The following is a 72,089-nucleotide window of genomic DNA, read 5'->3' as shown; positions in this document are numbered from 1 at the left end:
TAACTGAGGGACATAAAAGTGAGCCCCCTTCTTCCTTTCCCCCTCCTTCCCCTCCTCTTCCCCCCCGCCTTACCTCCTTCCCCTCCCCACAGCATCTGTATATATGTATATATGTTTGTACGTATTTATTGCTCTATTTTTTATTTATTTTACTTGTCCATATTTATTTTATTTATTTTATTTATTTTATTTTGTTAATATGTTTTGTTTTGTTGTATGTCTCCCCCTTCTAGACTGTGATCCCGCTGCTGGGTAGGGACCATCTCTATATGTTGCCAACTTATACTTCCCAAGCGCTTAGCACAGTGCTCTGCACACAGTAAGCGCTCAATAAATACGACTGAATGAATGAATGAATGAATGAAGTGACCTGACCAAAGTCACACTGCAGACCAGAGGCAGAGACAGGATTAAAACCCAGGTCCTTCTGATTCCTAGGTCCATACTTTATCCTACACAAACACACATACGCACACACACACACACACAAACACACACACACACACACTCCACAGCCCCTTATGCAATTGAACGAGTTGATTATGACTTGACAATAATACTGTCTGTAATGCCCTTACTGTGTGTTGACCACTCTTCTCAGATATGTATAATCACTTCAGATACAGTTCCTGCCCCATGTGGGATTCACACTCTAAGAAAGGCAGTTTTCATTTAGTAAGAACTTTCTACTGCTCAAAATTTTGTAACTACAATTTCAAGAGAATTATTTCTCATTTGAAAATCCTTTCTGAATTGCTAATTATTTGAAAGTTGTTATTTTCTATACTCAGCATTTTAAAGGCAGTTTTAGTAATAGCATCTCTTTCAAAATTCTCTCCCATCTCTTTCATGTAGGGGATATAAGCAAATTCAGGGGGCTCAATTTTATAATGAATTGTCATTAAGATCCAGTCTTGTTCTCTTGCTTTGATTCTGAAAAGTAATTCAGTTGAATTTCATTCGAATTTCATCTTATAGAAATTGAATTTCATTTCCAACATTTAATTTGGTGTCTTTCAAAGCGTATTATTGCTTGGGTTTAGTGAATGTTAAGTAGTTATATCAAATATCACAAACTCTTCTTGTTTCAGTGTTCCTGGTTGACAAGCAGCTGACTTTTATTAAAATTCATAAGCGAAAATTTTGAACCTAAAACTTCCTAGGAAAATTCTAATGCTTTGACTAGTTCCTATATTGTATTCATATACTCCATTATGATTTGGTTTAAAATTTTTCAATGTTAACATTTTTGTCTGTTTCTGTTTCTTTCCCACCACTGGAAAAATTTCAGGTCAATTCACCTGTGCTGAATTTGACCAGAATTTTTTTTAGCAGTCCTGAATTTCTGGTCCTGTCATCATCATCATCATCATCATCATCATCATCATCATCATCATCATCATCATCACGGTGCTTGCTAAGCATTTACTATATGCTAAACACTGTAATAAGTGATGGAGTAGATACAAGATAATCAGGTCCCACAGAGGGCTCATAGTCTAAGCAGTAAGGAGTAGAATTTATTCCCATTTTACAGATGAGGTACCTGAAGCCCAGAGAAGTGAAATGACTTGCTCAAGGTCACACAACAGACATGTGCCAGAACCAGGATTAGAACTCAGGGCCTTCTGATTCCATGTCTGTCCTCTTTCGACTAGGCCGTGCTGCTTCTCATGCTGGTCTTCCCTCCCACCCTGCATGGACATACAAACTGATTAATTTAAGGCCGGATAACATAGTGCAATTGTCCCAGAAGTTGGAACCAATGCAATAAGGATGTTGGCTTCCAGAGGTGTTCCAGACTGCCCTGCCTGTAGAGTAAGAGATATCGGTCAATTCATAAGTCACAGGAGCAAGATGACTTTTCTCAAGGAAACTGCAGTGGGGTTACTGATAGTTGTGGAATTTATTAAGAACTTATTATGAGTCAAGCCCTGGGGTAGATACAGAAAAGTAAGATTGGACACAGTCCCTTCCCACCTGGGGCTCACAGTCTAAGGGGAAAGGAAAACAAGTATTTAATCCCTATTTCATCCCTATTTTACAGATGATGGAACTGAGGCATAAAGAAGTAAAGTGACATGCCCAAGGATAAATAGCAGTTAAGAAGTGGAGCTGGGACTAAAGCCTAGGTCTCCTAACTCCCATTCCTGTGCTATTTTCACCAAGCTATGCTTATCCCTACCTTTTCCAAACAGTGGTAGAAAATTGGGCAGGCTTCTGTCACTCCATTTTACCTCAAACTGAGAGAAATATGTCTGGGCAGAAGGCAGAGATTGAGAGCAGATTTAAATATTCTGCTCCTTTCTTGATTAGTGGCTCAGGATGAGATAACGATGTTCTATTTTCACGTCAAATACCTAATTGACTGGAACATTTGAAAATGAGTGAAAACTCCTTTTGATGTGGTGCAAATTTCTAAGCATGGACTTTTCTAATTCCCTAGCTTCATTATCTGATCTTTATATTAAAAGGAAACAGTTCAGAGATGTTTTTAACAGGATTTTGGTATTATTAATTTTTTTATTGAACAGATTTCAGGATTTAAGGAGTTTGAAATGGAGCGAACAAGCAGTGAAAGTTCTTTCCAGGGCCTCCTTCACCTCGCAGTTCCTCAGACAATAGATCAGGGGATTCAGCATAGAAATCACCTGGGTGTAAAACACGGAAGCCATTTTATCTGTTTCCAATGAATGACTAGCTGGTGGCCACATGTACATAAAAATCAGAGTCCCGTAGAACACAGTCACCCTCACTAGGTGGGAACCACAGGTAGAGAAGACTGCATCTGCCTTGGGCAGAACGGATCTTAAGGGTGGTAGAGATGATGAAGATGTAGGAGACCAGGACAACGAGAAGGGAGAAAATCCAATTGAAAGTAGAATCCCCCAAAATGAAATATTCTACGACATGGGTGTCAGAACAGGACAATGCCAGGATGTGTAGACTATCACAGTAGAAATGATTGATGATGTTATCGCCGCAGAAGGGCAATCGAAACGTGAAGACTACCATGAATAGGGCGACAGCCAAGCTGTAGATGTAGGGAATGGCAACCAAAATAGTGCAAACTTCCTCTGATATGATGAGCTTGTACAGCAGAAGATTGCAGATGGCCACATAGCAGCCGTAGGCCATCGCAGAAAGGAGGGAATGTTTGGTAATGATAAAAGTAATGAAACAGCAGAGTTGCATGGCACAGAGGTAGAAGGAAATGGATTTTCTCTCCTCCAGCAAATTGACCAGCACTTGGGGGCCCACAGTCGTGGAATAGCCAACATCAACCAAAGCCAAGTGGCCAAGGAAAAAGTACATAGGAGTTTGAAGTCGAGAATCAGTCCTAGTCAGGAAGATGAGGCCCAGGATCCCCACAACTGTGGTACAATAGATAAGCAGAAACAAGACGAAGAGAGGGATTTGCAGCTCTGGAAGGTTTGTGAGCCCGGTGAGAATGAACTCACTCAGTTGGGAATGATTTCCCTCAGTCATAATTCCCAGGCTGGGTATCTGTAGCTAGAGAAAAGAGAGCAGTCTAAGTATTATCCTTCACCTTTTAGCTCACATTCATTCAGGAAGGAGAGGTAAAAGGCATTTCTTTAGAGCACCTTCAATTTAGATATTTTTTTTTCACGTTAAAGAAAGGTTATTCTAGTCTCCAGACTGTGAACTCATTGTGGACAGGGAATGTGTCTGTTTGTTGTTGTATTGAATTCTCCCAGGTCCTTAGTACAGTGCTTTGCATGCAGTAAGTACTCAATAAATACGATTGAATGAACGAATAGTCCTTCTTGGATCTTAAACAGTTTGAGGTTCTGCACCTTTTTATTTCACCTAGTTCTCTAGCAGGTTATGGTTAACAGAAAACGAGTATAGAAAAAATTAATGAAGAGCTATCCCCGCTCTGGTATATGATGCAGAAAAAATTAGGGGCCTGTGGTCAACAAGTATCAGCGGTAGCATTCACTGAGCACCCATTTGCTGTGGTTCACTGTATTAAGTTTGGGAAGTACAGACTATCAAAGTGACATGTTTCCTACCCACAAAAAAGCTTACGTCCTACTGGGGGAAGCAAACATAAAAATGTAAAAATAAGCATGGAATATTTTTTATAATTTTGCATGTCATTTAAATTTATTAATCAGAGGGCATTTCCTTTCTACTTTAAGGCAGTTACTTTATATGCCTAGTAGGTGGTCCTCAGAATAAACAGAAATTTCTTTGTGAAAAACGTCAACTGATCAGATAATCAAGACTCTAAGTATTGACCTTGGTATCGAATAAATGCAGAGTTCATAACAGAATGAGCATGCTTTTGTGAGTTTTTAGATGAGAATTCACCAATAAGCATAGATTCATCTCCCTTCTCATGTCCAACAATGACTCTCCCCCGCTTCAAAGCCTTATTGAAGGCACATCTCCTCCACGAGGCCTTCCCTGACTAAACCCTCTTTTCCTCTTCTCCCACTCCCTTCTGCATCATCCTTATTCCCTTTATTCATCCCCCTTCCTAGCCCCACAGCACTTATGTACATATCTGTAATTCTGTAATTGAGAAGCAGCGTGGTTCAGTGGAAAGAGCACAGGCTTGGGAGTCAGAGGTTGTGGGTTCTAATCTCGGGTTTGCCACTTATCAGCTGTGTGACTTCGGGCAAGTCACTTGACTTCTCTGTGCCTTAGTTACCTCATCTGTAAAATAGGGATTAAGACTGTAAGGCCCACGTGGGATAATCTGATTACCTTGTACCTACCCCAGTGCTTAGAACAGTGCTTGGCACATTCATTCAACCTTATTTACTGAGCTGTTACTGTGTGCAGAGCACTGCACTATGCACTTAACAAATGCCATCTTTATTATTATTAATTCCCTTGTATTAATGTCTATCTCCCCCCTAGACTCTAAGCTCACTGAGGGTAGGGGGATGTGATGGTTTATCATTAGGTTGTACTATCCTAAGTGCTTATTGCAATGCTCTGCACACTGTAAGTATCTATAAATATGGTTCAAGAGAAATTAGATCCTTAGATGAGTGAATATAAAGTACATGCAAAGGGCAGTCCATTTAGCTAACATTAGTGTTAATATGTGGGGTGAGCAAAGATGTTTGGTGTAGGCATCATGCTGGTCAGCCTCTTTGGCAATCAATTTCCTCATTGGGGTACAGACAAGAGTTTCCCTTTAGAGATCCTTTGAGGTATGGAGGGGAGTGAAGTTAGTGACCACATGCCTCATTAAAGAAATAGGTAGCATCAAGAAAGGGGGCAACAGTGGCTCCCCAAAAAAGCTTGCTAGGAATAGTTGAGCCCCAAGAACAGGGTTCCTTTTCATTGTCATGCCCTAGTGGAAAGAGAATGGGCCTGGAAGTCAGATGATGTGGGTTCTATACCTGGCTCCACCACTTGTCTGCGTATGGCCTTGGGCAAGTCACTTAACTTCTCTATACCTCAGTTACCTCATCTGTAAAATGAGGATTTAGACGGTGAGCCCCATGTATGACAGGGACTGTGTCCAACCTGATTATCTTATATCTACCCCAGTGATTAGAAAAATTATTGAACATTGTAAGCACTTAACACATATGACAAATATTATTATTATTATTATTATTATTATCATTATTATTATTATTATCTACCAACCATAGCCCTCATGCTGACCTCTGTCCACCTTTTCTCAACCCATACATATTTTAGGCTTGTGGACAAGGAACATGCCTATCAACTCTGTTATACTGAACTCTCCCAAGTACTTAGTACAGTGCTCTGCACACAGCAGTCACTCAAGAAAAATATCTATTATTTTTCTTAAGCAATTATGCTCTAGCACTGTGTTAAGCATTGGGGTTGGTATAGTACAGTCAGATCATACACAATCTCTTTTCCATATGGGACTCAAAGTTTATGAAAGGAGGAGGGAAAATAGGCATTTTATTACCATTTTATAGATGAGGAAACTGAGACACAGAGAAGGTAAGTGAAGTTAAATCCATTGTCACACATCCGGTGAGTGGTGGAGCTGGGATTAGAACCCAGGTTTCCTCATTCCCAGCCCTGTGCTCTTGCCATTAAGCCATGCTACTTCCCTGCCCTAGAGCTGACACTGATCTTAGATATCTTGATTTGCCTTTGCATCATTTCAGTCCCAAATAAAATCAAGGATTTCCAAATGACTTTAGGAGCATCTCATAAAAATCCCCAGTGAGATTCATAGATAAAATAAAATCCACAAGCAGAAAAGCAATTCCATAGGCCACAAGGATTGGGTCTTCTAACTTTGTTGTGCTCTTTCAAGTGATTAGAACAGTGCTCTGCTCAAAAGGAAGAAAAGATTACCCTATCAGGACTGAAGTAAGGGGTGAAAATATGAGGGTCTAATGACAATATTAGAGGAAAAGACTGGGAAAGACAACACATATTAAGGTCAATTAGAACAAGAAGACAATATGAAGTATTAATAATAATGGTATTTGTTAAGCGCTTACCATGTGCTGAGCACTGTTCTAAGAATTGGGGTAGATACAAGGTAATCCATTACCCCCAACCTCCCAAACCCCTGGTTTCAACACAAGGATTGAGAAGCAATGTTTTCTAATGGAAATAGCACAGGCCTGGGAATCAGAGGACATGTGTTCTAATCTTGGCTCTGCTACATGTCTGCTGTATGCCTTGGGCAATTCACTTAACTTCTTTGCACCTCAATAGACTCATATGTAAAATGGAGATTAAGACTGCGACCATTAACCCCTGCAACAGCACACAGTCACACCCACCCAGAAGCACTTACACATATGTTTTTCCCTTGAAGAAGCTAGCCAAGGCAGCAGCAACAGTTTTAGCAGGTAAGGGTCTCAGTGTCTCATCTATCTGCCCTTCCTCTCTCAAGGCCTCTTCAAGGACATTGGTCACTTTGCTCTGGTGCTGTTGTCACAAACTTGTTACCACTGCAGAAAGGATTATAAATTATTTTATTGAGGAATTTAGAATGTATGGAGGCCCAACTATCTGACAACCTACCAATCAGTGGTATTTTTTGAGGACTTACTGTGTGCAGAGCACTGGACTAAGCATCTCAAAGAGTACTATACAAAATAAAAGAAAAGGTATAAAACTCCCTCTAGTCTTTAAGCTCGTTGTGGGCATGGAATGTGTCTGTTTATTGTTATATTGAGTCTCCCAAGAGCAGTAAGTGCTCAATAAATATGATTGAATGAATGAATTAATGATGCCTGCCCACAAGGAGTTTACAGGTTAGAGAAGGAGCTGACAGACAATTCCGATTCCAGCTCATGGCCTATTACAAAGACTACACGCTGGGGTTAAGGACGGAAATTGCCCCCACAGTTTGTGCGGAGGTAACAAATTTCCAGAGTGGGTCACATGTGGGCCGCTCCTCAATGAGCCTCTGTGGGGATGTCTGGTCGGATTTCGTGCAGCATCTTCAGGAGGCCAGCCTCACCCCTGCCTTATGATTTTGGGGACCCCAGAGTGAGGCTCAGTTAGCACAGGGCCAGCAGAGGGCCCTTGCCTGTTCCTTCCTCCCACTGGCCTGACCCAGGGCCCGTTAGAGTCTTCATGGCTGCACTTCTCAGGAACCAGAGCCAGGCTGAGAGCAGCACAGAATTGAGGTTCATTCTGCTCATGGCCAGTGAAACTAGTGAGACTCATCAATTCTGGAGGCATAGATGGGAGTCACCCATCTGTGGCATATCTCCAAATAGACAGCCTTGGAGTCATCACTGCCTGGGAGAGCCCACATGACTGAGTGTGTGTGTGTGTGTGTGTGTGTGTGTGTGTGTGTGTGTGTCTGTCTGTGTGTGTGTGTGTGTGTGTGTGTCTGTCTGTCTGTCTGTCTGTCTGTCTGTCTGTGTGTCTGTGAGAGAGAGAAAGAGAGAGAGATTGAGGGTGATGAAAACTCAAAGTGAGCCCTTTACGGGCTAAGGACCATATATCTCTTCTCCTTTGTAATCTCATAGTATGACGTGTAGCACCATAAGTTTTTGATGAAGAGATACTGAGCACCATCATCATTCTGTCTTTACATTAACTTAGTGCATTACCATATGCTTTTCTTGCGACAAATATCTCCCTCCTATTTAGACTGTGAACTCTAAGGGGGACAGGGTCTGTATTCAACCTCATTATCTTTTATCTTCCCCACTACTTCGTACACTGCTTTTTTTCAAGGAATTTGTTAAGCACTTACTATGTGCTAGGGACTGTATCAAGTGCTGGGGTAGATACAAATCAATCAGTCTGGGCATAGTCCATACCCCGGGTGGGACTTTAGTCTTATGGTCCCTATTTTACAGATGCAGTAACTGAGGCACAGAGAAGTTAAATGACTTGTCCAAGGTCACACAGCATTCATTCAGTCATTCAATTGTGTTTATTGAACACTTACTGTTCTGTGTGCAGAGCACTGTATTAATCACTTGGGAAGCACAATTAAGCAATAAAGAGAGACAATCCCTGCCCACAATGGGCTCACAGTCTAGAAAGAGGGAGACAGACATCAAAAGAAGTAAACAAGCATCAATAGCATCAATATGTTTACACTTCAAAACAAGTAAAAAGGCATTAATATAAATGAATAGAATTATACATAAATAAATATATACACAAATGCTGTAGGGTGGGGAGTGGCGTCAGAACAAAGAGAATGGGTCAGGGAGATGAGGAGCGGAGGGGGATTAGAGGAAAAGGGGGCCTTAGTCTGGGAAGACCTCTTGGAGGAGGTGAGCCTTCAGTAGGACTTTGAAGGGGGGAAGTGTGATTGTTTGGCAGATTTGAGGAGGGAGGGTTTTCCCCTTCTCCTCAACACGCTATCCGACCTTGGCTTCACAGACTCTGTCCTCTCCTGGTTCTCCTCTTATCTCTCTGGTCGTTCATTCTCAGTCTCTTTTGCAGGCTCCTCCTCTCCCTCCCATCACCTTACTTTGGGGGTTCCCCAAGGTTCAGTGCTTGGTCCCCTTCTGTTCTAGATCTACACTCACTCCCTTGGTGACCTCATTCGCTCCCACGGCTTCAACTATCATCTCTATCAACTATCATCTCTACGCTGATGACACCCAGATCTACATCTCTGCCCCTGCTCTCTCCCCCTCTCTCCAGGCTCGCATTTCCTCCTGCCTTCAGGACATCTCCGTCTGGATTTCTGCCTGCCACCTAAAACTCAACATGTCCAAGACTGAACTCCTTGTCTTCCCTCCCAAACCCTGCCCTCCCCATGACTTTCCCATCTCTGTTGACGGCACTACCATCCTTCCCGTCTCACAAGCCCGCAACCTTGGTGTCATCCTCGACTCCGCTCTTTCGTTCACCGCTCACATCCAAGCCGTCACCAAAACCTGCCAGTCTCAGCTCCGCAACATTGCCAAGGTCCGCCCTTTCCTCTCCATCCAAACCGCTACCCTGCTCGTTCAAGCTCTCATCCTATCCCGTCTGGACTACTGCATCAGCCTTCTGTCTGATCTCCCATCCTCGTGTCTCTCCCCACTTCAATCCATACTTCACACTGCTGCCCGGATTGTCTTTGTCCAGAAACGCTCTGGGCATGTTACTCCCCTCTTCAAAAATCTACAGTGACTACCAATCCATCTGCGCATCAGGCAGAAACTCCTCACCCTGGGCTTCAAGGCTCTCCATCACCTCGCCCCCTCCTACCTCATCTCCCTTCTCTCCTTCTACAGCCCACCCCGCACCCTCCGCCCCTCTGCCGCTAATCTCCTCACCATTCTCGCCTGTCCTGCCATCGACTCCCGGCCCACGTCATACCCTGGGCCTGGAATGCCCTCCCTCTGCCAATATGTCAAGCTAGCTCTCTTCCTCCCTTCAAGGCCCTACTGAGAGCTCACCACCTCCAGGAGGCCTTCCCAGACTGAGCCCCTTCCTTCCTCTCCCCCTCGTCCCCCTCTCCATCCCCCATCTTACTTCCTTCCCTTCCCCACAGCACCTGTATATATGTATATATGTTTGTACATATTTATTACTCTTTTTATTTATTTATTTATTTATTTTACTTGCACATATCTATTCTATTTATTTTATTTTATTAGTATGTTTGGTTTTGTTTCATGTCTCCCCCTTTTAGACTGTGAGCCCACTGTTGGGGAGGGACTGTCTCTATATGTTGCCAACTTGTACTTCCCAAGCGCTTAGTACAGTGCTCTGCACACAGTAATCCCTCAATAAATACGACTGATTGATTGATTGATTGATTGATTGATTTCCAGGCCAGGGGTAGGACGTGGGCCAGGGATCGATGGTGGGACAGGCAAGAACAAGGCACAGTTAGGAGGTTAGCACAAGAGGAGTAGAGTGTACATGCTGGGATATAGAAAGAGAGAAGGGAGGTGAGGTAAGAGGTGGCAAGGTGACAGAGAGCTTTGAAGCCAATAGTGAGGAATTTTTGCAGCAGACAAGTAGCAGAGCCAGGATTAGAACACAGGTCCATCTGACTCCCAGGCCCATGCTCTACCCACTAGGCTACATTGCTTCTCAGAGCTTGGGACCTGGAAGACACTTCACAATTACCACAGTTATTATTATTGTTACATATATACTCCTCACTCTCGGCTTCAAGGCTCTCCATCACCTCGCCTCCTCCTACCTCACCTCCCTTCTCTCCTACAGCCCAGCCTGCTTCTCTGCCGCCAACCTCCTCACTGTGCCTCGTTCTTGCCTGTCCCACCATCGACCCCCGGCCCACGTCCTCCCCCTGGCCTGGAATACCCTCCCTCCAGACATCTGCCAAGCTAGCTCTTTTCCTCCCTTCAAAGTCCTACTGAGAGCTCACCTCCTCCATGAGGTCTTCCCAGACTGACTCCCCTTTTTTCTCTCCCCCTCCCCATCCCCCTGCCCTACCTCCTTCCCCTCCCCACAGCACCTGTATATATGTTTCCACAGATTTATTACTCTATTTTACTTGCACATATTCACTACTCTATTTCGTTAATGATGTACATCTAGCTTTGCTTCGATTAATTCTGATGACTTGACACCTGTCCACATGTTTTGTTTTGTTGTCTGTCTCCCCCTTTTAGACTGTGAGCCCGTTGTTGGGTAGGGATCGTCTCTATATGTTACTATGTTACCAACTTGTACTTCCCAAGCGCTTATTACAATGCTCTGCACACAGTAAGCACTCAATAAATACAATTGAATGAATGAACATATAAACTGTACCACCCCCCCAAAAAAAATGGAAAGAGCCTATCCATGCACAGTAGTGAAGTTGAAATGACTGAGGCTCAACCAACGATCGATCCCACATTGGAAGCACATGAGGAAAGTTCCTCACCAGGCCACTGTGTGCCACTCTCACTGTCTTTGGCAACTATAGAGCCTTCTTAAAATCTCTGCTCAGAGACTTATGCAGGGTCTTAACAACTCCTATTCAGGTTATTAGCTGATACTCCAAAGAAATTAAATTCTTTTAAGTATACTTATACTGAGAGAGATAAATAACTGACCACGATTTTGTGATTGAAGTATTCATGGACCAGAGAAGGCACTCAGAATTAGAAACTGACACCCTACACACATATCCTATAACTGCCTGGAATTATTCATCCTGCTCTTGCTTGCCATCTTTTGGCTAGAGTGAAGAATTGTTGCCTGAGCTGACAAAAAAGGGTATAGTAACAATAATAACAATGGTATTTAAGTACTTATTATATGCTAGGCACTGTTCTAATTGCTGTGGTGAATACAAGCAAACTGGGTTGTACACTGTTCCTGTCCCACATGGGGCTCACAGTCTTAATCCCTATTTTACAGAGGAGGGAACTGAGGCACAGAGAAGTTAAGTCACTTCCCCAAGGTCGCAGAACAGATAAGTGGAGGAGAGAAGCTGGTGCAGTTGGATGAGGTCAGACCGTAACTGATGCCCCTATTCTCAAAATGGAAATTCAACAACTCGAGCCATGGGAGTCTTATTAATACTTTAGGAATGTTCGAGTGTTAACAATAATAACTGTGGAATTTGTTAAGCCAAGCACTGTACGAAGTGCTGGGGTAGATAATTGTGTCTCACATAGAGCTCACAGTCTAAGTAGGAGGGAAATCAGGTATTGAATCCCCACATTGTAGGTGAGGGAACTGAAGCACAGTGAAGTGAAGTGCCCAAAGTCACAGAGCAGGCAAGGGCAGAGATGAGATTACACTACCCCTCTAGACTGTAAACACTGTAGTCTGTAACTTCTCTTTAAAATTGGGGTTAAAACTGTGAATCCCATATAACATCCTGATTTGCTTGTATCTACCCCAATGTTTGGTACAATGCCTGGGACATAGTAAGCATTTCACAAATACCATAAAAAATAAAAGCCACAGTTGACGCTTCAGGAGAGTTCCAAGAGACTTTTTTGTCTACCTGGAAATAATAGACATCCTTTCTTTTCTGTGCATTAATCAGGATATATAGTATTACATAGTTCTGTCATAAGAGAAGCAGCATAGTCTACAGGATAGAGCATGGGACTGAGAGTCAGAAGGACCTGGCTTCTAATTCCACCACTTATCTGCTGTGACCTTTGGCAAGTCAATTCACTTCTCTGTGCCTCAGTTACCTCATATGTAAAATGGGGTTTAAGACTGGAAGCCCCATATGGGACTTGGACTGTTTTCAACATGATTAGCTGGCGTCTATCTCAGTGCTTAGAACAGGGCCTGGCACATAGTAAGTGCTTAACAAATACCAGAAAAAAGGAACATTTAATGGAAAACTTCAGAACCTTAGAATGTTCCTCCCTCATTTCAGAGTCATTGTGTTTCCTTCTCAGATCCCTGTAATCATTGATACCACTTTGGAGTAGGAGAGAGCCTGGGAGTGTAATCAATCAATCCATCAGTAGTGTTTATTCAGAGTTTACTCTGTGCAGAGCAATCGAGTTAGTAGTCAATAATCCTTGCCTTCAAGGAGCTTATAGTCTAAGTTAAAAAAATAGATATAAATTAGATAAAAAAGGTCTCTGGTGTTGTATCTGTTATGGGCAGGGGTGAGAATAGGTAAAAAATGGAACCATGTGATATTAAACTGGATGAGTGGCCAGCTTTCCTAAGGTGGTAGCCTTGTAACCCATAGAATTGATGATTGTGTCCCCTCTTGACAGATGCCTCTGAGAGAATGGCACAAAACCATGAAACTACAACCATGAATCAGTAAGTGGTATTCAATGAGAACTTATTATGTGCAGAGCACCGTAATAAGCACTTGGGAAAGTACAATAAAACAGAGTCTGTATACATAATCCCTGCCCACAACATGGTTAGAGTGTATCCATTAGTAATAATAATAATTACAGTATTTGTTAAGCGCTTAACTATGTGCCAGGCATTACTTATTGCACGGTGTCTGGCCACTCTCCCCGAGACTGGATGGTGCAGACGGTGCTGAGATGTGCTTTTAAGGAGACTTTTCCAGGATTCTAACCTCTCAGGACTCAGAATAGGATGAGGAGGGTGTGCTGCTTGTGAGGATTTCAGAGAAGAGGAACAGTTGAATGACCTCAGTGAAGAGAATTGCCACTTTGAACCTTTCTAAGTGTGATAATACTGCCACTATCAGGTGATTCATTGCCTCACTTTGAGCCTGGATGAGCAGAGAAAGCATGAAAACACTTGCCAATCAATCAATCAATGACATTTATTGAGCACTTATTATGTGAGGACCCTCTGCCCCGGCCCTGGGACTGGTGGTGGAGATGAAACCTGAGGCCTAGTGTTGCTTTGTTTTCTTTTTACTTAAAAATAACTGTAAAAATAATAACAATAATAGTGGCATTTGTTAAGGGTTTACTGTGTGCCAGGCACTGTACTAAGACACTGGGGAAGGTGGAGGAGACAAAACCAGAAACCTCATGTTGTTGTTTTTTCCTTTCTATGTAAAAATAACTGTGAAAAAATAAATAATAATAATGGTATTGTTAAGTGCTTACTGTGTGCCAGACACTGTACTAACCCTGTCCCCCATGGGGCTCAAAGTCTCATTCCCCATTTTACACATGAGCATGGACCTGGGAGTCGGAGGACTTGAGGCACAGAGAAGTGAAGTGATTTGTGCAAGGTCACAGAGCAGACAAGTGGTGGAGCTGGGATTAGAACTCATGACCTACTGACTCTCAGGCCCAGTGCTCTATCCACTATGCCATGCTGCTTCTCTGGGCCAGTGGCAGTCCAGGGCAGGGGTGACCCCCTCGGACTGTTCCTCTCCCCCCAACCTCCATCAAGATTGAGGAACTCTGCAGCCACTGCCCAGTCCAGAGGGGCTGTCCTTGTCCCTCCATAGAGGCTGCATGAATTTGCATGGGAGGAGAGCAACAGGCTGGCATCAGATTGCATCATATAACTATCAGGGGGAGGTGGCACCATTTTGGGCTGTAGTTCAACCTCTTCTACTAAGGCTTGGTAGAATTACTAGGACATCCAGAGAGATTTATAATCCATCTAAATGCCGCATACAAATAGCACCTCCATTACAGACCCCAGGTTTGAATAACTTTGACCTAGTCGAAAGAGCATGGACCAGGGAGTCTGAGGACCTGGATTCTAATCCTTCCTTTGGGGCGTGCCTGTACTATGACCTTGGGCAAGTCACTAAACTACTCCAGATTATAAACTCATTGTGGGTAGAGAACGTTTCTGTTTATTGTTGTAATGTACTCTCCCAAGCGCTTAGTATAGTGCTCTGCACACAGTAAGTGCTCAGTAAATACGATTGAATGAGTGAATGCAAACTCTGTACATCAGTTTCCTCATCTGTAAAATCGAGATTAAATACCTGTTCTCTTTTCCCCTCAGTTTGTCAACACCTTTTGGGACAGTGACTGTGTTTGATGTAAAATAATAATAATAATAATGATGGTATTTGCTAAGCACTTACTATGTGCCAAGCACTATTCTAAGCACTAGATAATGACATTTGTTAAGTGCTTACTATGTGCCAAGCACTATTCTATGCGCTGTGGCGGGGGGGGGATACAAGGCAATCTGGTTATCCGACATGGGGCTCACAGTTTTAATCCCCATTTTACAGATGAGATAACTGAGGCACAGAGAAGTTAAGTGACTTGTCCAAAGTCACACAGCTGACAAGTGGCGGAGCCAGGATTAGAACCCATGGCCTCTGACTCCCAAGCCTGTGCTCTTTCCACTGAGCCACGATATGATTATCCTGTAACTTACCCCATTGTTCAGTACAGTGGTTGGCACATAGTAAGTGCTTAACAAATACCATAATAATCAATCAATCAATGGTATTTATTGAGGCCTTACTGGGTGCAGAGTACTGTACTAAGGGATTGGGAAAGCACGATATTATAGAGTTGGTAAAATGATAATTATATTATTATACTTTATAATTAATAATGAGATCAGAAATTATGATATTATTAGTATTATGTTGCATTTTGTTAATCAGTTAAGCCTGGTTCTCTTACTCGTGGCTTGGAGGTCATTGATGTCCTGACAAATGTTTCTACTGTCCCATGCCGTCTCTTCCCCACCCTTAGGAGTTCCTTTACTCTGAAGTTTTTTTTTCTTTCTCTCTGCTCAACATTTCTGGTTGAGAATCTATCTTATGAAAACAAAGAATTGCAAGAGTGGGAAAAAATGATGATAGAGCATTCTCAATCAATTATTCAATCAACCAGTCGTATTTATTCTTTCATTCAATCTTATTTATTGAGTGCTTACTGTGTGCAGAGCACTGTACTAAGCACTTGGAAAGTACAATTCAGCAACAAATAGAGACAATCCCTACCCAACAATGGGCTCACAGTCTAGAACTCTTTATTGAGCACTTACTACATGCAGGGCACTGTACTAAGCACTTAGGAAAGTAAAGTACAATAGAGTTGGTAGACAAAATCCCTGTCCTCAGTGAGATAGTGCGTCTCAGTGTCGATCTCAGCAGTTCTGTATTTGCAGCTCCTTATTGATGGAATTTATATCTTTATCGGTTCACTTACCTATCTCTCCTTACTCTTATGACCAGTTCTATCTTTGTTTTTCTTCCTTCTCCTACTACTTGTAAAAAAACTTGTGTTTGCACAGCTTTCCTGTTTGTGGGAATCACATACTTCAGCTTTGTCGTACTCTCTCCAGTCACAAGTACAATGCCGGCTGACAGTAGGCTACACATTAAATTATGACAGACATCATCCCTCTTTTCACACCCCTTGTCCACCTTACCATGCCCACACTAATTTTCTCATTGCATAAATGTCTCACCGTGACCTTTAGACTTTACTATTTGCACTGGAGACAGTGAGCTCCCATCCATTCTTGCGAGTGTGGATGAAAAGCCTGCTGCATGACTAACTTTATTCACTGTCTGCTCATAAAGACACGTGATGTATCAATCATCAATCGTATTTATTGAGTGCTTACTGTGTGCAGAGCACTGTACTAAGCGCTTGGGAAGTACAAGTTGGCAACATATGAAGACAGTCCCTACCCAACAGTGGGCTCGCAGTCTAGAAGCGGGAGACAGAGAACAAAACAGAACATATTAACAAAATAAAATAAATAGAATAGATATGTATAAGTAAAATAGATAGAGTAATAAATACGTACAAGCATATATACATATATACAGGTGCTGTGGAGAAGGGAAGGAGGCAAGGCAGGGGGGATGGAGAGGGAAAGGAGGGGGAGAGGAAAGACGGGGCTCAGTCTGGGAAGGCCTCCTGGAGGACGTGATGTACTAAGATGGTTGTTTCATTCAGTGCTTATCTGTTTTTTGAGCCTGCCTCTTTGGATCACAATGTGGGCATAGCTTTTGTTTGAGAAGAAACAACCCTTCTCCTGATCACTGTACCTTTTCATTTCCCCATACAGGAACTGATTTGGTATCCTGCTATTATCCATACTCCTCGCATATCTTAGCATTCATTCATTCAATCATTTTTATTGAGCGTTTACTGTGTGCAAAGCATTGTACTAAGTGATTAGGAGAGCACAGTATAACAATAAACAGACACATTCCCCGCCTAAAATGAGCTTACTCTACCGGGGGAAGCTACGGATTTTTGTTTATTTTTTTGGTATTCGTTAAGCACTTACTATGTACCAGTACTAAGCACTAGGGTAGATACAAGCTAATTAATTTGGACACAGTCCATGTCTCACATGGGGCTCCCTGTCTTAATCCCCATTTGATAGATGAGGTAACTGAGGCCTAGAGAAGTGAAGTGACATGCCCAAGGTCACACAGCAGACAGGTGGCAAATACAGGATTAGAATCCAGGTCCTTCTAACTCCCAGGCCTTTACTTTATCCCCTGAGCCTTACTGATTCCTAGTATTTGTCACACTACCTCAGTGTTGATAAGGAACTGCTTACTTTGTTGTTGATAATCTTGGTCTTGCCATTGGATGCTGAGTCCGTTCTGTAGTTGATGTTGGGAGGTTGTTTAGGAAGTCCAATTAGTCTTCTGGGGTAGGTTCAGATCTTATAGCTATACAGAAAATTGAACACCCCAACCACTTTACGGACCTTCAGCTTGGTGTGGTCTGCCGATCTTCTGAAAGTCAACTAGAGCTTTTTCAGTTCTTAGTATTCCGACAAAATATAGTGAGCTCTGATAATAATAATAATAATAATAATAATAATAATAGCATTTATTAAGCACTTACTATGTGCAAATCACTGTTCTAAGTGCTGGGGAGGTTACAAGGTGATCAGATTGTCCCACGGGGGGCTCACAGTCTTCATCCCAATTTTACAGATGAGGTAACCGAGGCCCAGATAAGTGAAGTGACTTGCCCAAAGTCACACAGCTGACAGTTGGTGGAGCTAGGATTTGAACCCATGACTTCTGACCCCAAAGCCAGGGCTCTTTCCACTGAGTCACGCTGCTTCTCCTCTCCCATCATCTCTCTCCTTCACACTGGAGATAACTTGGGTGTCTTACAAACCTGTGTTAGGGGCTGAAGGATAGGAAGAGGAGGGTGATGCCTGTTTCTCATCAATGAGTGTGGAGGACCTGCACTGGTCCCTGGTACTCCTTGACCCTGAGAGGGTGGTGGTTGACCCATGTCTGTCATGGGCCAGACTTGAAATGAAATTGATGAAAGTCACAGCTCTCTCAGGGAATTTGTGTAAGGAAAATTACTTAACTTTTAAAAAGCAAGTCACAACTTCTCTAATCCGTTGTCTGCAAAATGGAAATTCAATAACTGTTTCTCTCTCCTACTTAGACTGTGAGCACCATGTGGGACCTTCCCCCTGCTTTCTAGATTCTAAGCTCATTGTGGGCAGGGAATTTGTCTGTTAAATGTTGTAGGTACTCTCCTACAGCAAGTTCTGAAAGTAGGTACTTCTGACAGTAAGTGCTCAGTAAATATGATTGAATGAATGAAAGAATGAAAAAAAATAATTGTGGTATTTGTGTGCCAGGCACTACATTAAGCTCTGTGGTACATGCATACTTGGACCCAATCCCTGTCCCATGTGGGGCTCACAGTCTCAATTCCCATTTCCTATTTTACACATGAGTTAACTGAGGCCCAGAGAAGTGAGGGGACATGCCCAACGTCACACAGCAGACAAGTTGGTGGGGCACGATGAGGTAACTGAGGCACAGAGAAGTAAGTGACTTGTGAGGATCACATAGCAGACAAGTAGTGGAGTCAGTATTAGAACTCAACTCACCTAAAACTCAACATGTCCAAGACTGAACTCATTGTCTTCCCTCCCAAACCCTGCCCTCTCCCTGACTTTCCCATCACTGCTGATGGCACTACCATTCTTCCCGTCTCACAAGCCCACAACCTTGGTGTCATCCTCGACTCCGTTCTCTCGTTCACCCCTCACATCCAAGCCGTCACCAACACTTGCCGGTCTCACCTCCGCAACATTGCCAAGATCCGCCCTTTCCTCTCCATCCAAACCGCTACCATGCTCATTCAAGCTCTCATCCTATTGCGTCTGGATTACTGTATCAGCCTCCTCTCTGATCTCCCATCCTGCTGTCTCTCCCCACTACAGTCTATACTTCACGCTGCTACCCGGATCATCTTTGGGCAGACACGCTCTGGGCATGTTACTACCCTCCTCAAAAATCTCCAGTGGCTGCCTGTCAACTTACGCATCAAGCAAAAACTCCTTACTCTCAGCTTCAAGGCTCTGCATCACCTCGCCCCCTCCTACCTCACCTCCCTTCTCTCCTTCTAAAGCCCAGCCCGCACCCTCCACTCCTCTGCCGCTAATCTCCTCATCATGCCTCGTTCTCGCCTGTCCCGCCATCAACCCCTGGCCCACGTCATCCCCCTGGCCTGGAATGCCCCCCCTCCGCACATCTGCCAAGCTAGCTCTCTTACTCCCTTCAAGGCCCTACTGAGAACTCACCTCCTCCAGGAGGCCTTCCCAGACTGAGCCCCCTCCTTCGTCTTCCCCTCCTCCCCCTACCCATCCCCCCCACCTTACCTCCTTCCCTTCCCCACAGCACCTGCATATACGTATATATGTTTGTACGTATTTATTACTCTATTTATTTATTTGTTTTATCTGTACATATTGATTCTAATTATTTTATTTTGTTAATATGTTTTGTTCTGTTCTCTGTCTCCCCCATCTGGACTGTGAGCCCACAGTTGGGTAGGGACCGTCTCTATATGTTGCCAACTTGTACTTCCCAAGTGCTTAGTACAGTGCTCTGTACACAGTAAGCGCTCAATAAATACGATTGAATGAATGAATGAATGAATGATCTTCTGACTTCCAGACCTGTGCTCTTTCTACTGTGCCACGTTGCTGACATGATTATCTCGCATCTACCCTAAAGCTTAGTACAATGCTTGACACATAGTAAGTGCTTAACCAATAGCACAGTTATTATTATCAGTAATAATACTGATAATGATAATAATAATAAAATAGGTCTTTTGAGAAGCACTCAAAATTCCAGTACCAGAAAGGTCATGGAAACTTTTTTTTCACCACATGGAAACTCTCTGGATCTGTGATTCTTCAGGGACCTGGATCCAAAGTACTGAAATCGCTGAGAAAAATGTCTCCCATGGTGTGCGGCTTAGGAGCCAGGGGACGACAAAGGGGCTCTATTTTATAATTAACTGGACAATCTCAGGCTTCAGAAGACCTGGAATAAATTTGCTTCTTCCACTTGAAGACAGTTAAAGCAAGGAAAGGACCTCTCTCCTTTCAGCCTTCTAAGTTGGTCCAGAAGCTTCAGGAGTTTGGTTACTTCCCTCAAAATAATCTAAGTGGACAAAATAAAGAACCTTCCTACAGGTGAGTTCTCAGAACATTTGATCTACTTATTGACCACTTTTTTGAGAGCCATTAAAATGTGACTATTCAGCTGAGATGAAAAAAGAATAAATCCCTCAAAATAATTAAGCTTGATCTATTTGATTGAGGGATCAGTAAAATGCAGTTTATGTTTATGGTCACCATCAGTCTGCCTTTCTGCATGCTGTTTCTGTTTTATTCATCTGTGACCTTGGGAGAGTACACTATAACAGAGTTGGTAGACACGTTCCCTGCCCACACTGAGTTTACAGTCTACAGGGACATCCCATGTATCGTTTTACAATAATCTGGCTGAGTCTACCCAATATTTTAGTGTTTTTCCGGGGAGATGCCTGATTCTTTCCCCTGCTCCATCTTCCCTGGGCCTTTGCTTTCCCTTCTCTGATTCCTGTGATCAGGGGCACTGGCTTCCTAGCCAGAAAACTAATCAAAACCGAAAAGCAGTGTATACAGCACAGGCCTGGGAGTAAGACGGTCATGAGTTCTAGTCCTGGCTCCACCACTTGTCTTCTGTGTGGTCTTGGATAAATCATTTCGCTTCTCTGTGCCTCAGTTATCTCATCTGTCAAATGGAGATTAAGACCGTGAGCCCCACATGGGACAGGGTCTGTATCCAAACCAATTTAGTTGTATTCACCCCAGCCTTAGGATATTGTCTGGCATGTAGTAAGCGCTTAACAAATACCACAATTGTTATTATTATTGTTGGTATTATTATTGTTGTTATTAATAAAATCCCCTGGACATAAAGACATGCTTCTTGAGGGCAGGAGGGCATGTCTGCCAACCTCGTTTGCATTGTACTCTCTCAAGCACTTAGTGCAGTGCTCTGCACAAAAGAAGCATTTAATAAATACCTCCAATTGGTTGATTTATTTGGTGTCACGTCCATACCAGACAATGGACAGAAACACACCAGATTATAAAACAGATTGCCTGGCATAAAACTGGATGAGTAAACACCTTAGTCCCGGTGTTGTGGGATTTGCTTTTGTTTGGTTTTGTTTATGGCATTTGTTAAGCACTCACCATGTGCCAGGAACTGTACTAAACACTGAGGTATATGCAATCTAATCTTGTTGGACACAGTCCAAGTGCCACATGGGGCTCAAAGTCTTAATCCCCAGTTTACAGAAAAGGTAACCGAGGCATAGAGAAATTGAGAGGTGCCCAAGGTCACACAACAGTTAAGTTATTTCCCTTTCCCCACCCCTTTCATGATTTTATCCATTTCTGTTAGGGCCTCTATCACACTTCCTATTTCCAGATTGAAAAATCCTAATCTCTTCTGCCCACAAGGACTTTCCAGAATCACAGAAGAGAATGAGAAATTAGAGACACAAAGTGGACTGACAGACAAATTCATGGAGGGAACAACACGAGAATTGAAATTGAAAAAGCCAAGGGCCTGATGCTCTCTTCCATGCTTCCCTCCCTGCCCCTTCCTTTTCTCCCTGTGGTTTGGCAACTTTGTAAAATCCTTATCTACCCTTCTATTATATTTTCCCTCCTTTCCCTTCGTCTCTGAACCTGTCAAGGGAATTGCATCAAGCTATCACAGCTGAAAATGACTGCTAATTGTAGATGTGTTTTGCTTACATATAGAAGCTACAACAATGTTCTCCTTGTGGTGTTTTTGTTGTTTGGGCAAAAATTAATAGACATTAAAGAACACGACTGCCTCTCGGCAAAGCTAATACTAGCATTTCACACATTTTCATATCTTTTTTTAGACTCATATCTGGCTAGATAAGATGCAACTGTAGAATTTGAGATACTTCCTAAAATTCAAGCAGCATTCACCTAAGTGTGATTCAGTGTTTCCAACTGCAACTAGAGGAACATCTTTTCTTACTCTCTAGGTGAAGAACAGGAAAATAATTGTTTAAATACAAATGGAAAATCAAGGTGAAGAAAGCAATTTAAGTAATACTTGTCAGAGGATTTTGGTTGCAAATTATATACACAAGGTGTTATTATCTCCATTACACACTAGGAAAAGAGATAAGGCTGTATTTCTACTACTGCTTTTGAAAATTCTTCTTAATATCTAAAGTGATAATTAAAAAGAACCAGAAGTTTTTCTTTCTTTAAATAAGTGAACAGAAATCATACCAAATGATTATTTAATGTAGTAGTATACAGGTCACAGGTATTGAATCCTCACTATACAATTGAGAAAACTGAAGCACAGAGAAGTCAAGTGACTTGCTCATTGTCATACAGCAGGCAAATGGCAGTGCCGGATTAGAACCTAGGTCTTCTGATGATACCAGGCCATATTGCGTCAATAAATCAAAGAATATCAATGAATACATACCAATCAATAAATTAGTAACATGCAAATTGGCTCCCACAAGAAACTGTGTAGTTAGAAAATGTAAAGTTTCAAGAGCAGTTTTGTATAAACCACTGACCACCCAAATAAGCTTTAACCCAGTTCCTCTCAAGGCCTGGGAGAATCAATCAATCAATCAATCAATCGCATTTATTGGGCGCTTACTGTGTGCAGAGCACTGTACTAAGCGCTTGGGAAGTACAAGTTGGCAACATATAGAGACAGTCCCTACCTAACAGTAGGCTCACAGTCTAAAAGGGGGAGACAGAGAACAAAACCAAACATACTAACAAAATAAAATAAATAGAATAGATATGTACAAGTAAAATGAATAAATAAACAAATAAATAAATAAATAAATAAATAAATGGAGTAATAAATATGTACAAACATATATACATATATACAGGTGCTGTGTGGATGGGAAGGAGGTAAGATGGGGAGGTGGAGAGGGGGGCGAGGGGGAGAGGAAGGAAGAGGCTCAGTCTGGGAAGGCCTTTCGGAGGAGGTGAGCTCTCAGTAGGGTCTTGAAGGGAGGAAAAGAGCTAGCTTGGCAGATGGGCAGAGGGAGGGTATTCCAGGACCGGTGGATGACGTGGGCCAGGGGTCGATGGTGGGGCAGGCGAGGACGAGGCACGGTGAGGAGATTAGCGCCAGAGGAGCAGAGGGTGCTGGGTGGGTTGCAGAAGGAGAAAAGGGAGGTGAGGTAGGAGGGGGCGAGGTGATGGAGAGCCTTGAAGACGAGGGTGAGGAGTTTCCGCCTGATGCGCAGATTGATTGGTAGCCACTGGAGATTTTTGAGGAGGGGAGTAACATGCCCAGAGCGTTTCTGGACAAAGACAATATGAGCAGCAGCATGAAGTATGGATTGAAGTGGGGAGAGACACGAGGATGGGAGATCAGACAGAAGGCTGATGCAGTAGTCCAGACGGGATAGGATGAGAGCTTGAATGAGAAGGGTAGCGCTTTGGATGGAGAAGAAAGGGCGGATCTTGGCAATGTTGCGGAGCTGAGACTGGCAGGTTTTGGTGACGGCTTGGATGTGAGGGGTGAATAAGAGAGCGGAGTCGAGGATGACACCAAGGTTGCGGACTTGTGAGACGGGAAGGATGGTAGTGCCGTCAACAGAGATGGGAAAATCAGGGAGAGGGCAGGGTTTGGGAGGGAAGACAAGGAGTTCAGTCTTGGACATGTTGAGTTTTAGGTGACGGACAGACATCCAGATGGAGATGTTCTGAAGGCAGGAGGAGATGCGAGCCTGGAGAAAGGGGGAGAGAGCAGGGGCAGAGATGAAGATCTGGGTGTCATCAGCATAGAGCTGATAGTTGAAGCCGTGGGAGCGAATGAGGTCACCAAGGGAGTTAGTGTAGATCGAGAACAGAAGGGGACCAAGCACTGAACCTTGGGGAACCCCCACAGTAAGGGGATAGGAGGGGGAGGAGAAGCCTGCAAAAGAGACTGAGAATGAACGACCGGAGAGATAAAAGCAGAACAAGGAGAGGACGGAGTCTGTGAAGCCAAGGTCGGATAGCGTGTTGAGGAGAAGGGAGCGGTCCACGGTGTCGAAGGCAGCTGAGAGGTCGAGGAGGTTTAGGATAGAGTATGAGCCGTTGGATTTGGCAAGCAGGAGGTCATTGGTGACCTTTGAGAGGGTAGTTTCCGCGGAATGTAGGGGACAGAAGCCAGACTGGAGGGGGTTGAGGAGAGAGTTGGTGTTGAGGACTTCGAGGCAGCGCGTGTCGACAACTCGTTCAAAGAGTTTGGAAAGGAATGGTAGGAGGGATATGGGGCAATAACTAGGAGAGGTGTGGTCAATAGAGGGTTTTTTTAGGATGGGAGAGACATGGGCATGTTTGAAGGCAGAGGGGAAGGAACCAGTGGAGAGTGAGCGGTTGAAGATGGAAGTTAAGGAGGGGAGAAGGGATGGAGCGAGAGATTTCATGAGATGAGAGGGAATGGGGTCAGAAGCACAAGTGGCCGGAGTAGCATTGAGAGGAAGGAGGAGAGCTCCTCTGAGCATACTGCTGGGAAGGATGGGAGAGTAGCAGAGAGTGTTGAGAGTCGGGGGGTTGGAGAAGGGGGTGGGAGAGTGACTTTTGGGAGGTCGGACCTGATGGATTTAATTTTGTTGATGAAGTAGGAGGCCAGATCGTTGGGGGTGAGGGAAGGAGGAGGGGGAGGAACCGGGGGCCTGAGAAGGGAGTTGAATGTACGGAAGAGCTGGCGGGGATGATGGTTATGGGTGTCAATAAGGGACGAGAAATAGTTTTGTCTGGCAGAGGAGAGGGCTGAGTTAAGGCAGGAAAGGATAAACTTGAAGTGAACGAGGTTGGCATGGTGTTTAGACTTTCGCCGGCAGCGTTCGGCAGCTCGAGCATAAGAGCGAAGGAGGCGGACAGTGGCAGTGATCCAGGGCTGTGGGTTAGTGGTACAAGAGCGGCGAAGAGAAAGGGGAGCGAGTGAGTCTAGCTGCGTAGAAAGGGTAGAGTTGAGAGCAGTAATCTGATCATCAAGACTGGGTAGAGAGGAGAGGGAGGCGAGGTGGGGTCAAGAGAGCGGAGATCTCTGTGAGGGAGTAATATGGATTTACAGGGGAAAGGAGTCTGAGTGAGGAGGCACCACCTTAGAATTGATTGGGGAAATTGGCTTACGTTCAGCCCACCACCCTGCCCCATGAGAACCCCTGCAGAAACAAGCAATAACTCTGGTGATCCAGGGGTGGACGTATACAAAAGAAATGAAAAACCCACAAGAAAAATTAGGCTAATGCCCACTTTCCCACCCAAAGAATTCAGTAAAATATTGAGTACCTGGATTTTAGGGTGATTTGAGATTCTTTGAGATCTCTGGCAAACAGTATTTTCATTTCCTGAGAAGGGCCCAAGTGATTTTTAAAAATGAAAAGGAAAGAAATTTATTTCTAGAAATACAAACATACTTTTTTCCCATTAACTCCTGAATTAACAGCAGCTGGCTTTTTGTTTCTCTAGACAGACTGCAGCATCTCTATGGCTGAGGGGAATCGAACCAGGATAACTGAGTTCATTTTTCTGGGACTAACGAATCAGCCCCAGTGGCAAATCATCCTTTTTATAATGTTTTTATTTTATTATCTTGTCACCTTGGTAGGAAACATGGGGATGATCACACTGATCAGAGTAGATTCCCGTCTTCATAGCCACATGTACTTTTTCCTCAGCCACCTGGCCTTTGTGGACACCTGTTCATTCTCCATTGTTGTCCCAAAGATGCTGACTGATTTCATCAAGGAGAAAAAAGTCATCTCCTTCCTGGAATGTGAAGCCCAGTTGTGGTTTTTGGCCTCTATGTGGCTGCTGAATGCTTCCTGTCCTCTGCCATGGCCTTTGATCAATATGTGGCAATCTAAAGTCCACTGCTCTATACAGTGTTCATGTCCCCAGAGGTTTTTGTGTGGCTTTTGATGGGACCATATGTGCTGGGTTTTCCAAGCACCATGACCCTTACAATGTCGACCTTTTGCTTAACCCCTCTGCAGCCCAAATGTCATCATCCACTATTTCTGTGATATTGCTCCATTCTTAGCCCTAGCCTGTGCTGATCTCCATGCCAGTAGGTGTCTCCTTTTCATCTTGGTTGGCACCGTAGGAGTGTCTAGTGGCCTGGCCATCTTCTTCTCCTACGTTTACATCCTCATTGCCATCTCGAGGATTCGCTCTGCCACCAGGAGACAGAAAGCTCTCCATTCCTTTCCAGCTCTCTACTCCTCCTCGCCCTAACTGAAACATGGCTGTCTCCAGACGACACGGTCTCTTCCGCTGCTCTCTCCAGTGCAGGCCTCTTCTTCTCCCACTCCCCCAGACTCACCGGAAAAGGAGGAGGTGTCGGTTTCCTTCTCGCCCCCCAATGTCACTTTCGCACTATCCCTCCTCCCCCTTCCCTTTCCTTCCCTTCATTTGAAGCCCACATTATTCGCCTCTAAAAACCCCTCCGGATTCTTCTAGCCGTCATCTACCGCCCTCCCGGCCCCACTTCCAACTTCTTTAACGACTTTGACCCCTTCCTCACCTTCCTTCTCTCCTTTTCCATGTCCCACTCTGATCCTCGGAGACTTCAATATCCACATGGATATCCCTAACGACTCCTCTGCCGCCCGCCTTCTATCTCTCCCTGACGCTGCCAACCTCTTCCTCCACCCCAACTCACCCACTCACCAACTTGGTCATACCCTCGACCTCATCATCTCCTACCGCTGCACTGTGTCCACCCTCACCAACTCTGAAATCCCTCTCTCTGATCATAATCTTCTCACCTGCCTCCTCACTCACACTCCTTTCTCCTGTAAATCCGTATTACTCCCTCACAGAGATCTATGCTCTCTGGACCCCACCCATCTTTCGGAGCGCCTAACATCCCACCTCGCTGCCCTCTCCTCTCTACCCAGTCTTGATGATCAGATTACTGCTCTCAACTCTACCCTTCCTACTCAGCTAGACTCACTCGCTCCCCTTTCCCTTCGCCGCTCTCGTACCACTAACCCACAGCCCTGGATCACTGCCACTGTCCGCCTCCTTCGCTCTTATGCTCGAGCTGCCGAACGCCGCTGGCAAAAGTCTAAACACCATGCCAACCTCGTTCACTTCAAGTTTATCCTTTCCTGCCTTAACTCAGCCCTCTCTTCTGCCAGACAAAACTATTTCTCCTCCCTTATTGACACCCATGCCCATCACCGCCGCCAGCTCTTCCGTACATTCAACTCCCTTCTCAGGCCCCCGGTTCCTCCCCCTCCTCCTTCCCTCACCCCCAAAGATCTGACCTCCTACTTCATTAACAAAATTAAATCCATCAGGTCCGACCTCCCAAAAGTCACTTCCCCACCTTCTCCAATCCCCCGGCTCTCAACACTCTCTGCTACTCTCCCATCCTTCCCAGCAGTATCCTCAGAGGAGCTCTCCTCCCTCCTCTCAAGTGCTACTCCGGCCACCTGTGCTTCTGACCCCATTCCCTCTCATCTCTTGAAATCTCTCGCTCCATCCCTTCTCCCCTCCTTAACTTCCATCTTCAACCGCTCACTCTCCACTGGTTCCTTCCCCTCTGCCTTCAAACATGCCCATGTCTCTCCCATCCTAAAAAAACCCGCTCTTGACCCCACCTCACCTTCTAGTTATCGCCCCATATCCCTCCTACCATTCCTTTCCAAACTCCTTGAACGAGTTGTCTACACGCGCTGCCTAGAATTCCTCAACAACTCTCTCCTCGACCCCCTCCAGTCTGGCTTTCGTCCCCTACATTCCACGGAAACTGCCCTCTCAAAGGTCACCAATGACCTCCTGCTTGCCAGATCCAACGGCTCCTACTCTGTCCTAATCCTCCTCGACCTCTCAGCTGCCTTCGACACTGTGGACCACCCCCTTCTCCTCAACACGCTATCTGACCTTGGCTTCACAGACTCCGTCCTCTCCTGGTTCTCCTCTTACCTCTCCGGTCGTTCATTCTCAGTCACTTTTGCAGGCTCCTCATCCCCCTCCCATCCTCTTACTGTGGGGGTTCCCCAAGGTTCAGTACTTGGTCCCCTTCTGTTCTCGATCTACACTCACTCCCTTGGTGACCTCATTCGCTCCCATGGCTTCAACTATCATCTCTACGCTGATGACACCCAGATCTACATCTCTGCCCCTGCTCTCTCCCCCTCTCTCCAGGCTCGCATCTCCTCCTGCCTTCAGGACATCTCCATCTGGATGTCTGCCCGCCACCTAAAGCTCAACATGTCGAAGACTGAACTCCTTGTCTTCCCTCCCAAACCTTGCCCTCTCCCTGACTTTCCAATCTCTGTTGACGGCACTACCATCCTTCCCGTCTCACAAGCCCGCAACCTTGGTGTCATCCTCGACTCCGCTCTCTCATTCACCCCTCACATCCAAGCCTTCACCAAAACCTGCCGGTCTCAGCTCCGCAACATTGCCAAGATCTGCCCTTTCCTCTCCATCCAAACTGCTACCCTGCTCATTCAAACTCTCATCCTATCCCGTCTGGACTACTGCACTAGCCTTCTCTCTGATCTCCCATCCTCGTGTCTCTCTCCACTTCAATCCATACTTCATGCTGCTGCCCGGATTATCTTTGTCCAGAAACGCTCTGGGCATATTACTCCCCTCCTCAAAAATCTCCAGTGGCTACCAATCAATCTGCGCATCAGGCAGAAACTCCTCACCCTGGGCTTCAAGGCTGTCCATCACCTCGCCCCCTCCTACCTCACCTCCCTTCTCTCCTTCTACTGCCCAGCCCGCAACCTCCGCTCCTCCACCGCTAATCTCCTCACTGTACCTCGTTCTCGCCTGTCCCGCCGTCGACCCCCGGCCCACGTCATCCCCCGGGCCTGGAATGCCCTCCCTCTGCCCATCCGCCAAGCTAGCTCTCTACCTCCCTTCAAGGCCCTACTGAGAGCTCACCTACTCCAGGAGGCCTTCCCAGTCTTAGCCCCTTCCTTCCTCTACCCCTCGTCCCCCTCTCCCTCCCCCATCTTACCTCTTTCCCTTCCCCACAGCACCTGTATATATGTATATATGTTTGTACATTTTTATTACTCTATTTCTTTATTTATTTATTTTACTTGTACATATCTATTCTATTTATTTTATTTTGTTAGTATGTTTGGTTTTCTTCTCTGTCTCCCCCTTTTAGACTGTGAGCCCACTGTTGGGTAGGGACTGTCTCTACATGTTGCCAACTTGTATTACCCAAGCGCTTAGTACAGTGCTCTGCACATAGTAAGCGCTCAATAAATACGATTGATGAAAGCCTTCTCGACCTGTTCTTCCCACCTGACCACTGTCACTATCTTGTGAAGTAACTGAGGCACAGAGAGGTTAAGTGAGTTGCCCAAGGTCACACAGCAGACAAGTGGCAGAATCGGGATTAGAACCCATGTCCTCTGACTCCCAAGCCCATGCTCTTTCCACTTAGCCATGTTGCTTCTCTAGACTGTCAGCTCGTTTTGGGAAGGGAATGTGTCCCTTATATGGTTGTGTTGTACTCTCCCAAGAGCTTAGTACAGTGTCTGGTACACAGTAAACATTCAGTAAATACGATTAGTTGATCGACTGTAAGCTCCTTGTGAGCACGGAACATGTCTACCAACTCTGTTGTATTGCACTCTCCTAAGTGCATAGTAATACAGTGCTCGGCACACATTAAGTGCTTAATAAATACTATTAATTGATTGACTGCAGGAATCTACCACTACCAGTGCAGTAAAATACAGACCAGTGACAACAATACAGACCAGTATCCTTAGGCTGTGAGCCCCATGTCCAACCTGATGTCCAACCTTATATCTACCCCTGTCCTTAGTACAATGCCTGGAACCTAGTAAGCACTTAGCAAGTACCAGAGAAGTCTTAATAGAAACAGGCCTCTTAATACAATAATAATAATAGCAATAATAATGTACTTGTTAAGCACTTACTATGTGTCAAGCACTGTTCTAAGCACTAGGGTGGATACAAAATATTCAGGTTGGAAGTTTAAGTAGGAAGGAGTGGGGTTTAATCTCCATTTTGCAGATGAGGAAACTATTGGACAGAGTGACTTGCCCAAGGTCACACAGCAGATCAGTAGTAGAGTCCGGACTAGAGTCTAGGTCCTCTGACTCTCAGGTACATGCTCTACCCACTAGGTGATACTGCTTCCCACATTCTTCAATCAATGGTATCTACTAAGCTCTTGTGTGCAGAGTACTGTACTAAGCACTTGGGAAAGTAGCAAAATAATGAATACCTGTTATTGTCAGATAAACACAAAGTTACATAAAGAAATTACATAAAAAGTCACATAAAATCTTTGCAAGGGGGAATTGTTAGAAATCACATTAATATTTTCATATTTTTCATGGAACCTCAAATCACTGAGGCTTGAGGTTCTTTAGAGAATGTGTCCCAGGATATTAGGCTGAAGGAGAGGGAGTCAGCTTCAGAAATTCCTGAAGAGGGATGTGGGAATATCCAAGAGCAAGGAATTCAGATCGGTAACATAAATAGCAAAGTTTTCTGTTCCATCTCTCAAGAAATCCATCCGGTGCCTAAGAGATCTAGGCTGTACAGACCTTGTGTTGGGATTTGGCTGTGGTTGGTCAGTGGCAGATGTATAAGAGAGTGAAAGTCAACAATGAGAAACAGTAAATCAAAGATCAGTCTTCCTATCGTTTCTATGAACATTGTGGTGAGGGTCAGACAGGGAGGGTACCAGGGAGTGACTTTGGTGAGTGATATGCAACTTCAAATATTTCACAGGCATCTTTGAAGGATAACAATAGAGTTTGACTGGACTAAATTATTTGATCCAAAATATTAGTTGTTTCTAAGTGGGTTAACTGTAAGCTTCTACTGTTCCTGGGTTTCCAACAGGTTGATCTTTGTGAATATCCCTGTTCAACAACGAGAATCTGTATGATCTAGTGAATAGAGAACACGCCTGGCTGTTCAATGAGGTCATTGAGAAGGACCTGGCTTCTAATCCCCGCTCCACCAATCATCTGTTGTGTGATCTTGGACCAGTCCCTTAACTTCTCTGTGCCTCATTTACCTCATCTGTAAAATGGGGATTAATTCTATGAGCCCCATGTGGGACATGGACTGTGTCCAACCCGATTTTCTTGTATCTACCCCAGAGCATAGTACAATGCCTGGCGCATAATAAGGGCTTAACGGGTACTATAAAAAACAAAAAAAAAGTATTCTCAGTTTCATTTTAAATCCCACAAAAGGTGTTTTGGATAACTTGGAGATCATTTATTGGACTTGTGGAGTGGAGAAGGGGGGGCACAGTGCAATTATTTGTGTGCCAATCAATCAAGAGTATTTATTAAGAGCTTTCAGTGTGTACCGCATAGTACTAAGCTCTGGAGAGGCAGAAGGAGAACACTGAGAAAGACCAGCCGTGGAGATAAGTAGAAAGCCATGGGAGAACTGCATCAGTAAAATCAAGGTTAGACCATGTTTCCACTAAATTGTAAACTCCATGAAAGCAGGGAATATATCTACCAATTCTATTATATTGTCTTCTCCAAAGAACTTAGGGCAGTTCTCTGCACACAGCAAGCAATAAATACCATTGATGGATGGATTGATTGATTGATTGATGGATTAAGTGGTCAAGAAGGATTAAAATAGAGTAGAACATATCTCCTGAAAGCCTGGGGTTGGAGGCTGGATTTTTCTCTGTCAGGGTGACGTGTTGCAAGGTTTCCATTGTGGGCAGGGAATGTGTCTATCAATTCTGTTGAATTATACTCTCTCAAGTGCTTAGTACAGTGTTCTGCACATAGTAAGTGCTCCAAAAGTACCACCCATCTATCGACTGATTTCCAGTGTAGGCTTGGATTTGGGGCCAGTAGATTGCTTTATCTGCTGAGCTCACACCTTGAGATTATCATGCTTGCACTAATAAGAACCATGGCCGCAGTGGTGCTTAGGACTGCAAAGCTCATTTAGAAACAGTGTCATTTTCCAGTGTGGATATGTTTATAAATACCCAGTGAATTGGACCAGCAGAAACAGGAAACAAAGTCAATAGGCGGGAAAACAAATGAGGAAATATGATAGGCTCGATGTGGATGGGAAGGCTTTGCTGCATGTAACGGTTTAAATAGATTTGTTATTTACTAGGAGTTATATCTGATTGAGGCAGTCACCCATAGCACGTAAGGGAGAAATTCTAGTATAATACAATTTTGGCTTTGCAATTGAATTTCTATAAATATGTTGTAATTCAGAAGCCCTGTAATGTTCACTGGCATTTGTGAAATCCATGGCAATAGGAAGGTCGATGAGGAATGGTGATGAACATTCTATCCGTTTGGGGATGAAAATACTGTCCAATAGTGAAATATAAGGAACAAATAGAGCATAATCCATGTTGGCCACGTGATGGCGCCTTGAATTCAAGGAAAGGCTTAACTATTTTCTTCAAGCTTTGCTGATGAAAAATCACAAGAAGGAAGAGAACTAGGGGCAATGAAGTTGAGCCTATTTCAAATTCAAATTGTTAGGTAATTACCAATAAACAACTGCTCTAGGGCTCTTTCTGTGCATCCCTTGGATTAAGTTTTTCTTTCTTTGTTTTTCTCTATATATACTTCTCCCCCTTTTCCCTCCTTTTCTTCTCTGTTCTTCCAAACCATTTAGTATAGCGAGTGTATTACACTTAGTTACTTCTACATTCCATCCCCTTAGACTGTAAGTTTATTGTGGGTAGGAAATGCGTCCGTTTTTTGTTATATTGTACTCTGCTAAGTGCTTAATACAATGCTCTGCACACGGAAAGTGCTCAATAAATACGATTGACTAACTGATTCACTGTTATAGATACATTTCTCTATGTTGTATGTTAGTGAGGGAATCCAGACTCAGCCCAATGCGGTAACATAGCATAAAAATAGACCATGGTGTGAGGAAAACAAGCCTTCTTAACCTCTACTCCCTCTCCTTTCTGTAATCTTTATTCACCTCACCCTCAGCCCCACCGCACTTATGTACATATCCATAATTTATTTTAATGCCTATCTCCCCTTCTAGACTGCAAGTTCCTTGTGGATAGGAGATGTCTCTACAAGCTCCGTTATGTTTACTCTTCCAAGTGCTTAGTACAGTGCTCTGCACACTAAGCACACAATAAATATGATTGCCTGATTGACTGATTTATGATTAAAAATAGCATTTGTGTAAGAATTTTGAGTCTTAGTTTCCAGAAAGTTGGCTTGGTACGACAGCTCTAATGGTAAAAGGATCTGGACAGTCATTCTGTCAGTAAGTCAGTAATATTTATTGAGTGCTTACTGTGTGCAGAGTACTGTACTAAAAGCTTGGGAGAGTAAACTACAACAATAAACAGACACATTCTGTCAATAAACAGACAGGAACAGCCATGATGATACAGTGATGGTTCTACTGCTCTGATGCTAAGCAGAGCAGGAATAGAAAGCACCCAGAGGTTGGCATTCACTATAATGGCACTCTCTGTGGATTGATAATACCGCCATTAAGCCACTGCATTCCATTCACTTGACAGTTGCCTTTCCAAACTCCTGGTTATTTCTCCCCTTCTAGACTGTAAGCTTCTTGTCAGCAGGGAAGATATCTACCAACTCTGTTGTATTCTCCCAAGCAATTAGTACAATGCTGTACATATAGTAAGCACTTAGTAAATATGATTGATTAAGTCATTGATTGATACTTTCTCATCTCCAGGCCCTTGGCTAATTGATCTAATCTGTCAATTCCTGAGAAGAATGATTTCCTTTATAGTGAATGGGAAAACCTCACAGGTATTTGGTAAGTGACTGTTTTACTCCTGCTAAAGGAGACCTCAGCATTCCATCCTAGAAAATGCTTTCTACTTACTAAATAGTCCCTTCTTAAATGTAAGAGCTCGACGGCTATTGCAAACAGATCTGAACTGTGACTAGAAAGATAGATTGGATCATGATTAATTATTGCCCCTGAAGTGTCCTTATTTACAGTCTTCTCGGTCTAATTGGGTTCTTTGCAATTCATTCAAGAGGTAGAAGAAAAAGTGCTTTCAAGTTGTGTAATTGCCTATCTCTGAGCACCTAATCAATGTTAATAAAGCCTGATGCAGCTTTTTAGAGTGGAGCTCGATAACAACCACTGGGCTTTAGGGCCTGTTCTTAGCACTGGTAAAAAGAGGTCAAGTTAAGTACTTTCTCTTGTTAATATTACCAAGCCTGTCAGTTTAACGTCTTAATTGCTCAGACTCCAGATTCAACAGAAATCTCAGTAAAGCATGGTAGCCTTGAAGACTAGTACCTATGGATATTCCTTTCTTATTTATGTGCCAATATAGACAGATATAGACTCCCTCAGGATCTGGACATTTTTTTCTTGTACCCAAAAACATACTGAAAGGAGGAATTCTATTACTTGTGCCACTGGCTTGCTCTGTGAACCACTGAACACTTCTTTATCTCAGTTTTTTTCACCTATAAAATGGGAATGATCAAGGAAAAAATTATTTGAGTTTCCAGAAGTACCTGTCTGTCACCAAGCTCTATTCTCATTTGTTCTCTTTGCCTTCTGGTGAAGTGGGTTAGAGCAAGGAAAATTATCTCCGTTATACAAATGAGAAAACTAAGGCCCAGGTTACATCAGTGACTGGATATTATCCAATAAACTATTTACTGTATGTTTGGCAATTTATAGTCTCCTCTCTCCCCAAATAGATTACAAACTATGCAAGATAAAGGGATTGTCTCTTTCTCTTCTGTTGTAAATCAGTGTCTGAGTCCAGACAGAAGCCTGATTTTCCTGGTTTAGCCGGGAGTTTCTATCACTTCACATTAGATTACGTTTTCCAGGAGACTTGATAAGAGTCATTACTTGAAGTGATGGCAAACACCTTGGGAAAAGTTAATGCGCTATAAATATTTGAGAGCTGGTTTCCTCCATTGATTTCATTCATCCTCAGAATGCCCCTGGGAGGAGACTAAGGAAGAGGCTTTATTATTTGCAAACTTTCTATGGGGAAATGGAAGCTTGGGAAGACTAAGGACTTGCCCGGGAAATGGTGAAATGGAATAGAACTGGTTTGATGATTTGGAGTAGTCATTATTAATCAACTGATGGTATTTATTGAGCACCTGCTGAGTGCAAAGGACTCTACTGAGGAGGTAGGAGAGTTCAAAACATGCATTTTTAATTTTTATGGATTTTGTTAAGTGCTTACTAGGTGCTAGGCACTGTATTAAGCTCTGGGGCTGAAAAAGAGTAATCAGGTTGGACACAGTCCATGTCCCACATGAGGTTCACGGACTTAACCCCCATTTTTCTGCATTGAGGAAGAGAGGATGAAGGTATAGACTTTGATCCTGCCGAAATCCTCAGGCTACTCAAGCTAGCAGTTGGATGCCTTCAGGTGCCTTGGAGTGTTGTGTTCATTCTAATCACCACGATTGACAGCTTCACTCCAATAACACCTGTCTATCAAAGGTCCTACAGAAACACTGTTCTGCTGCTACCATTGGTCTGCTAAAATGTTCTAGCTCCCCTTGATCAGAAATCTGAAGATGAAATAGTGGAAGGTGGAGGATGAACTCAGTTCTTAAATTGTGGCAGGTCAAGGGAAAGCAGAATGGCCTAGGATAACACATGGGCCTGGTAGTTGAAGGACATGGGTTCTAATCCCAGATCTGCCACTTGTCTGCTGTGTGACCTTGGACAAGCCACTAAATTTCTCTGTGCCTTAGTTACCTCATCTGTAAAATGGGGATTAAGACTGAAGCCCCATGTGGGACAAGGACTGTGTCCAGCCTGATTAGTTTGCATCTACTCCAGCCCTTCTTACAGGGCCTGGCACATAGTAAGCGCTTAACAAATGCCACAATTATTATTATCATTTCAGTGCCACATCCACACAAATTGCCCTACTCCCTCTTCAACTTCTGCAAACTAGAACATTCCCAGCAGGCCTAGACTTTAACAATATAAAGGCTCCAAGCAATTTTGGCAATAGCCCTTAGCCACTACCTGTATTAGCCATTTGCCCCAAGAGGCCGGAGAGGAATAGTAACCCAGGTAACAAGATTTCCAGTCATCTGCTTAACATTGGGATCTTCTCTTCAGAGGAGGCAAAAGAGTACGGAAGTGGACAGTACGCTAGGTCGACTGATAGAGGAGGTCTGCCTCCCTGGGGTGGTTTAGAAAATAGTAATAATCTCTAGACTGTCAATTTGGGGGCAGGGAACACGTCTACCAAATTAATACATTGCACTCTTCAAGTGTTTAATACACTGCTCTGCAAACGGTAAAGGCTCAAGAAATATTATTGGTATTTGCTAAGTACTTACCATGTGTCAAGCACTGTACAGTGCACTGGTTTAAAAATAAGCAGATCAGATCCAGTCCTTGCCTCACATGGAGCTCACAGATTAAGGGAAAGAGAGAACTGGTATCTGATCCCTATTTTTACAAATGAGCAAACTGAGGCACAGAGAAGTTAAGCAACTTGCCCAGTGTCACACAGTGGGCAAGTGGCAGAGCCTGAGAGGCTGCAAGTAGCAGTGACTCCTGTCAGAACAAAATCCTTAGATTTCTTGGGGAAGGAGGGGGGAATCTTCTCTCCTTGGAGTTCAAAGTGCTCTTCCATTAATTAATTAATTAATTAATTCAATGTTATTTATTGAGCACTTACTGTGTGCAGAGCACTGTACTAAGAGAAGCAGCATGGTTTAGCAAATAGAGCGTGGGCTTGGGAGTCAGAGGATGTGGGTTCTAATCCTGCCTCTGCCACTTGTCTGCTCTGTGACCTTGGGCAAGTCACTTGACTTCTCTGTGCATCAGTTACCTCATCTTTAAAATGGAGATTAAAAGTGTGAGCCCCACGTGGGACAAACTGATTTCCCTTTATCTGCCCCAGTGCTTAGAACAGTGACAAGAGAATGGGGAAACATTCTCTGTCCCTTCTGCCGAGGCTCAAGGTTACACAATCCTGGCCGGCTGCCATCCGGGCTCCGCCACTTGTCAGCTGTGCGACATTGGCAAGTCACTTCACTTATCTGTGCCTTAGTGACCTCATCTGTAAAATGGGGATTAAGTCTCTGAGCCCCACGTGGGACAACCTGATTACCTTATATGCACCCTAGCGCTTAGAACAGTGTTTGGCACTTAACAAGCGCTTCACAAATATCATTATTATTTTTATTTAAGCGCCATAGAGCGGGGGACCTGGCCGCCTAGTAGCGTGACCGCACAGGCCATTCCCGCCCAGAGAGGCCCACGGGGTGACGAGTTGCCGCGCAGGGCCCAAGGTGGCGTTGAGCGGAGCCGGGCTGCGGTTGCGACCGTAGCCCATCAGAGGGCAGTAAGACGCTGCGGCCTTGGCGGCGACGGCGGCGTTGGGCCGAGCCGGGCTGCAGTTGCGGCCGTGGCCCGTCAGAGGGCAGTAAGAGGCGGCGGCGTCAGGCCTTGTGGCCGGCCGGGCGCGGCGCGGCCCGGGCCGGCACAATGGAAGAGGTGGGGGCGAGCCCCGAAACAGCCCGCACGGCCAGCCCTTCCTGCCTCCGCACATTGCCCTAACAGGAAACTCCAGCCACGGGGACTTCCCCCCAGTGACCTTCAGACAGATGACCAGATGACCTGAAGCGTGGCTTAGTGAAAAGAGCACGGGCTTGGGAGTCAGAGGTCATGGATTCTAATCCTGGCTCTGTCACTTGTCTGCTCTGTGACTTTGGGCAAGTCACTTCACTTCTCTGGGCCTCAGTTACCTCATCTGTAAAATAGGGATTAAGACTGTAAACCCCGCATGGGACAACCTGATTACCTTGCATCTACCCCAACGCTTAGAATGGTGCTTGGCACATAGTAAGTGCTTAACAAATACTATCATCATCAACTAACTAAGGCACAGGGAAGTTAAGTAACTTGCCCAAGGTCATGGAGCAGACAAGTGGTGGGGCCAGGATTAGAACCCAGGGGGCTGAGATTAGAACCCAGGTCTTTCTGACTCCCAGGCCCATCTGCTAGGCAACGCTGCTTCTACAACATTCTCTGCCTTCACCATGTGCAAATGATGAGTAGGAGGAAGAATAAGGATATAAAATTAGAGAAGCAGTGTGACCTAGAGGAAAGAGTACAGGCCTGAAAGTAAGAGGATCTAGGTTCTAATCCTGGATCTGCCATTTGTCTGCTCTGTGACCCTGGGCAAGTCACATAATTATGCTGTGCCTCAATTTATTCATCTGTAAAATGGGGATTCAATTCCTGTTCCCCCTCCAATGTTGCCTGTGAGGACATTGTGCGGCAGGGACTGTGTCTCGCCTGATTATCTTGCATTTACCCCAGCTCTTAGAACAGTGCTTGGCATATAGTAAGTGTTTAATGAACACCACAATTATTACTGTTGGTAGTAGTTGAAATATGTCAGGATCAAGTGGCTGAAGAAATTGAATACGCAATTGAATCTACAGCTATATGGATATACTTGGTGAGGATGAGCAAAAGTGATATTGGTGACTGTTGGACTGGGTTAACTTGGGTTCTAATCTTAGCTCTGCAAATGCCTACTTTGTGACCTTGGGCCCATCACTTAACTTCTCTAGGCTTTAGTTACCTCATCTGCAATATGGGGATTAAGACTGTGAGTTCCATGTGGAACAGGGACTGTGTCCAACCTGTTTAACTTCTCTGTGACTCTGTCACCTCATCTATAATGTATTTTTCAAAGTATTTGTGAAGTTCTTACTATGTACCAGATACTGTATTAAGTCCTGGGGTAGATACAAGATGATCAGTTTAGACACAGTCTCTGTCCCATATGGGACTCACAGTCTTAATTCCCAGTTTACAGGTGAGGTAACTGAGGAACAGAGAAGTGAAGTGACTTGCTCAAGGTCACTAGCTGACAAGTAACAGACCTGGGATGAGAATCCAGGTCCTTCTGACTCCCAGGCCTCTGCTCTATCCACAAGTGCTTAGAACAGTGCTTGGCACATAGTAAGCACTTAACAAGTACCATATTGATTATATAATATGATAATATGATAATTATCGGGTATGATAATGATGATAATATTTATAATTATTATTAATTATTACTGCATGTTGGGAATAAACTGAGGAAGGGTTATTGGAAAAGGAGTATTTTGAAGAGAGCGAGAGGTGTGACCTGGTAGATTTGAAATGGTAGGAAGTTCCAGGCAAGGGGAACAGTGATGAACAAGGTGTTGGAGTCGAAAGAGGTGAGAGAGTTGGAGGTAAAAGAGTTAAGAGGGAGGTGCAATTAGATGGTGAACTTGGGAGGAGTGCTGGGTGTGAGTTAGGGTGAAGCAAATGAAGAGAGACATTGCTATTTCTGGGTGATGCCTCATTTTGGATCACCATTCCTGAGTCTTGATCTTCCACCATCCCCCAAAATGGTCTGCTTCCTCTTAGTTCACTATCTTTAGGGCTAGTGCCACTGCTCTTTTACCCCAAGTTGGTATTCCTGGTGTCTGAACTGTGTTGAAAAAGAGGCAGCATTAATCATTGCAAAGAATATGGGTTTTTGAGTCACCTGCGCAGTGACCTTGTACAAGCCACTTAATTTCCCTGGGTTTCAGTTTTCTCATAATAATTATGGAATCTGTTAAGTGCTTACTATGGTCCAGGTAATGTACTAAGCCCTGTGGTTGATATGACACAATCGGGTCGGACACAGTTTCTGTCCCACCCCGAGTTCACAGTCTCTACATGGGAGACTCACCTGTTAAATGGGGCTTAAATACTTGTTCTTCTATTTTTGACTGTGAGTCCCATGTGGGACAGGGACGGTATAAATTCAATCGTATTTATTGAGTGTTTTCTGTGTTCAGAGCACTGTACTAAGCGCTTGGGAAGTACAAGTTGGCAACATATAGAGACGGTCCCTACCCAACAGTGGGCTCACAGTCTAGAAGGGGGAGACAGAGAACAGAGCAAAACATATTAACAGAATAAAATAAATAGAATAAATATGTACAAGTAAAATAAATCAATAAATAGAATAATAAATACGTACAAACATATATACATATATATACAGGTGCTGTGGGGAAGGGAAGGAGATAAGGCGGGGGATGGAGAGGGGGAGGAGGGGGAGAGGAAGGAGGGGGCTCAGTTTGGGAAGGCCTTCTGGAGGAGGTGAGCTCTCAATAGGGCCTTGAAGGGAGGAAGAGAGCTAGCTAGGCGAATGTGGGGAGGGAGGGCATTTCAGGCCAGGGGGATGACGTGGGCTGGGGATCGGCGGGACAGGCAAGAACGAGGCATGGTGAGGAGATTAGCTGCAGAGGAGTGGAGGGTGCGGGGTGGGCTGTAGAAGGAGAGAAGGGAGGTGAGGTAGGAGGGGGCGAGGTGATGGAGAGCCTTGAAGACTAGGGTGAGGAGTTTCTGCTTGAGGCATAGGTTGATTGGTAGCCACTGGAGATATTCAACCTGATTATAATGATTGCTTACAACAGTGCTTGGCATATAGTATGAGCTCAACCAATGCCACGTTACCCTTTCAGAGTCACTCGTGGAGAGTTTTGAGTACACTACTAGCATTGACTATGGGAAGGAGAGTCAAGCAGAGGTATACCCATTTCATTCCTAGCTAGGGCAGTGGGTAGTGAGTGGAAAGCAATCTTCTACAAGTTAAAAATCACCTGTGCTGGGCAGCAGCAGCATGGGAGACAGTCAAGGACAGAAACTCGTTTACTGTGCAGAAGGAGGCAATGGTAAACTACTTTGGTATTTTTACCAAGAAAACTCTATGGAAACACCAGCAGAATGATTGCATATGGAAGAGGAGCATTCTGGGAGAGATGTGTTCATGGCACTGCTATGGTTCAGACATGACTAGACAGCATAAGACAACAACAATACCACAGTTATTATTATTGTTAGGTGGTCAAGCAAGAAAGGTGGCATGGCATAAGAAGAAAAATGAAACCCTAGAACAGAGGAAGAGCAATATCTATAATTCTACACTTCTATTCATCTATTTTGATGCTATTCATGTCTATCTACTTGTTTGGTTTTGCTGTCTGTATCCCCCTTCTAGACTGTTAGCCCATTGTTGGGTAGGGATTGTCTCTATCTGTTGCCGAATTGTACTTTCCAAGAGCTTAGTACAATGCTCTGCACATAGTAAGCACTCAATAAATATGATTGAATGAATGAATAAACATCTGTGGCAGAACATTAGGTACTAAGCTGAAAGATCAAGCTCCTCCACTTGTCCTTTTGTGTGACCTTCGGCAAGTCATTTAACTTCTCTGTGATTCTGTCACCTCATCTATAACGTTTTTCACTATGTGCCAGACACTGTATTAAGTGCTGGGGTAGATACAAGCTGATCAGGTTAGACACAGTCCATGTCCCACACGGGACTCACAGTCTTAATCCCCAGTTTTCAGACAAGGTAACTGAGGAACAGAGAAGTAAAGTGACTTAAGGTTATCAGCAGACAAGTGGCAGGCCTTGGATGAGAACCCAGGTCCTTCTGACTCCCAGACCTCTATCCTCTAGATCGCACTGCTCTGGGGATTAAGATGCTGAGCCCTATGTGGGACAGGGACTGTGTCCAACATGATTATCTTGTATCTACCCCAGTGCTTAGTATACTGTCTGGCATATAAAGAGGACTTAACAAATACTGTGTATATGGCAGGCTTTACACCACCTGACAAAGGCTAGTGGAATTTCCACAGTCCATGCCATTTATCTTAATTCAAATCTTAGTGTTCTCCTTCATGGCAATTTTACTGATTAGAAAGCAAAAAAAACTTGTTAAAGCCTAGTGAAATTATCTCATTATTTGTCTTTGCAACCCATGAAGTAACAGCTGTCACCATACTCAGAAAACAAGGGCAACACTGTTGACAGTGTGCCTGGAAAGATCTCAAAGCCCTTCCCTCAGTGAGAACCTACCAGCTGCCCCTTGCTCATGCTTGCAGTGACCTCAGAAATTTATGACGAGTAAAATTGACCTTCAGGGAGGTATTTTTTTTCCTCAAGTGAGATGGCCATCCAGTCTCTGATTGACATGGCTTGCGTGTGTGTGTGTGTGTGTGTGTGTGTGTGTGTGTGTGTGTGTGTGTGTGTTTTCTGTTTTTTTTCATTTGGGAAGTGGGTGGGTGACACTAACGACCAGTGAGAGGAGTAACTGAGCAGTTGGTCACAGGGATAACAACCCAATGCTCCCTTTGCCAAAGTCACACCATCTAGTTTCCTTTGGCTGGAGATGTTAAAAATGGATTTCCAGATTCTTAAAAATGTGCTTTTTTTGTTACAGAAATGAGAACTGCAGGTACCTTATTGATTTTCCATGATAGATGTCAGGGTCTCAGTCAAGGTGAACTGTGTATTGCTTCTGAGAATGTGATATTGGATTCAATTTGTATTTGAGTTTGACAGGTGCATCTGCCACAACAAAAGCAGTGTGGCCTAGTGGATAGAGCACGGGCATGGGAATTGAAAGTTCATGGGCTCTAATTCCGGCTCTGCCACCTGAATGCTATGTGACTTTGGGCAGGTCACTTTGCTTTTTTGTGCCTCAGTTACCTCATCTGTAAAATGGTGATTTGAGACTGTGAGCCTCATATGGGACAGGGACTGTGTCCAATCCAATTTTCTTGTATCCACTCCAGCACTTAGTACAGTGCCTGGCACATAGTAAGTGATTAATAAATAACATAATTATCAATTACTCTTATTAACAGGCTTGTTTATTGAATTTAGCGATTGGTCCCTGATCAAAGTTAGATAACAAGTATGGGGTCTTTTTCCAATACAGCATCTCCTGATATGATCTCCAATTTCCCTCCACCAATTTCCCGCACTCCCTTCTGATTCTCTTTCCAACACCCTGCTTTGTCACCTTGATCAATTCACTTAATTCCACTTCACCTCAGTTTCCTCATCTGTAAAAAGGGGAAAAAATACTTAATTTTTTTCATGATATTTGACAGGAATTTACTATGTGTCAGGCACTGTATTAAGCAACTAGATGGATATAAGCTACAAGCCACTCAGGTAAGACACAGTCCCTGTCCCATAAGGGGCTCACAGCTTTCATCCCCATTTAATAGATGATGTAACTGAGGGACAGAGAAGTTAAGTGACTTGCCCATACAGCAGACAAGTGACAGAGCCATAATTAGACCCCACATCCATCTTACTTGGGGTTAAGTACTCAATGCATTGTCAACTCCCTCCTTCCAATTTATTAACTCACTTCTCCTACTATAAACCTCCCTCGGACTCTTCATTCCACCCAAACCAATCTACTCACTGTGCCTCTTGAAAGTAGTGTGGCACAGTGGAAAGAGCTAGGGCTTGAGAGTCAGAGGTCATGGGTTCCAATCCTGGCTCTGCCACTTGTCTTCTGTATGACCTTGGGCAAGTCACTTAACTTCTCTGTGCCTCAGTTACCTCATCCATAAAATGGGGATTGGTATTTTTTATGTGCCTATTATGTGTCAAGCATGATCTGGGGTATAAAGTTTATCAAGTTGGACACACTCCCTTTTCCAAATGGGGCTCACAGTCAAAGTTGTAGGGAGGAGGATTTAATTCTCATTTTATAGATGAGATAACCAAGACAGAGAAAAGTTAAGAAACTTGCCCAAGGTCACACAGCAAGCAACTGAAGGAGGCAAGATTGGAACCCAGGTCCTCTGACTCCCAGACCTGTGTTCTTTCCATTAGGCTATGCTAACTCCTAAAGCAGCATATGTTTGTGTGATCGTGAGTGTGTGTGTGTGTTTGTGTGTTATTCTATTGTCTTTGTCTCTCTGTCTCTGTCTCTGCCTGGCAGCCTCCATATAGCTCAGTGTGTCTCTGCCTCTATTCTCTCTGCTTTTCCACTTTTTTCACATCAGATATCTGAGCCCGCCTGCCATAAGCCACATCAACAATAATAATAATCATTTTGGTATTTGTTAAGTGCTTACTATGTGCCAAGTACTGTACTAAATTCTGGTTGGATACAGCAAATCAGATTGGACACAGTCCCTATCCCACACAGTCTTCAATCCCCATTTTCCAGATGAGATAACTGAAGCACAGAGAAGTGAAGTGAAGTGACTTGCCCAAGGCCACGCAGCAGATAAGCGGCAGAGCCAGGATTAGACCCCTTGACCATCTGACTCCCAGTAGCGGGCTCTATCCACCACACCATGCTGCTTCACAACATTACATCCAATCCCACTCTCTGCTCCAGAAAACACCTTCCCTTCAGTCTGGGCCTGTATTTCTTACCTACTCTCAGCCTCTTTGTCCCATGGAATTTCTATCTTCGTATCCCCATAATTTATATGGTCAGAGGCCAATAGGGGTTGAAATTTTTTTTAATTTGCACAGTTCATTTCATCTGGCACTTTGAGAACCTTCACTGGTATGCTAAGAAAGTTTACACTAATGTATTGATCACCTCCTCCAGGAGCCGTTCCCAGACTGAGCCCCTTCCTTCCTCTCCCCCTCGTCCCCCTCTCCATCCCCCCATCTTACCTCCTTCCCTTCCCCACAACACCTGTATATATGTATATATGTTTGTACATATTTATTACTCTATTTATTTATTTATTTTACTTGTACATATCTATTCTATTTATTTTATTTTGTTAGTATGTTTGGTTTTGTTCTCTGTCTCCCCCTTTTAGACTGTGAGCCCACTGTTGGGTAGGGACTGTCTCTATATGTTGCCAATTTGTACTTCCCAAGCGCTTAGTACAGTGCTCTGCACATAGTAAGCGCTCAATAAATACGATTGATGATGATGATGATGATGATTGATCTGTTTCTCCTGGCCATGCCTGATGGATTTACGGTTCAAGAGGGGGTGTTGTTTCATTGAATCTTACCATCCTTTGGTCACCTCCAGACTCACCTGGCCACACACACTCACCAACTGATTGATCCATTGATCTGGCTGAGAGTCAGAAGGTCTTAGCTGCCATTGTCAGTGAAACTCCCTTTGTCTGTGCATCTCAGTGTGGTTTAGTGGAAAGAACACGGGCATGGGAGTCAGAGATCATGGGTTCTAATCCCGGCTCTGCCTCTTGTCAGCTGTGTGATTTTGGGCAAGTCACTTAACTTCTCTGTGCCTCAGCTACTTCATCTGTAAAATGGGGATTAAAATGGGGATTGTCTCCCCCTTTTAGACTTGTCTCCCCCTTTTAGACTGTCTCCCCCTTTTAGACTGTGAGCCCACTGTTGGGTAGGGACTGTCTCTATGTGATGCCAATTTGTACTTCCCAAGCGCTTAGTACAGTGCTCTGCACATAGTAAGCGCTCAATAAATACGATTGATTGATTGATTGATTGATTGATTAAGACTGTGAGCCCCACGTGGGACAACCTGATTACCTTGTGTCTACCCCAGCGTTTAGAACAGTGCTTGGCACATAGTAAGCGCTTAACAAATGCCATCATTATTATTATCTCCCTCAGGGGGAAATTCCCCACATTCATTCATTCTAACAAATACCATTACTATTAGTATTATTATTATTATTGTTATTCAGTCATATTTATTGAGCGCTTACTGTGTACAGAGCACTGTACTAAGTGCTTGGGAAGTACAAGTCAGCAACATATAGAGACGGTCCCTACCCAACAACTGGCTCACAGTCTAGAAGGGGGAGACAGAAAACAAAACAGAACATGTAGACATGTGTCAAAATCGTCAGAACAAATAGAATTAAACCTATATGCACATCATTAACAAAATAAATAGAATAGTAAATATGTACAAGTAATATAGAATAATAAATCTGTACAAATATATATATATATATATATATATAAGTGCTGTGGGGAGGGGAAGGAGGTAGGGCGGGAGGATGGGGAGGAGGAGAGAAAGAAAGGGGCTCAATATGGGAAGGCATCCTGGAAGAGGTGAGCTCTCAGTAGGGCTTTGAAGGGAGGAAGAGAGCTAGCTTGGCGGATGTGTGGAGGGAGGGCATTCCAGGCCAGAGAAAGGACGTGGTCTGGGGTTCGACGGTGTCACAGGCGAGAATGAGGTACAGTGAGGAGGTTAGCAGCAGAGGAGCAGAGGGTGTGGGCTGGGCTGTAGAAGGATAGAAGGGAGGTGAGGTAAGAGGGGGCCAGGTGATGGAGAGTCTTGAAGCCGAGAGTGAGAAGTTTTTGCTTGATTCGTAGGTTGACAGGCAGCCACTGGAGATTTTTGAGGAGGGAAGTAACATGCCCAGAGCTTTTCTGCACAAAGATAATCCACATCATTCAATCAATCAGTCAATCAATCAATAAATCAATCATCAGTATTTACCAAGCCCTTACTATGTACAGAGAGCCGTACTGAGCACTTGGGAGAGAACAATACAATGGAATTAGCACACACATTCCCTGCCCAAAACAAGCTTATAGTCTAGAGGGGGAGACAGACATTAATATGAAAAAATAATTGATAATATACAATTTAAAAATATGTATGTAAGTGCTTTCAAATGTCGAAGGTCATAGATTCAAGTGCATAGATGACACAGAAGGGAGAGTGAGCCAGGGAAAAGAGGGCTTAATCGGGAAGGCCCCTTGGAGAAGATGTGACCTTGATAATGAGAAGCGACCTTAATACTGGTAACCCCTTGTAAGCCCACCTGCCCTTTTGTGGAAAACCTTCTATCCAGAAGGCCCTGGGTCCCTCTTTTCCAGGGTGGCTCATATCAATATTTATATATACACTTAGAATTGTCCTTCATATTTGTCAGTCAGTCAGTTGTATTTATCGAACACTTACTGTGTGCAAAGCACTGTACTAAGCACCTGTGCGAGTACAATATAACATTGCAACAGACACATTCCCTGCCCACAGTGAGCTTATAGCCTACACCCCGCAGATGGCAAAATATGTGTGTGGCTGAAAAGAACAATGTAGGACCCACGTTCCAGCAACACTGTGCATCCCAAAAGCTTGTCCCTTGTTGTGTCGTCATATTTAATTTTTGCAATACCTGGCACTGTTTATTCTCTTTTTTATGGTGTTTGTAAATCACTTACTATGTGCCAGGCACTACACTAAGCCCCAACATAGATACAAGACAATCAAGTTGGACATAGTCCTTGTTCTAAATAGAGCTCACAGTCTTAATCCCCATTTTACAAGTTAGGCAAATGAAGCAAAGAGAAGTTAAGTAACTTGCCTAAGGTTACACAACAAGTATGTGGCAGAGCCAGGATTAGAACCCAGGTCCTCTGACTCCCAGGCCCAGGATATTTCCACTAGGCCATGCTGGCATCTCTGCTTCTTTTGCCTCCTTGTCTCTTTTTTCTTACAGAGGTTTTGCCTTTGGAAAGTGACTGCCACTCCTTGATGGCAGTGCACCATGCTGGTCTCTCCTCAGCAATAGACTCCCAGTTTTCAGCCAGGATGTAGCATTGTCTGAAGATTTGTTTTACCCTGTCTATAAAACATTTCCCCTGCCCTCCTTGCTTTCTGTTTCCAGATTTCAGTTCTTCATATAGCAGCTGTCCAGGCATCCCACTGTCACTCATTCTCCTCACATGTCCCATCCAATGTAGCTATGTTAAGGTGAGAATCAAACCACTCCTGTCAACACCTAGCTAGCATATCCAGTTGGTGATTTGTTATTTAGGATTTGCCAAGCAGTCATGCAAGGACCGTTGAAAATGGAAACAAATAGAGGTAAAAATCAGGCCAAGAACCCTGGAGGACCCCTGAGAATTCTCACATGAGCAAAGAACAGTATTTGTGCTTTGGCACCAGGCTGTGTTGATTTGGAAACTCATCCTGAGAGCTCCATTAAAGGGAATCTTTCTGTGCCCCTCCATTCCCAGAACCACTAGTGGCTCACACAGAATGACTAGCAAAAAGAAAAAATGGCAACTCTCCTTCATTCATTCATTCAACTGCATTTATTGAGCACTTATTTTGTGCAGAGAACTGTACTAAGCACTGGAGAGAGTACAATGCCCCGAAAATGGATCCTCGTTACTAACAAAAAAAGACCCAGTAGCTACAAGAGACATCAACTGGGCTGGAGGCAGAGGTAGACTTCACGGAGAGAGAAGAAAGAATGCTTGGAAGTTAGGGCTCTCTGGCAAGCTGGGTCTTGCCCACAGTAGAAATAATAGTAATAATAATGATAATAATCATAGTAAGCGCTTAACTAGTAAGCGCCAATCCTCCCCAAACCACAATTATTATTGGTACCCCTCATCCAGTCCCTCCATCTCAGATAATAATAATAATTCATAATTATTGTACTTGTTAAGTGCTTACTATGTGCCAAGCACTGTACTAAGTGCTGGGCTAGTTACAAATTAATCAGGTTGGAAACAGTCCCTGCCCCCCTAGGGGCCTCACACTCAATACCCATTTTATAGATGAGGTAGTTGAGGCCCAGAGAAGTTAAGTGACTTGTCCAAGGTCACATAGCATACATATGTCAGAGTCAGGATTAGAATCCAGGTCCTGCTGACTCCTAGGGCCATGATTAATAATAATAATAATAATAGTAATAATAATAATAATAATAATGGTATTTGTTAAGCACATACTAATGTGCCAAGCACTGTTCTAAGTGTTGGGAAAGATACAAGATAATCAGGTTGTCTCACGTGGGGCTCACAGTCTTAATCCCCATTTTACAGATGAGGTAACTGAGACAGAGAGAAGTTAAGTGTCTTGCCCAGAGTCACACAACTAACAAGTGACAGAGCCGGGGTTAGAACCCAAGACCTCTGACTCCCAAGCCCGTGCTCGTTCCACTAAGCCATACTGCTTTTCAGCACAGATGATCTTCAGATGAGGTTCTCAGTAGAGTAGATATTCACTGGAGTCAAGTTTGAGAGCAGGTGTTGTGGAATACTAATACAGGTTGCTAAGGAAGGATAATCTGTTGTTTATGTTGGCTGGTTAAGATACACTTTGGGCTAAACTAGATAATCCCTGAATCTCTTCTCCAACTGCGATTCTATGACTTTTCCTTACTGTAAGAGTAAATGGTATATGTCATATATAACATATAATATATATAACGTATGTTATATATTGCCAACTTGTACTTCCCAAGCGCTTAGTACAGTGCTCTGCACACAATAAGCGCTCAATAAATACGATTGAATGAATGAATGAATGAAATGTAAATGTCACTTAGAGGCTCCTGCAGAAGGAAAAAGATTCCTCTACAAATGTATTCCAAATTATTTTATGTGAATATCACTAATCCTCTGTAGATCTGGGCTTTCTGTTTAATGTCTGACTGGACTCACTCAGCCCAGCTACAATCTGTATTGTTCAACTGATTTGTGGATATCTTGGCTTGATCCTCACAGAATCTTTTTTATTTATGGTATTTGTTAGGTGCTTACTATATGCCAGGCTCTGTTCTAAGCGCTAGAGTAGATATAGGTTAATCAAGTTAGACACAGTCTCTGTCCCATATCAATCAATCAATCAATCAATAGTGTTTATTGAGCACTTACTGTGTGCAGAGCACTGTACTAAGCGCTTGGGAAGTACTAGTTGGCAACATATAGAGACAGTCCCTACCCAACAGTGGGCTCACAGTCTAGAAGCTGTCACAGTCACAGTCACAGTCTAGGAGCTCCATATGGAGCTCACCATCTTAATTCCATTTTGCAAATGAGGGAGATGAGGCCCAAAAAAGTCAAGCGACTTACCCAAGGTCACACAGCAGACAAGTGGCAGAGCCAGGACTAGAACCCCAATCCTTCATGACTCCCAGGCATGTGCTCTATCCACTAAGCCATGCATGGGCCTGGGTGTCAGAGGATGTGGGTTTTAATCACTCTTTTGTCACCGGCCTGTTGTGTGACCTTGGGCAAGTCACTTCACATCTCGGCACCTCATTTTCCTAATCTGTAAACTGAGAATTCAATACCTGCTCTTCCTCCCCCTTAGAATGTGAGCCCCCTGATCATCTTGCATTTATCTCAGCACTTAGTCCAATCCTTAGCATATAGTAAGTGCTTAACATATGCTATCAATCACTATTGTGAAGAAAGTCCTCGACCTACTACAGAGGGGAGTGTTTGTTCCCCCAGAACTGACAGATACCAAAACATGAGAAGGCAGCAACCTGCCATGAATATTTTAATTATCTGGACAGCGCTACAGAAATCTTCAATTGGGTTAACTTTGGGAAAGTTAAAATTCCTGTTATGAGCAAACCCATCCTGCAGCCTCCTGGGAATAACACTTAATCCAAGTGTGTCTCTGAATCTCATAGCTTCTTTTGATATTGGTTGCTTCAGTGTGAAAGAGGAACATTCTCCTGGTCTTTCTGAGAATCAACCACATTGACTCATAAAAATCTGCTGCAAGTAGAGTTAGCATGTGAGAAGAGTCATTCAAGAAAGAGATCATCATTTCAAGTTGGGTCTTCCCTTTCATTCATTCAATCATATTTATTGAGAGCAGAGCACTGTACTGTTTGGGAGAGTACAGAATAACAATAAACAGACACATTCCCTGCCCACGACAAGCCTACAGTCTAGAGGGGGAGGCAGACAAAAATATAAATTAATAGATTACAGATACGGGCAAAAATGTTGTGGGACTGGGAGGAGGAATGAATAAAGGGAGCAAGTTAGAGTGACGCAGAAGGGAGAAGAAGAGAAAGAAGGGTTGAGGCCTAGTCACATTACAAACAAGCAAAATACATGAAAAGGGGGGTCTCAGGCAGAAAACCACTCCCCTGAGTAAATAGAAACCTGCTTGTGATCAATGTTTAATGATACCACTAAAAATCCTATTATTTTAGTACAAGGGTGCCAGAAACAGGGGTGTTCTTTCACCTTGCAAATTTTACAGAAAGGGGGATCAAAATACAAAATACACATAAGCATGTAATTTTCCCTTTTAAAAGGATATAGGGCTTCACAGCTTTTTAGAATAATATTAACATTTTCCAAGGAATGGTCATCTAATCTCTTTCCCCCTGAATAATAGTGCAGCAAATTCATCCGAGTTCAACGAGCAACCTGTGCCTGCAACTCTCAAAATCCCAGCCCCATTCCTCCCAAACCTGATGCTAGCTCTCAGATCCAGAAATACATTCTCAACAACCACAACCTTCTATCTGAACCAATCGCTCATGTTTTTTCTCTCCTAGGCTTTGCCAAGCCTCAGGCCAATTCCAGGCAAGAACAATTAGGAATCCATATAGAAAATCACTTCATAAGTGATTTTGCTCCATGTTCCATTCTACCCTAAGGTGTGTTCTTGACTAGTGCTTTCTTGATTTGTCTTCTATGTGACCTTGGGCAGGTCACCTAACTTCTCTGTGCATCAATTCCCACAAATGCATGCAAAATCAGGATTCAATATCTGTTTTCCCTCCTATTTAGACTATGAACCTCATGTGGGACCTGATTATCTTCTATTTCCACCAGTGCTTAGTTCAGTGCTTGCCACAGATTAAGTGTTTAACAAATGCCACAGTTATAATCAATTATTATGGTGGAACCATTTGTCTCTTTGAGAGCTCTAACTTATTCATTCTAATTCCTCACTGCTAAAAGATAACCAGAGTCCTTATTTCAGCAAGTATAAGTATTATATCTGCAACATCACCAAGATCCGCCTTCTCCTCTCCATCCAAATAGCTACCTTGCTGGTTCAATCTCTCATCTTATCCCGACTGGATTACTGCATCAGCCTCCTCTCTGATCTCCCATCCTGCTGTCTCTCCACACTTCAGTCTATATTTCACGCTGCTACCCGGATCATCTTTGTGCAGACATGCTCTGGGCATGTTACTCCCCTCCTCAAAAATCTCCAGTGGCTGTCTGTCAACCTACACATCAAGCAAAAACTCCTTACTCTCAGCTTCAAGGCTCTCCATCACCTCGCCCCTTCCTACCTCACCTCCCTTCTATCCTTCTACAGCCCAGACTGCACCCTCCACTCCTCTGCCACTAAACTCCTCACTGTACCTCGTTCTCGCCTGTCCTGCTGTCGACCCCCGGCCCACGTCCTCCCCCTGGCTTGGAATGCCCTCCCTCCGCACATCTGCCAAGCTAGCTCTCTTCCTCTCTTCAAAGCCCTACTGAGGGCTCACCTCCACCAGGAGGCCTTTCCAGACTGAGCCCCCTTTTTCCTCTCCTCCTCCCCATCCCCCCGCCCTACCTCCTTCCCCTCCCCACAGCACCTGTATATATGTTTGTACAGATTTATTACTCTATTTGTTTTACTTGTACATATTTACTATTCTATCTATTTTGTTAATGATGTACATCTAGCTTTGTTTCTATTTATTCTGATGACTTGACACCTGTTCACGTTTTGTTTTGTCTGTCTCTTCCTTCTAGATTGTGATCCTGTTGTCGGGTAGGGACCGTCTCTATATGTTGCCAACTTGTACTTCCCAAGCGCTTAGTACAGTGCTCTGCGCACAGTAAGCGCTCAATAAATACCATTGAATGAATGAATGAATGAATGATGGCGGGTAGTTAATTTGGAAAATATCAGATTTCAGTGTCACTGTACATATCCCTACTAGTCCAAACCCTTTTTTATCAATTACAGTGATGAAGTGTGCCATCCACTCCCCCTTTATGAAGAATTAATACTTGTAGCATTCAGAAAGAATTTCCCAAACAAAAAGTGCACTTAGCTGTGCACTTATTAAATTCCATTCTCAGATGCTGTCATTGGTGTCTTGGCATGGAGTCAGATGAGCCGAGGACGAATATGCTCTTAATTATTTCTTGGAGCCTGCAGATATTGTTTCTTGACAGGGCAAGGAGGTCAGAGAGGCTTTTAACTTGACCTGTTTGCCCATCTGCTTTGTTGGGAAAGATGGTTGTCTCCAATTGACAGGATCAGCACTGAATTTGTGTCTAGTATTCATTCAATCTTATTTATTGAGTGCTTATTGCGTGTAGAGCACTGTACTGAGTGCTTGAGAAGTATAATTCAGCAACAAATAGAGACAATCCCTGCCCACAATGGGCTCAGTCTAGTAGGTTTGTGAAGCTGAGTTCAGGATATTTCCGTACCTGCTAGTTGGGGATCAGACTGGTAATAATAATGATGGTATTTGTTAAGTGCTTACTATGTGCAAGGCACTGTTCTGAGTGCTGGGTTTCTCTGGGACCCAAAAATGGGAATGAACTGAACTCCGGTCAAGTGCCCAGTACCAAGTGGGAAAGTTTTAATGAGTTATGGAAACCTGCTTCACCCGAGAGTATTCAGTGGATAATGCAGAGTAGCTCAGGTGTACATTGGTGACTTCATTGCTTTGGTGGCTAGCTGTTTTACTGGAGCAGAAGCAATGTGCCCTAGTGAAAAGAGTATAGGACTGTCAGCAGACCTGGGTTCTACTCCTGGCTTTGCCATATGGATGTTGTGTCACTTTGGGTGAGTAACAACTTTTTTGTGCCTGTTTCCTCTTCTGTAAAATGGGGATAAAATACCTGTTCTCCCCCCCTCTATTTAGACTGTGAGATCCAACTTGGGCAGGGACTCTATCTGTATCTAGTAGCCAAAGGGCTTTCATTTATTAAGCACTTACTATGTGCAGAGTACTGTACTAAGCTCTGGGAAATAATTCACGGGTGAGAATTAGATATGGTCCCCGACCCACAAGGGAATCACAGTCTGAAAGTACATAGACATGTAAGGAGTGTTGAAACAATGAAAAACTAACACAACATTAAAGATAAAGACAAATACATAAAATCAAACCAAAAATCAGTAAATAGATATGGCTAGAGGAGAAGAATTTCAGGCTTCTAATCGCTCAAAGTGCAAGACACACCTATAGCCACAGCAACCACTCTGCCATCCCTCCAGTCTTCCTGAGGTTTTATGGTGGCCTCATGCCACTGGTGATTTTCTCTTTTCCCATCAGGTTAGTGGAAAGCAGGGTGAGATGGAAGCTTGTAGATGGTATGGATAGTATCTTGCATCTTATCTTATCTTGCCTCTACTCCAGCACTTAGCACAGTGCTTGGCATTTAGTTTACACTTAAATACCACACTTATTATCTTGATTAAATATACAGAGAAGCAGTGTGGCTTCACAGAAATGGCATGGGCCCGGGAGTCAGAAGGACATGGGTTCTAATCTCGGCTTTGACACTTGTCTGCTCTGTGACCTTGAGGAAGTCGCTTAACTTCTCTGTGCCTGAGTCACGTCACCTGTAAAATAGGGATGAAGACTGTGAGCCCCACGTGGGTTGGACTTGTTCATCTTGATCAGCTTGTATTCATTCATTCAGTCGTATTTATTGAGACTTACTGTGTACAAAGCACTGACCTAAGTGCTTGGGAGAATATAATACAACAAGAAACAAACACATTACCTTTCCATAATGAGCTTAAAATATCGATCCCAGTGCTTAATACACTGCCTGGAACATAGCATTAACAAATACCATTAAGAAAAAGACTGTTCTCCAGGGTTTTGAAGTTGTAGAGCTTGTAGAACATTAGAAAAAGTAGCAACCTTAGAAGATAATGACACCTACTTGTGTTTTATCCTTCTTGAATATCTCCCCTTTTGTGTACATATTAATGACAGGGAAACTGTAGTACCAACTACAGATTCTTTAAAGCAGACTGAGCAAGTACTTGAGGCTCAAGGGTGAAAACACATCAGTTCTTTCCCATTGGTTTTTCTTTTTCCCTAGTGGGCTGTTTACTTTTCAGTAAGATAAATGCATGTAATAAAAATGCAGTTTTAATTGTCTTCAGTCTGACCTAATATCTTTTAATCCCATTCATATTTCAATGTCCAAGGCCTGGCAGAATCTCAAAAGTCACAGTAAGACTTGCATTATTTTTCCTTCAACAGCAGGATCTAAATAGTTTTTTCTAATGTTTAATTTAAGTATGTCACAGTGGAAAATTTCTTCTTTGGTTCCTAAATAAAGCCCCATTAACAAATCATTACAAAATAAACCTGCGCTTTCATGGGGACTGCATTTACACAGGGTTAAAGTAATAAAGTTACTTGATAAAAGTAATCTTTTCAAGTTAACCCAGGGCTATAATTAGATATGTATAGATCATGAAGTGGGTTTAATTATTTAGAACTGAAAGGACTCTCTTCCACAGTTTTTTTGTTTTTGGGTGGCAGAGACTGTAGAAATAATTTTGAAGGAAGCTGATGATTCAGCTCAAGCACCCTCTGTGTGTGAGGTACCTGAAAGAATGTCACAACCTTCCAGACTCCAGTCAATTGTTCACTTCCTGCAGGAGGGCTCTAGTGAGCTGTTGGTCTCTGACCTTCCTTCTCTGTTGAATTGGCTCTGGGTTGCAGCCTCTCATGGTGGCATGTCTTGCCGGCTTTCACAGGCAAAAGTGGAGGTGTCTTTTTGTAATAACGATAATAATAATAATAATAATAATAAGAATGGCATTTATTAAGTGCTTACTATGTGCAAAGCACTGTTCTAAGCGCTGGGGAGGTTACAAGGTGATCAGGTTGTCCCACAGGGGGCTCACAATCTTAATCCTTATTTTACAGATGAGGTAACTGAGGCCCAGAGAAGTTAAGTGACTTGCCCAAAGTCACACAGCTGACAATTGCCGGAGCTGGGATTTGAACCCATGACCTCTGACTCCAAAGCCCGGGCTTTTTCCATTGAGTCACGCTGCTTCTCAATACTGTAATAATAGTAATGCTGATAATTGCATTTATTATGCACTTATTATATGCCAAGCACTGGGGTAGATACAAGATAATCAGGTCCCATATAGGGCTCACAGTCAAAGTAGGAGGGAGAACAGGTAATGAATCCCCATTTTGTAGATGAGGGTACTGAGGCCCAGGGAAGTGACTTGCCCAAGATCCCACAGCACACAAGCGGTGGAGCCAGGATTAGAACCCAGGTCCTCTGACTCCCAGGCCTGGGCTCTTTCCACTAGGCCCTGCTACTGCTTCTTTATGGTAATTAAGCACTTAATTAATTAACAGTCTCAGGCACTGTTCTAAGTGCTGGGGGATATACAAGGTAATCAGGTTGTCCCACATGGGGCTCACAGTCTTAACCTGCATTTTACAGATGAGGGAACTGAGGCACAGGGAATTTAAGTGACTTGCCCAAAGTCACGCAGCAGACAAGTGGCAGAGCTGGGATTAAACCCGTGCACTTTCCACTGTGGCACGCTGCTTCTCAGTAACAGATTTGGTAGACTTGTTCTTAGACCACGAGTACCTTACCTTCAGTTGAAAAGATTTTGATTGAGCTTTGATCAAACTGCAGTCTTGTTTCATGCCTTTGGTGCATGGATAATAATAATATTAATAAATAATAATAATAGTGGTATCGTAAAGTGCCTACTATGTGCCAAGCACTGTTCTAAGAGCTGGGGTAGATACAAGATAATAGTGTTGGACACAGTTCTTGTCCCATATGGGGCTCATCAAGCAAGATTAGCATACACTGAGGAGTAGTGTGGCCTAGTGGAAATAATGATAATAAAAATTACTGTATTTGTTAAGCACTTGCTATGTGGCAGACATGGTTCTAAGTGCTGGAAGAGCACCGGCCTGGGAGTCAGAGGACCTACATTCTAATTCCAGCTCTGCCCCTGCCTTCTGTGTGACCTTAGGCAACTCACTTAATTTTTCTGTGCTTCAGTTAACTCATTTGTAAAATGAAGATTAAATACCTGTTCTCTCTCTGACTTAGATTGTGAATACTGTGTGGGATAAAGGACTTTTTGTGACATGATTGCCCCCTCAGGGTCGTACCTGGAGAGTTTCCAGTACTCTGCCTGTCTTGACTATGGGAGGGAGAGTCAAGCAGAGGCATACCTATTGTATTCCTAGCTTGGCCAGTGGTTAGCAAGTAGAAGGCAATCTGCTACAAGTTAAAACTCATCTTTGCTAGGCAGCAGTGGCATGGAAGAGAGTCAAGGGTGGAGACACAAGTTTTCTGAGTGGGAGGACGCAATGGTAAACCACTTCCATAATTTACCAAGAAAATTCTATGGGTACCCTACCAGAATGATTGCAGATGGAGGTGGGGTTTCTGGAAGAGATGTGTCCATGGCATCGTTATGGGTCGTAGATGACTCGACAGCATAAGACTGACCTCATTATCTTGTATTTTCCCCAGGGTTTAGAAAAGTTCTTGACACATATTTAACAATTATCATTATTGCATTTTGATGAAAGTAGTGCACACCGGGAGTCAGAGGCAAGTTTGGCTCCCTCGATTAGCCATCAATGGAGAATTTGAGCTAGAATACAGCAGGACAGACTGATTTGATGCTTCATGGACAAGTAGCTCATATAAATTCGAGATGTCAGTAGTGAGGATGTTCATTACCTTTGTGTTTTCTTGGCAGGAATAGTGACTATCTGTGTGCTTACCGTCCCCCTAGACTGAATGGGGAATAAAAACAATGTGACAGAATTCATTCTTTTGGGACTTACACAGAATCCAGGGATGCAGAAAATAATACTTATCGTGTTTTTAGTTGTCTACAGTGTTACTATGACTGGCAACGTGCTCATCGTGACAACCGTAACCAGCAGCAAGCCTCTGGGCTCTCCCATGTGCATTTTACCTTCATAGATATGATTTATTCTACTTCCTTAGCCCACATACTGATTGCAGACTCTGTCCGGGAGAAAAACACCATCTTCTTTGAAAGGTGCATGACCCATATCTATGCAGAACACATCTTTGGAGGTGCTGAGATCATCCTTCTCACAGTGGTGGCCTAGGATCGCTACGTGGCCATCCATAAGCCTCTGCACCCCCCGACCATCATCAAGAGGTGGTTATGCAGGCTGCTGGTGGGGGTCGTCTGGATGGGGGATTCTTCATGCAATGATTCAGATTCTCTTCACGGTGAGGTTACCATTCTTTGGCCCCAATATGATTGATCACTTCGTGTGTGATCTGTGCCCTTTGCTGAAACTCGCCTGCAGTGACACCCAAACCCTCGGTCTCTTCATAGCTGCCAACAGTGGGGTGATCTGCCGGTTCAATTTCATCCTTTTGACGCTTTCCTACATCATCATCTTTCATTCATTCATTCATTCATTCAATCAATCAGTCATATTTTATTGAGTGCTTACTGTGGGCAGAGCACTGTACTAAGCGCTTGGGAAATACAAGTTGGCAACATATAGAGACGGTCCCTACCCAACAGCGGGCTCACAGTCTAGAAGGGGGAGACAGAAACTCCCTGAAAACTCACAGCTAGGAAGGCAGACACAGGGCCTTCTCCACCTACATTTTCCACATCACTGTTGTTGCCTTATGCTTTTCTCCCTGTATATTTGTGACTGTGTGATCCATGAACACTTTGCTTGTAGATAAAACCATGGCTTTATTTTATACCGTGGTAGCCCCCATGCTACACCCCCTAATCTACACTCTGAGAAATACAGAGGTGAAGAATGTCATGAGGAAACTATGGAGAAGAAAAGTGTCAAGTCAAAAGATAAATGGTCCAAAATGAAACTCATGTTCACACAAATGAGAGAAGCAGCTAACTTTCTAAGATAAAATTGATCAAGAGAAATGTGCCCATTGAGGTTCGTGGTCAGAAACTTCAATTGTGTATTCCCTTTCCTTATTTAGAAATTCTCCAGATTTTAGGTGCTTCTTTCCCATCTTCTTCCATCCATGTGAAGTGTGTGTTCTTAGCTTTCTACAGGGAATGATAATAATAATTTTGGTATTTGGTAAGTGCTTACTGTGTGCCAGGCACTATACTAAGCACTGGAGTGGATACAAGCAAATTGGGTAGGACATAGTCTCTGTCCCACATGGGACTCACAGTCTTAATTCCCATTTTACAGATGAGGAAACTGAGGCACAGAAAAGTGAAGTGACTCGCCCAAGGTTGCACAGCAGACAAGTGGCAGATCTGGGATTAGAACCCACTACCTTCTGATACCCAGGCCTGTGCTCAATCCACTATGCCATGCTGCTTCTCAACCCACCTGCTGCTAGAATTTGGGGTCTGTTTCCTGGATGAACACTACCATCTACTATAATTTAACCCCCCAAAAAATCCCACCCAAGGCCCCCAAAGAGTAGTATTATTAATAGTGTCTTTGTCCTGGTGTTCTATTAGACCAGGTGTATCTGGTTATAATCAGTGAAGGGTATCTCTGACCAGAGAGATGACATAATAATTTCATGTCCTAGATGGTGCACAGAGAAGATGTTCATGACTTTTTTGTTTATGGTATTGGTTGAGCTCTTACTATGTACCAAGCACCATTCTAAATGCTGGGGTAGATACAAGGTAATCAGGTTTTCCCACATGGGGCTCACAATGTTAATCCCCATTTTCCCGATGAGATAACTGAGACACAGAGAAGTTGAGTGACTTGCCTAAGTCACAGAGCAGACAAGTGGCAGAGCCAGCATTAAAACCCACATCCTCCGACTCCCAAGCACCTGCTCCTTCCACTAAGCCACATTACCTCAGGATAATTTCATATGGAGTCTTCTGCTGTTCACCAAGTCCAAGTGGGACTTGCAGAGGGTGCAGAGGTTTTAAAAAGAGCAGTTCAGGATGTTAGCATTTTGAGGGTCAATCATGCTATTTGCAAAACTGCACCCAGTTTCCCAGAGGGACAACTACTGAGAGCATTGATGAATTCTTCAGTTTCTCTGCACATTCTCTCCCACTGATGGAAGCTTTAAGATAAAAATCAAAGTAACTGCAAGGAGAGGAAATACATACAAACAAGAATGATAAAAAACTGGGGTGAACTCATCAGTATTCAACTCCTACCTGACACTCACCACTTAAACTCAGTCCCAGGCTCCCAAGTGAATGTCCCTTTTGGACTTTTCAGAGGCTTCTGGAAGTCTAACTAGGCCTATGTTCTCCCAAAGGAAGATCACCTGGCTCTATGTCCTACCTCCTATCACACAATAGGGGTCAGTGAATCGGAAGAGGTGGAGTCGGCCAAAGAGTGTGGATGAATCAGAAACTGAGGATCAGCAGTTACTCAAAAAGGTTTATTGAGCACTTACTGGGTGTGGAGCACTGCATTAATTGATTGAGAAAATGCAATACAATAGAGATCGTAGATGTGATGCCTGCTCACAAGGAGCTTATACCTACAGGAGCAAGACCTGCTGGTGGTAGACCAGGCTATCCCCTTTTTAGCAATCAATGATATTTATTTTTAACTGTGTGCAGAGAGCTGGACTAAGTAGTTGGGTGAGTATAATAGAGAGAAACAGCATGGCCTAGTGGAAAGACCTGGCCTGGGAGTCAGAGGACCAGGGTTCTAATCCCATCTCTGCCACTTGCCGGCTGTGTGATCTTGGGCAGGCCACTCAACTTCCTGTGTTTCAGTTTCCTCATCTGCAAAATGGGGATTCACTACCTGTTCTCCCTCATACTTAGACTGTGAGGCCCACGTTGGATCTGGTCAGTGCTTAGTACAGTAACTAGCACACAGTAAGTGCTTAACTTATGCCAGAATTATTATTCTTATCTCATATCTACAATAGCACTTAGTATAGTGCTTGATGCATACTAAGCACTTAACAATTACCACCTTTATAAATATCATTACAACAGAGTTGGTAGACACATTCCCTTCCCACAAGGAGCTTACACACCTCAGTGATGTCTGAGGAAGACCCAGCTGACTGGTACTTAAGTAGGAAAGGGACACTATTTTCATGGACAAAGTGTGTAAGAGAGAGCCTCTCTTAATAACACACTCAGAGATGCAGCCTCATCTTGCCCCATAAATCCAAGGAAAGGCATGAAAAGGTGAGATCAGCTTAGAAAAAGGAAGAGTTTGGGAATTACTTCCTCTGTTTCACCCAAACCATCTTGTTTGGATTCAGGAGTTAAATTGAATGTAGTATTGTAAATGCTTATATGGATTGGTCTTCCGAGCTCCTATATCTGCTTACTGTGACTGCGGCATTCCGAAATGCTTTCCTGGAATAGACTTACTAAGTCTCAAAGCATAAAACACATCTCTCTGTGTCTCATGTTCTTACTCTATGCACCGGTCGATGAAACCTGCATTTATGATGCTGGCACCCACTCAATCCCTCTTCATCCCTTCCCAATAGAGAAAAAAGCTTGGTCAGTCAAACAATCAGTGGTAGTTTTTGAGCGAGCGCTTACTGTGTGGAAGCACTGAACTAAATGCTTGAGAGTGTACAGATGGGAAATCTACTTGGCAGATAGTAAGCATTTAACAAATGCCATCATTATTATTTTATAACAGACATGTTTCCTGCTCACAGCGAGTTTACAGCCTAGAAGGACTGGTCCACATGTTATCATTTAAGGTGTTGAATAAATGTTCTTGAATAATTAACTTATTTCTCAGCTAGACTCAGTCCTCACTCACTTGCAACTAGAAATGGCATCCTGTGATAATATAAAAGGAAGCAGCTTGGCATAGTGGAAAAAGCACAGGTCTGGGAGTCAGAGGACCTGGGTTCGAATCCCAGCTCACAACGTGTCTGCTGGGTGACCTTGGAAAAGTCATTTCCCTTCTCTGCACCTCAGGTAGCTCAATTGTAAAATGGGGATTCAATACCTGTTCTCCCTCCTACTTAGACTGTGAGCCTCAGGTGAGACAGGAGCCGACCTGATTGATTTGTATCTATATCAGTGTTTAGAACAGAGCTTGACACATAGTAAGTGCTTATCAAATACTACTGAAAAATAATCCCATTTTGTCCCTTCCTTTTTCTTATTGACACCTGAGTGAAGCCACTCCTATATCTTTAATGTCCCTAGAAAACAAATATGAAAAGAGATAAGACAAAGAATCAATGGAATCATATTTATTGAGCACTTAGTGTGTGCAGAGACCTGTACAAATAACTTAGGAGAGTACAATATAATAAAGCTAGTAGACACATTTCCTGCTCATGACAAGCCTATGTCCTAGAGGGGGAGAGTAGAATCAAGTAGAACTATTATGGAATGAAGAAATTCCTATGAATCTTCTCCTCAAAATTATTGCCTAGAAGACAGTGGTCATTGTTCTGGAGTTCAGGCATTCAGTCATATTCCTATTGGGCAGTAGCTGTGGCACTCTTGGCATTCATGACAGAATTAATCTTCAGCTAGATATTCCAAGCCTGAGCCGCAGAAGAGCTGTACTTGTCATAGAGGATGGCCAATTCAAGAAAACAACCAGAACCTTCCCTCTTGTCTCCAGAGAAACAGACATTCATATAAAGCATATTCTGCAATGAGCGATAAAAACCCCTAAATGACTAGCTCTGTCTGTTCTTCAAATATTGCTTGTCAAGAGATTTTTTGAAATAACTCGGCTCCCTTAGCAGAGAGAGATATTTAATATTGTTTATGTAACAGTTGGGGATTTATTGAAAAATGAGTCGGCAGGATTACTTAAGGGCAATGTCAAAAGATTGTTTTTCATATTGATCCAAATGTTTTATGTTTCTGAGGAGAACTCCATGTTCCCAGAATTGAATTACTGAACAACACTGATTTAAACTCATAATATAGATGCGAAACTGAATAAAAATAAATGTAATTTATCTCAAAGAGAATTTCAATTTGCTGAGTGTTGGTGTTAAAATTAATCAAAATGGAATACAGGTGAGCAAGTCTCACAAAAAAGAAGTAAGAGTAACAGGTAATGATGAAATATTTGGCTTTTCTTGCAAGTACATTTCATATCTGGCACAAGAAACAAGATAATTAAGACCTTTCAAAGAGGATAAATGCCATGAGTCAAAAGGTATTAATAAAAGAGCATTGCCACTAACGTATACCAAGAGAGTAACCAAAATATTAATGGGTGGCCAAAAGCGAAGACACAGAACAACAATATCCATGTAATGATGCGGAGCAGAAAGGTATCAGGAGCACAAGAACCTAAATCAGTCAAAGATATTTACTGAGCACTTACCATTTGCAGGTCACTGTACTAAACCCTTGGGAGAGTACAATACAACACAACCTAAAGTTGAGACAGTGACTAAGCTCAAATGAAAAGAGAGCTCCTGTCATCCTGTCAACAACTAGCAATACCAAAACCTGCCGGTCTCACCTCCGCAACATTGCCAAGATCCGCCCTTTCCTCTCCATCCAAACCACTACGCTGCTTGTTCAAGCTCTCATCCTATCCCGTCTGGACTACTGTATCAGCCTTCTCTCTGATCTCCCATCTTCGTGTCTCTCCCCACTTCAATCCATACTTCATGCTGCTGCCCGGATTGTCTTTGTCCAGAAACTCTCTGGGCATGTTACTCCCCTCCTCAAAAATCTCCAGTGGCTACCAGTCAATCTGCGCATCAGGCAGAAACTCCTCACCCTGGGCTTCAATGCTCTCCATCAACTCGCCCCCTCCTACCTCACCTCCCTTCTCTTCTTCTACAGCCCACCCCGCACCCTCCACTCCTCTGCCACTAATCTCCTCACTGTACCTCGTTCTCGCCTGTCCCACCATCGACGCCCGGACCACGTCATCCCCCAGGCCTGGAATGCCCTCCCTCTGCCCATCCACCAAGCTAGCTATCTTCCTCCCTTCAAGGCCCTACTGAGAAATCACCTCCTCCAGGAGGCCTTCCCAGACTGAGCCCCTTCCTTCCTCTCCCCCTCGTCCCCCTCTCCATCCCCCCATCTTACCTCCTTCCCTTCCCCACAGCACCTGTATATATGTATATATGTTTGTATATATTTATTACTCTATTTATTTATTTATTTATTTTTCCTGTACATATCTATTCTATTTATTTTATTTTGTTAGTATGTTATGTTTGGTTTTGTTCTGTCTCCCCCTTTTAGACTGTGAGCCCACTGTTGGTTATGGACTGTCTCTATATGTTGCCAACTTGTACTTCCCAAGCGCTTAGTGCAGTGCTCTGCACACAGTAAGAGCTCAATAAATATGATTGATCGATTGTAACATCACATCACAATTACAAATATTAAATTTTCAATTATAGGTACATGATATATTCTAGTAACATGGCATAGTGGATAAAGCAAGGCCCGGGAGTCAGAAGATCATCGGTTCTAATCTCGGCTCCACCACTTGTTTGCTGTGTGTCCTTGGGCAACTCTCTTAACTTCTCTGTGCCTCAGTTGCTTCATCTGTAAAATGAGGATTGAGAATGTGAGTCATTTGTGGGATAGGGATTGCATCCAACCTGGTTTGCTTGTATCTATCCCAGCACTTAATACAGTACCTGGCACATAGTAAACTCTTAACAAATACCATTGTCATTATTATTATTTGTGAAATGTATCAAAGACATCAACAATGACTGTGGATTAGAAAATACTGAGACCTTGGTTAAAAGTGGTAATTGATCTCTTTTAATATAAGGGAAATATATGCCTTAGTTATTTAAAATTCCAATTTCCTAAACATGAAATGCTGATTAGGATTATGGAGAGTGTAGTATCTAGCATTAAGACTGTTTTAGTAAGCCATTATCATTGTTGTAGCATTGCATTCAAGACAATTGAATTGGATTTAAATTTCCTATATATCACTGCCTGTCTAGTACAACCTCTCGGTATAGATTTATCAGAAAAAGGGGCAATATAATAAAAAAGACTGTTTGTCAAAGCTAAACATTTAGGAGACAGCTCCATTTGGCCTTAGGAAATTAACACCATGTTTGACAATAGGACCAATCACCACCAGAGCTTTCTTTCTGGAAGCAAGTCATAGCTATATTTCCAATTAATTTGGAGGCGAAATGGGTGAAGAAGAGGACATTTAGCAGAGATAGGATGTCAAGAAAACAAAGCAAGAAGTTCAAGGATAAGCTGCAGAATGTGTGAAGACATAAGGAAGTTATATCTACTTGTCTTTAGGGTTTAAGGATGCTAATATTGAGATTATTATTGACCTACATAAGTGTGACTAGCAATTTCTTCCACACTGTTGGCATATAAAGATGCTTCCTTTTCTCCTTTTTGGATATTTGTAAAGTGCTTACTACGAGTTAGGCACTGTTCTAAGAACTGGGGTAGATACAAGATGCTCAGGTTGGAAACCGTCCGTGTTCTAAATGGGGCCCACAGTTTTAGTCCCCATTTTACAGGAGAGGTTACTGAGGCGCAGAGGAGTCAAGTGACCTGCCCAAAGTCACACAACAGACAAGTAGCAGAGCTGGGATTAGAACACATTTCCTCTGACTCCCAGGCCTTTTGCCACACTAAGGCATTTGTCATCCCCAGTTTTAACCAGTGAATCAATGTCATGCATTGAGCACTTGGGATGTGCAAAGCACTGAATTAAGCATTCAAATGAAAATAATAATTATGGTATTTGTTAAGCGTTTACTATGTGCCAAATACTGTCCTAAACACTGGGGTAGATACAAGGTAATCAGGTTGTCCCACATGGGGCTCAGTCTTAATCCCCATTTAACAGATGAGGGAACTGAGGCACAGAGAAATTGTGATTTATCCAAGGTCACACAGCAGACAAGTGGCAGAGCTGGGATTAGAATGCCTGTCCTCTGACTCCCAAGACCGTGCTCTTTCCACTAAGTCACGCTGCTGGGAAAGTACAACATATTAGAGTTGGTAGAAATGATTCCAGAATGTAAGGACTTTATTTCTAACTAATGAATGCCAGGCTGATCTGCCAGCTTCTTCTGTCTTCCAGATGATCGACATTATGCCACATTATTTAGGGTTTTGTTTCACTTGATCTTGAAAGCATTTCTGCTTCTGATCGATCGATTAGTCAATTGATTGATTCTGTTGCCATCCTGCTTATGGTTACCCTATTTCAGCTCACCCAAAAGCAGCTGTTTGGGTGTCTTGAGTCATCCATTCTCCTACAGCGTCTCACCCAGTGAAACAAACCAAGAGACCAGAATTGCTTTGATCATTGAGTCACTCAGTGGTATTTATAGAGTGTTTACATAAGAGGCAATGTAGTAAGCGCTTCAGGGGGGTGATACTTTGATGCCAATGGATTACCTGTTTTCCAGGACCACCTTGTTTGTGACCCTCTCTAGTCATTGGATACTAAGTATTGTTCATATGCCGTGTTGTTGGAAGTTCTCTAGAAGTCAGATGTGGCATCTGTTTGTGATGGTATTTGTTAAGCACGTACTATATGTCTTATACTTGTTCTAAGCATTTGTGTATATAGACCTTTATCAGATTAGACAAATTCTCTGTCCCAAATGGGGTTCACAGTCAGGGTACATGGGAAATAGGCATTGAATCCCTATTTAAACTTGAGAAAACTGAAGCAAAGAAAAGTTAAGTGCTTTGACCAAGGCCACACAGCAGGCAAGGGGCAGAGCTGGGATTAGAACCCAGATCTCCTGAATCCCAGCCCCATGGTTTTTCCAATATACCATGCGGTTTCTCTCTTCTGTGCAATATAATTGCTCCATTTCAATTGCTCCATCTACATTCAGATTCATTTGGATGTGGATACCATTTAGGCTCCCACTCTCTAAAAGGAAGCATTAATGGTCTTGATTCTGTTTTCTATTTCCTTTTCTATTTTTGAATCATTTAAGGATATAAAGAATTGAGTGTCAGTATTTAGGTCTGTGTCACTGTTAGAGATTCTTGTTTGTGTATAGGGTGGTAAATAACCTTGAGTTTCAAATGAATTGCTAGTACACAGCAATTTTCTGACAAATAGTTCCTAGAGAAGTGGGTCTTAGTAAAAGCTCAAGCCTGAAAATAAGAGGATCTGAGTTACAATCTTGTCTCTGTCATATGTCTCCTGTGTGACCTTGGGCAAGTCACTTAACTTCTCTATGCCTCAGTGATCTCGTCTACAAATGTAATGTCTGTCCCCCCTCTTAGACTGTAAGGTCCTTGTGGGCAGGGATCATGTATACCGATTCTGTTGTATTGTCCTTTTCTACATTCTTAATTCAGTGTTCTGCATACAGTAAGCATTCAGTAAATACTGTTGATTGATCTCAGAACCTTCTCCAACCCATTATTCAGTAGAGCTATAGGGTAAAGCACCCTCTCAGGATCGCATCTGGAGAATTTCCAGTACTCTACCAATCTCGGTTCTGAGAGGGATAGTCAAGCAGAGACATACCCATTCTATTCCTATCTTGGGCAGTGGCTAGTGAGTGGAAGGCAACATGCTGCAAGTCAAAATTCACCTGTGCTGAGCAGCAGTGGCATGGGAGAGAGTCGAGAGTGGAGACTCGTTTACTGCGAGGAAGAAGGCAATGGTAGACCACTTCCATATTTTTACCAAGAAAACTCTATGGATATATTACCAGAATGATTGCAGATTGAGGAGGGGCAATCTGGGAGAGAGGAGTCCATGGTGTTGCTGTGGGTTTGAGGCAACTCACCAGTGTAAGACAAGACAATAGGATAAAACCACCTCCAAATTAATAAGCATCACTCATTGAATTAGAACTTATGCTACTAGTTGGCAGGGAAGGCATGACTTCTTTACATTTTCCTATCCCAAACACTTAGTACAGGGAACTGTGTTTAATAGAGTGCACTCAGTGGGTGTTCAATAAACACTTTGTCATAGTAGTTCTCACAATGTCCATTATTATTATTATTATCATTATCATTATTATTATTATTTAAGTGCTTACATTGAGTCAGCTATTGTACTAAGCGCTGGGATAGACACAAGTTAATCAGGTAGGATGCAGTCCCTGCATCACATGGTGTTCATAGCCTAATTAGGGGGAGAACAGGTATTTCATCCCAATTTACAGATGAGGCAACAGAGATGTTAAGTGATTTGCCCAAGGTCACACAACAGGCCACTAGCAGAGCTGTGATGAGAATCCTCTTCCTTTGTCTCCCAGGCCTATGCTCTTTCCATTAGACCATGCTTCTCCAAATTCTTTAATGACACTCTTCTCCTTTATTCTCTGTACTTGCATTAGAAATGGCTATACATGAATTACAAGTAACCAGAGGATGGTGGTAAATCAGCATCTAAAACTGGAAGATTTCCAAATCAATAAAGAAATGAGGTTTATTTGACCTCTGACCTCAAATCTATGAAAACCATCGACCAAGTTTCCCTTGATCAATACACTGTATGTTCTCAAAAAAGGGGGCTATAACATTCTGCAGCCGATTTCCTCATTTATATTAATAACACTTTTCCCAAGTTTCTACTTATTCAAGGGCAGAAGTCACTGTTTTGCTCACTGACTTTCTAATGGCATTTATCATGTCTGCATTTCTCAACGTGTAGATGAAGGGATTTAGCATGGGGGTTATCATAGTATAAAACATTGCAACAGTCTTGTCAATGGACGAGGTTGTTGTGTGCTGCACATATTCAAAGATTCACGGCATAAAGAAGAAGATGACAACGGTGAAGTGGAAAGCAAAAGTGGAGAGAGCTTTGAGCCTACCCACGGCACTCTGGGTCTTCAGGGAGTGCAAGATGAAGGCATAGGAAATCATCAACAGGACAAAGATTAACACACACATGCCGCCACTGTTAACAGCAACCAGCAGGTGCAAGGTGTGAGTATCAGAGCAGACCAGTTTCAGCAAGGGAAATAAATCGCACATGAAGTAGTCGATGACATTAGGGCCACAGAATGGTAAGTGCACCATGAAGAGAATCTGTATTGTAGTATGAAGGAAACCTCCGATCCAGGCCACAGCCACCAATGAGTTATAGAGATGTCTGCTCATGATGGTGGTGTAGTGCAACGGCTTGCATATCGCCACGTAACGGTCATAAGCCATCACCATGAGGAGAATGATCTCAGCCCCGCCAAAAAAATGCTCTCCAAAGACCTGGGTCATACAGCCTTTGAAGTAGATGATTTTCTTCTCAGAGAGGGAGTCAATGATCAATTTAGGTGTGTTGACTGAGGAATAGCAGACTTCTATGAATGACAAGTGAGCCAGAAGGAAATACATGGAGGAATCCAGAGTCTTACTGGAAGCTATGGTTACCACAATGATCAAATTCCCCACCACGGTGATGATGTAGATTAATAAAAACACAACAGAGATGACTGTCTGCATTCTTGGATCCTGTGTGAGTCCCAACAGAATGAATTCTGTCACATTGCTTTCATTCTCCATCAACTTGAGGTAGGTAATAAGTACACAAGTGAGAGCTGCAGATTCTGTAAAGAGAACGGTGATCCTTGTCAGGTTTATCTTGAGATGATTAAACGATGCTTCATAAATGAGCTCAAAACATTTACATTCATTCGTTCATTCAATCGAATTTCTTGAGCACTTACTGTGTGCAGAGCACTGTACTAAACTCTTGGAAAGTACAATTCAACAGTAGAGACAATTCATTCATCATCAATCGTATTTATTGAGCGTTTACTATGTGCAGAGCACTGTACTAAGCGCTTGGGAAGTACAAATTGGCAACATATAGAGACAGTCCCTACCCAACAGTGGGCTCACAGTCTAAAAGGGGGAGACAGAGAACAAGACCAAGCATACTAACAAAATAAAATAAATAGAATAGATATGTACAAATAAAATAAATAAATAGAGTAATAAATATGCACAAACATATATACAGGTGCTGTGGGGAAGGGAAGGAGGTAAGATGGGGGGGGATGGAGAGGGGGGCGAGGGGGAGAGGAAGGAAAGGGGCTCAGTCTGGGAAGGCCTCCTGGAGGAGGTGAGCTCTCAGTAGGGCCTTGAAGGGAGGAAGAGAACTAGCTTGGCGGATGGGCAGAGGGAGGGCATTCCAGGCCCGGGGGATGACGTGGGCCGGGGGTCGATGGCGGGACAGGCGAGAGCGAGGTACGGTGAGGAGATTAGCGGCGGAGGAGCGGAGGGTGCGGGCTGGGCTTTAGAAGGAGAGAAGGGAGGTGAGGTAGGAGGGGGCGAGGTGATGGACAGCCTTGAAGCCCAGGGTGAGGAGTTTCTGCCTGATGCGCAGATTGATTGGTAGCCACTGGAGATTTTTGAGGAGAGATTTTTGAGAAATGAATTCATTCATTCAATTGTATTTATTGAGCACTTACTGTTGCAGAGCACTATACTAAATGCTTGGGAAGTACAAATCAGCAACATATAGAGACGGTCCCTACCCAAAAACAGGATCACAGTCTAGGAGGGGGAGACAGACAGCAAAACAAAACAAGTAGACAGGTGATAAAACAAGTAGACAGGTGACAAATCAAATAGACAGGTGACAAAACAAGTAGACAGGTGACAAAACAAGTAGACAGGTCCTTGACCACATCAAGCTTACAGTCTACAAGAAGGGAGACAGACAACAAAACAAGTGAACAGGCATCAATTATAAATAAATAGAATTATAGATATATACACAGCAAAAGGAGTACGCAGGCATCAATGTAAACAGAATTATAGATTCACAAATATATACATATATACATAAGTTCTGTGGGGCAGGGAGGGGGGAAGGGCAAGGGGCGCCAGTCAAGGCGACGCAGAAGGGAGAGGGCGCTGAGGAAAAGGAGGGCTTAGTATGGGAAAGCCACTTGGAGGAGGTGAGCCTTCAGTAGGGCTTTGTAGGGAGGAAGAGTGATTGATGGATTTGAGGAGGGAGGGCGTTACAGGCCAGAGGTAGGATGAGGGCCAGGGGTCGATGGCGGGACAGGCTTGATGGAGGCACAATGAGAAGGTTAGCAACAGAGGAGTGGAGTGTGAGGGCAGGGTTGTAGAAGGAGACAAGGGAGGTGAGGTAAGAGGGGGCAAGGTGATGAAGAGCTTTGAATGCAATAGTGAGAAGTTTTTATTTCAACCATTGCAGCTCAGTTTCCCATAAACTTTCCTCAAGAGTGGTTTTACTATTCCCAGATTGTTAATTATGGTACTTATTAAGGGCTCACTATATGCCAAGTACTGTTGTAGGGTTGGGGTCATTTTCACACAGGAATATTGAGATAATTGTTTCTCTGCTCAGGGTTCTCTCACCACTGTCCAGCGGGCCACTATTGAAAGTGGGGATTAAATTCAACTCACCAGAATCCAGCTCAATGCACACACCCTAGAACTTAGTTTCTTTTCAAAGTCTCAGGGACTGTGCGTTCAACAAAGTGTGGCCTTATGCCACCTCCTCCCAGAATCATGGGATTTAAAGTAGGAGCCCGTCCATTTTTATCCAGTCTTCTTCTATGGATCAAGGCAGTAGGGAGGGGACTCCTGGGTCTCTTTCCTCCCAGAAACGTGCAATTTGGAACTGAATGCTGTTGAAAAATAGCCCACTCCAGCTCGAAGCCTTGCAGTTACTGCTAGAATTTGCTGATACCCTTCAACAAATAAACGGGGCAACTAGGAAGCATTCAAAATCAGGACCTTCCTAGATGAATTGTGAAATACAGTCAACCGTGCAACATACAGTAGCCTTCACATCAGCGTCCTTTCCATAGATAACAACTTTCCAGTTGTCTGTTCTCTTAACTGCCAGTTCATTAATGCATTTATGACTCCAGAAATGGACTCTATGACAAATATTTCCCAGACCATTAAAAAGACTCCTAAAGATTTAGCTTGAGTTGTAAATCTAGCACCAACCAGATAGGAAACCTGCATGACTTAATAATAATAGTAATGATAATAATAATAGTCATGTGCCACACACTGTGCTAAGCCTTGGAGTAGATACAGAATGATTAGACAGGGCACCATCTCTATTTCAGATGGGTCTCACAGTCTAAGGGGAAGGGAGAACAGCAGGCAAGAGAAGCAGTGTGACCTAGTGGAGAGAACATGGGCCTTGGAGTCAGGAGGACCTGTGTTCTAATCCCAGGTCTGCTGCTTGTCTGCTGAATGACCTTGGGCAAGTCCCTGCACTGCTCTTGCCTCAGTTACCTCATCTGTAAAATGGGGATTAAGAATCTGAGGCCCAGGTGAGACAAGAACTGTGTCCAACCTGATTAGCTTGCAAATACGCCAGCCCTCAGTACAGTGTCTGGCACAGAGTAAGCGTTTAATAATTGCCATAAGAAAACATGGCAAAGTCAGAATTATAACGCAGATCTCCTGACTCCCACTCTCTTTCCATTAGGTCACATTGCTTCTCATTGCTCTTCTCCTTGGGGTTCACTAAATCCACCAACCCCAGGATGTGGGGAGAATCATTAAAACATGAAGG

General features: G+C 43.5%; 2 pseudogenes; both read right to left on the bottom strand.

The window, feature by feature from the left end:
• Positions 1–2,537: 2,537 nt before the first annotated feature.
• On the bottom strand, positions 2,538–3,489 carry LOC119923160 (annotated as a pseudogene).
• A 32,149-nt stretch (positions 3,490–35,638) lies between these two features.
• LOC119923170 lies at positions 35,639–69,079 on the bottom strand (annotated as a pseudogene).
• Positions 69,080–72,089: the final 3,010 nt, after the last annotated feature.

The sequence above is a fragment of the Tachyglossus aculeatus genome, unplaced genomic scaffold (assembly GCF_015852505.1).
Source record: "Tachyglossus aculeatus isolate mTacAcu1 unplaced genomic scaffold, mTacAcu1.pri scaffold_151_arrow_ctg1, whole genome shotgun sequence".
Classification (NCBI taxonomy): domain Eukaryota; kingdom Metazoa; phylum Chordata; class Mammalia; order Monotremata; family Tachyglossidae; genus Tachyglossus; species Tachyglossus aculeatus.
Note: the sequence above shows the minus strand (reverse complement) of the source record. Positions and strands in the feature narration are given on the sequence as shown.